This window comes from Phaethon aethereus (genome assembly GCF_964289735.1).
Source record: "Phaethon aethereus genome assembly, chromosome: 6".
Taxonomy (NCBI): Eukaryota; Metazoa; Chordata; class Aves; order Phaethontiformes; family Phaethontidae; genus Phaethon; species Phaethon aethereus.
In genome coordinates, this window is record NC_138580.1 from 30,694,142 (window position 1) to 30,747,294 (window position 53,153).

Sequence of the window (53,153 nt, forward strand, 5' to 3'; positions counted from 1 at the left end):
CGGCTTCCCCAACAGAAAGACTTTTTTTACACTAGTTCCACTTAAATCTGTCCAAACAAGGGTTGCACAACTCACGACTCATCTTTAATTCTGTAGGTGGAAAGCACGCACACGTGCATATGCTTCTGTTTGCCACCAGTAAGCCTCAACAGAAACCAACCGCATTTTTTTTGTTTGTTTTAGGCTGATTTCTTTCTGGCACAGCTCTGTATTACAAGAGTTACACTGAAGGTGTACAGTGTGGACAACAAGGAGCAATGAATATCCAAGTTGTATAAAAACCACCCACTCTCCCTCAAGGCTTTCAAACTGCTATCTTATAACACACTGCAGGAGATCATGCAGAAACATCCAACAACCTTGCCGAATGGCAGCTGCAGTTACAGTACTAAGCCTACCGTGCCTTTGGGCTTGTGCTGACAGAGTACCACTGCATGCACCCAGGTATTACAGTGTGCAGCCACATAAACACAACCCTCAACACAGACATGCAAAATAGTCATCCCAAGTAGTACAAAACATGGTAGTGTAAACTGTGTTTGAACAAACCTTACTATGAGCAAGGGACACTTTACCAATCTTTTATATTTCACAAGTGTGGATCCCTCTCCCCAGGGAACTCAAACAGAAGTCAGCTTAGACTCTTCTGATTGCCTTTACCTACCTATGATTTAACTGTAGATTGCCCAGGCAGAAGCTTCTACAGAGAAAGCAAAATAACTCATGATCATGTTCTCCATCTACCGAACTTGAAAATGAAAACAAGATCCCACAAATCAAGGTCAAAATTGTTGTCAGTGTTTATGTGTTATCCATACTGACAAAAATTCAACTGTTACCTAAACATACAAAACAAGAGTGCACCAAGCCTGAACAGTAATTGCAAGCCAGAAACTTCATGATTCTATTACAATATGTTATATATTCTACTAACAGACAAAACATTTCTATCTGCGGCACAAACGTGTCTTCAAGTGTGGCAGCCATACTAACTCAGAAGATTCAAAATGTCATGGGTCATACAACTATCAATTCATTGTGATAAAAAGTGACCATTTTGTTTTGGCAAACTGGGTGCATTTCAATGCTCTGTATGATACAAAACTCCCCTCCTAAAAATCCTGGATAGTGCAAGCTAAAAATTGCATCCAACAGCACTAGACAGTACTCTTTCAAATCTTCATCCTAACTTATGGCTAGTAATCATATATAACAATCAGTGTTTTGCTGGAATAAACCAAGTTCACTCCAGCTTAAACCTTGAGGCAGTTAAAACCCCACTGATTCATGCAGCCCAACAAAGTGCAGGGGCCAGTCAGAAACAAGGATAAGCCTTACCCCAGTACGTAATTTTTATCTCACCAAGCTCTTAAAAAGAAGTATGAATTTAATGCAGTAACAAACAGGAAGGACACAGACATACATAGTAAATGCTCATAACAAAACAACATGACATTATTTCCGTTAACTCACAAAATGCTCTGTTAGACGCTTAATCAACCAGAAGCCTTGTTTGTCATATGGCTGCATTTTAGATCTTAAAACAAGAAACAATAATCACAAAATTTAATGCTTTTCTGAACTGGCAAAGATCTTACACCCTGACACTTCTGCAGATTCATCCTCATACTAGTATCAACTGAAGGTTAATTGGAATAAAAAAAAGACGGCATCAGCTCAAACACAGAGTTCCTGGATTTTTCTAAAGTTAATCAATCTGATAGACCTATACAGATACACTGCGGAATGCCACGTTTCATAGTATGCAAATCTTCTATCCTAACTTTCCTTCCCAGAAGCGATGGGGAAATGACAGTTCATGAGGTTTCACAGAGGGAATACCACACAGCATTTTGGCTTTACTCAGTTTTGGAAAGATCTCATTGTACATGAGGTTCATGTTAGCCATTAGATGGTATCAGTGTGCCCTGTGGAACAAATTAATGATTTCAATAGTTAACTCATTCTCCATTAAGTTAAATGTAATTTAAATTAGAGATAGAAGAAATCCTTTTCCACTTACTACTTAAGCTTTCTCTTCTTCATTCTCACCTTTGTCTTTCTCTATGAACATAGCTAGCAGATTTTGAGGCAGGATTTAAAATTGTTAGCCTGAAAAATAAAACATGATGAGCCTAAACCAGACCACTAACAAGCCTGGTTTAGATATGGAAGGCTACATGCAACCCTCATGCCATCAGGAAACCACTTATATCTGCAGTCTGTGCAGGTTCAAAAATGTTTAACATGACAAAAGCATGCTTCTCCCAACCCTGGTAACTGAATACACAGATGATGCAAATAGCTAGCACATGATTGTTTTAATTGTGTCTCCTCCAGTTTCACAGTTTGACAAAAAATCTATGAGGCCTTGCCTTGAAGCTAACAGTTCCTCAGGATTATGGGTAACTGCCTTAGAACAGGTAGTGTGGTGGTTTGCATTTAAATGAGATGTGCTGATAAAAGGATGTATTTAAGAGCCTCAATGTTGATGTGAAGGAGGAGGGTCTCTAGGTATTGGGAATACAAATTTTCTTCTTAAGGTATATGCTGGTTGGGGCATCTGCTTCTTTGTCCCCAAGCGGTCAACACGTCTGCCCACGTCTTCATTAACTTCTGTAAGAATCGACAAAATATCTTCACCCCTACAGCCAGAGGGAAAGCAAAAAAAAAACCCCAAAAACCCAACTTATTAATGAGCAGATGGCACTCCATTTAACACCTCCCAGATCATCCAGAATATACAGTATAAACATTTAAAACACAAAAAAGGAAACACATCCTTTTCTCCAAATTTCTCCTCTTTTGTTCTCATTTGAGTCATATTAAAAACAAAATACCATTTCTTATTCTGTTTTGCTTGATTCAACCAGTAAAGAAAAATAATGGAATAAAATATTTTTACCTAAATCCACTCAAGAAACAGATGGCTCTGCCTTAAAGAATATAGGCGGGAAGTTTTGATTTTTTTTACAATAAACTTCACATTCTCCAGATTATCTCTATTGTACTAGAAGTGTTAATGTAAATTTATCAATGGCAAGCAAACAAATCATCAGTTTAATTAATTCTGTCCACCTCAGAACATGGGTTCATGTTCCTATGTGAATTTACCTTTGGAGGAAAAAAAAAAAAAGGGTAAGTTCCTCCCATTTTTCCATGGAAGAGCTAAACGAAGTATTTACCTTGGTACCAACAACTGTAGCTTGCTGCACAGGGCCTGAATATACCAGGCACCCTGTTGAATGTGCCGGAAAGACACATATCCATCAATTGTGGCCATGCCTAGAAGGAAATCAGCCTCTTCAGGAATACTTTCAGAAGGAGAAACGCTCTGTTGCATGGAAGACAAGTCAGGAATTCGTGCATCAGCTTCAACATAGACAGGACACTGTATCTCTTTACCCTGGCATGCTTGGATAAAGAAGAGTTTGGGTTTTTCAGCCAGCTGTGGACATTGTTTGGCAGTGAAATGGGACATGATCATGCGAATTGACACAAGTTCCTCATCTTTCCCATAGATTGCTCCAGACTCTCCATGAGATAGAATACAACATATAAAACAGTCCCTGTCTTTGTGTTCTGGCAAACGCTGCCAAGTTCGCATGAGATTTTTAATCTCCCCAGACGTCAGATCTGTGTAAGTCCTCACATCCAGACCAAGCCATGTGAATACTCGCTCCAGTTCCCCTGCAATTAAAAGAAAGATAAAAGGAAAAATGGAGGCAGTAGAAAAACATTTTATGAAGTCACCATGCAAGATAATCTGAACCGGCAAAGACCTTATATCCTGACACTTCTGCAGATTCATCCTCAAACTAGTATCAAAGGAAGGTTAATTGGAATAAAAAAAAAGATGGCATGAGCTCAAACACAGCGTTCCTAGATTTTTCTAAAAAAGTTTCAAAAAATACAATGACATTTTACAATGTATAATGTCACGCTAAGTGAGCTCACAAATGACACCTGAAAATATGAGGAACGCCCCCCTCCCTGAGTTTCAGATTAGATCTTTCAAAACCTTCCTCACCTTATTATTTTCCAGCTGCAGTTTTGACTATTAGAGTTCCATACACAAGAGATAAACAGAATGAACAGATTAAAATAAGAAGTACGCACAGAGTTGCTTGATTATGGAATTTTGCATTATATGATGTAGAGTGATGGTTTAGTTCAGTTTTAGTTCTTTATTATTGCTATGGATAAAGGCTAAGTAAAAAGGGATTCTTAAAATAATTCAAGAATGATCCAATTGCGTCAGAAACTCAGTGGTTACTTGTCCTTTAACGCTTCCTCCCTAGAATACACCAATGACATAATTTAAGACATATCAAACATTTCACTCTTTAAGAATATTAACTAAAATATAGACAATATAGACCAATACTAGACAATCAACTTATATGGAGAAACAGAGAGAGTAATCCTCCAAAAATCTCACTTCAGTAACTTACCAGCATCTTTGCAAGAACCCTTCCTCTCCTGAAGAGACCTATCAAAGTTAACATTATTAATAACAAGACAAAATCCTCTGTGTGGTCCATCCATTTTGTAGCTTGTCACCTTCTGTAGAAAGGAGAGGAAAAAAGCTTACAGCCTCAATGAATTTATTCAACTTACTTATATTTCCTTAACATGTCTCAAAATTGGCATCCAAAAATTAGAGGCACCTAAGCCTGTGGGTTACTTTTGAAAAGCTGGAACTCAATGGTGCGTCCTGTGAAAAGCCATGGGTGAAGCCTCAAGCACACTCTGTCACCATACTATCAAACCATAGAGGACAGGTTTAGCAGCTGGGTTGGTTATCTGTTTGCAAAAGGGAGGATTCAGCAGCCAAACTCTGCAACCTGAATTGGTGATGGGGATAGAAGTCCCCAACTGTTTCCAATGTCACGACAATACTTTAACTTCAGATGGCAGAGAGTTCACAGTGGAACTATAGGATGTTAGACATCTGAGTTGTTTTTTTCGAGTACCGATGAATACCTGGAATAGGCGGTTCATACTGACCCATTGGAATGGGATGCAAGCAGAACAGAGATCTCAGAAGTGCATAAATCTGCCACACTACTAGTTTCACTAAGACTTAAAAGGTATCTCCAACTCTTAAGAAAGAATGTTTTAAAAACGGAAAAGTCACTAAAAGTTCAAGTACCATCTCTTCTGGTTGAAATAAGAAACTCCTGCCACTCCAGTTCCTTTCTGCTCACTAGAGTGCGCAACAAACAGCTACTTTTGTGCATTTTAGTAGAACAAAATGAAGGCAGCACTCCAAGCTCCTTCAACGGCACCAAGAAGTAATTTTGCTACAGCAGTCTGAATATCAGGTGGTGAAAAGATACGTTATAGCACAGAACTTCAAGAAATTAAATAGCTATAAACAAATGCAGCAACTTGCTCCCTCAATATTCATGCACATCAGAAGGAGAAAGCCAGGGGAATTCAGTGGTTACACTGCTGTGCAAGGTTAAAGAGTGCACATAATGTTTCTAAGAAGCGATTTCACAAAAGGGATCTTTTCTCCTCTACCAACTTGTTAAGGAAGATTGTTGCATGCCTGCAATAGCTTACTAAAAACCTTCCCTTTTTTTATCTTTCTCACAAGGTCTTTGCATGCTACCCCTTATTGCTTTTAATTTCAAGATGCCCTGAAGCTTTTTCTAAGCCATATCCAAAAAGAGAACTGTGAAGCTATGTTTGTCTCTGTCTTGTACATTCTGCTGCCATCTCCAAAATGCGTAACTTAAGAAAATGGCAAACATTTTGCCTGCATCAGGAAGATAAGCAGATGCAGTGATGCGTGGATAGCATCAAAGCTATTATGCCTATTTTGCCTCCATCCACACCTTTCAACGTTGGTAAGTTTCTGGCCTCCAAGGTTAGGATATTCTCTGAAAGATTCCAGTTGATCAGAGAAATCAAAAAACTTCACAAGACATGCAGATATCTCACATGTCCTTGCATGATAAATGTCATTACAGGGATGCAGACCTCACACACCCAGGTATTCAAAAAGATAGATTTAAGAGATTGTCTCAAACCTTGGATTCATTTTCTACATTGCTGAATTGTCCAGGCAGCTCCAGGTTCATTTCAGAGAAGCCTTGTGTAAGATTAGGTGTTTTGTTATCTAGGAAAAGAAAAACAGCATAGATGTTTATGAAGGGAAATTCAATATTGGTGGATGTAACAAAAAGGAGTTTAGCTACAATACAGCACTTTTTGTATTTGAAATACTGTTTCATTGAAAGAAATTATTCCTCTATATGAGATAGCATTGTCACGTTCAAAGGATCTATTCTGAACATGCCTCCAGTTATTGTTATTATATGTACTTTTGTGACAAAGGCAAGGTTTCTATTTGTATTGGTATTGTGGAACAAAGATATCCATGATACAAGGACAGATTCCACCTGAGACATTCAAATGAATTTTTCATTTGCCAACCAGCTTAGAAATAAACTGTATTGTAAGAAGGACTTGCAATGTTACTACTGAAGTTCTCATTACAGATTTTTTTTTTTTGTTCCTGAATAATAACTCTTCAGAGCTAGACTGCATTGACAGAGCTTGAAAGTGGAAAAGAGCTGACAGCTGTTGCACTTCTATACTTTGCAACCGGTCAATTTGACATGGAGTCACAAAGATGGATGCAAACTTCCCACTGTTATTTGTACAGAATCTTTTCAGACATCTGATCCAAAATTAACTTTATTTATTGCTGCTTATTTACTTCTTTGTCTGAATAACCTAAAATGCTTGTCTCCTTTTGTACAAATCATACACTACTTAATGCATTCAAAACATCCATCTCTACCATGCAACACCCCTAGGCTCTTCAACATAATGATCTATACAGCAGAAGTCAGCGGTAAAAACCTGCACCCAAAGAACTAACAACTCACTTTTATAAACAGTCATAGTGTCCCATTCTCCTGTCCTCCCAGGGATATTTAAATAGAAAACTTGATTTTTGTTTTCAGGAAAATAAATTGTCTTTTTACTTCTAATCAGACCAGCCCTTATTTCACTTCCCAGAAAGCACATCAGTTAGCTTCTGGTTAATGACTGACAAAGTAGACAGGATTTGCCAATTTTCTTTTGCCTCTTTTATATAAGAGCAGAAATCCTTCAAATCTACTTGTGCAGAAAGCAAAAGACCCTTCCAAGAAGACAGCAAGGTTAAGTGTGTTGCATTAAACCAAATGCTAGAAATTTCACAGAGAAAGTAAAGGAATATAAAATTGAACATACAGGTAGTAAAAACCAAACATATTTTCAGAAATTCTTACCATTGATATTAGAACAGCCAAATTTGATCAAGGTTTCCTATTTTTTGAGTAGAGGGAATATCATGTTAAAAATCATTCTTATATATAACAGGTTTTCATAGTGATTTAGTAAAATAGGCTTAATACAAAGCTCTTTAAGTAGTGAGTAGGAAAAACACTGAATTCCTAAGAGCAACAAAGCATTTAATAATGAAATTACAAAAGAATTCCCCATACAGCAAATCCCACAGAGCTGGAAACAACTGTATTTTCTCTTAAGGATAAAGGGAAACAGCAAAGAATTTTCTTTCACTTCCAAATGATCATCTCACCATACGGGTAGGCAGTGACTATAAACAAAATAAAGGTCCCCACATAGTCCCATATCAATTCTCTTGGATAGTTAATTATTTGAGTATAAATCATTATAACTAGGGATTCTAGTCCTGCCTATGAGACATCTTCTAACAGTTAGGTGTCAATGGTTTATTATACAGCATGGAAAAAGTGTATAACCTCTCATAATTTTAAAGAAAAATCAAACATGTCAGGATTATGGAAACAGTCCTTTAGTCTTTTTTAAAAATTCTTTTAAATATGTTTTCTTAATAAAACTACACTAATTTTCTCAGTGTGTCAAGTGCCATGCATGAATGTTTCCCCAAACCCTCTACACATGTAGAACAAATATAGCTCAAATCAACAGTAATGCAAACCCTTCTGATACTAAATAGACCATTTTGCTCAGCTCTTATCTACTAGAACTTCACTTCTGAGAAGTATCCTTAGAAAGATCACTGATGTTCCTCATTCAGAACTGGGTTAAAACTCCCTCCCTTCCTCTCCTCTTCCTCAAAAAAGAGATCAGTTATAGCCCTGATAAGTTTCCCAATCTGATTGATCATGGAGCTGCAGGAGCGGTTTAACTGATCAAGGACTGGTACATTGAGAAAATGGGACCACTTCCTTTAGCAGCAGCACTTTGAACTGATCATCAAAGTAGAGTGTTAGCCTTTAGAGACAGTTTAATGATCAGCCAAAACTTTACAAATCAGCACCAACTGACTGACCCATCCCTTCTAGGGAGGCACCCATCTAGCTCCTTCTCTCACTCGTCTCTCTTCCTAACATTTTTTTCCCCAATTGCACATGACCAATAGTAGTATTTCTGACTTACGCTATTTGATACTATATGCAGCTCTGTTTTTTACATGCTGAACAAATATGCTTGTTCCCTTCCTAAACCAAGTAAGATGATTTAGCAAAAAATCCCACAGCTAGTACAGTTTCAAAATAAAGGCAACAAAAAACCCCCCAACCCCACAAACCACTAAAACCCAAGTTGGCAGTATGTACTTAAGTGTACCTGTGGGGAAGTGAATACTCTGATGTCTCCAGTGTGAGACAGTGAAGATTCCTTGACTGGCAGAGTGTTCTCCTGCTGAGGCAGAGACACTAAAAGCAGAAAGAGACAAAATGAGAGAAGCCCAGTGCCTTTTAGTTAAACCAGTATGAACCTGCACATTAGGCAAATGCAGATCTATACTTACTGAAATATTAAAATAGAAACCAACTATAAAACACACTCAGAAAGCACAGGGGAATGGAACTCCTGAAACGTAGAGTGCCTGCAGACACCAAGATCAGTGAAGAAGAAGGGGGAAGAGGTGCTCCAGGCACCAGGGCAGAGATTCCTCTGCAGCCCATAGTGAAGACCACGGTGAGGCAGGCTGTCCCCCTGCAGCCCACGGAGGTCCATGGTGGAGCAGATCACAGAATCACACAGAATCATTAAGGTTGGAAAAGACCTTTAAGATCAGCAAGTCCAACCATCAATCCAACACCACCATGCCCACTAAACCATATCCTGAAGTGCCATGTTTACATGTTTTTTGAATACTTCCAGTGATGGTGACCCCATCACCTCCCTGGGCAGCCTGTTCCAATGCTTGACCACTCTCTCAGTAAAGAAATTTCTCCTAGTATCTAGTCTAAACCTCCCCTGGCGCAACTCGAGGCCATTTCCTCTCATCCTATTGCTAGTTACTTGGGAGAAGAGACCAACATCCATCTCGCCACAAACCCCTTTCAAGTAGTTGTAGAGAGCAGGAAGGTCTTCCCTCAGCCTCCTCTTCTCCAGACTGAACAACCCCAGTTCCCCCAGCTGCTCCTCAGAAGACTTGTTCTCCAGACCCCTCACCAGCTTCGTTGCCCTTCTTTGGACATGCTTGAGCACCTCAACGTCCTTCTTGTAGTGAGGGGCCCAAAACTGAACAGGGCATTCGAGATCTGGCCTCACCAGTGCCAAGTACAGGGGCACGATCACTTCCCTGCTCCTGCTGGCCACACTATTTCTGATACAGACCAGGGTGCTGTTGGCCTTCTTGGCCATCTGGGCACACTGCCAGTTCATGTTCAGCCGGCTGCAACCAGCACCTTCAGGTCCTTTTCCACCGGAAAATATGGTATGTGCCTGCAGCCTGTGGAGGACCCCATGCCACAGCAGGCAGATGCCCAAAGAAGTCTGTGACCAGCCAGGGTCAACCCACCACACCCAGCCTGTTTGGTATGTGCTCAACTGCTCTGTGTGGCTTCAGATATTCCAGCATGTTTCTACTGGAATTCAGATAGGAAGTAATGCAAGATAAGGACTGTTACGCCAAATTTGTGTGTGAAGATGAGTGATCCCACTCTATATCCTGTTCCAGCAGGACCCTGAGGTTTAGTTACCCAGACCCCTGAATTTCTCACCTTTTGCCCTTTTGTAGCAGTTTACTGTTTCCAGAAGATCAGGCGAAACATTCATACAGACTTCCTCCAGCATCTGCACATTGTTTTCTGTTAAAAGGCCCTGTTTTTCCAATAAAATCAGCAATTCCAGAGCAGACTGACAGCCAAAAGGAGAGAGTAAAATACAATTATTGTTCCTTAGAACTCAAAACCTTCCTCAGCCCTGTCTGCCACAAACAATCACAATATGATCTGCTTTGCTTCCTACCAACAAGGTCCAAACAGTCAATTTTACATCACTCTGGGAGGTGGAAATGTTGCTATGGAAAGCTACCAGTTGCGTTATTATTTGATACGGTCTTGTTTAAACAGATTCACCCAAACCATATTGACTTTTGGCTTTGAGAAGTCTTTACTGCTGTGGAACAGTAACAATGACATGTGGACATAAATGTCCATGACATTTGCACATGGCTCAAGCAGGGCAAAGATTTGATTTGTCATCCTTTTATGATATAATGCAAGACTCTGGACTGCCAGCGATTGACCTTGGCACAAAGAACCAAATTCTACACTTAGCTGTCAACAGCTTTCTCCTTGTTAACCCTATAAATACTGTCTAGCCTAGTCTCAGGTTACGCCCTATTCTGCCAAATATTTTCTCCTCATGCTTTTCCTCCTATACCTCCCCTGCCCCGTCCCTTCCCACTATATACACATTTGACTCTTTCTTCACATACAAGAGTTACCCGTCGCTTTGGAAGACAGTTTTGCAGGAGGAATGTGATATCCTTCAACATCTCATTGGTAATGTTCTCTGACAATTCATACAGCATTTGCCTGTAACAGAGATCCAGCAAGATAAAAGCAGAACAGAAGACAGTGTAGAAACAAAAAGCAATCTGGGAAACAGTATGCCATAGATGGCAGTAATGGACAGAACAGAATCACACTGCAAGCTTACCTGTACGGAGACACTCTTCCCTTCTCATGAAGACATTCTTGCACTTTCTCCTTGGTATAACCAAGTTTCTTGAGCAAGGAGTGACATTTAATTCTGTACAAGAGTTCAGCTAGTAGGAAAGTATCTTCCTCATTCAGATACTCTTCAGCCATGAGAAGCTGAAAAATGTCCACTCCTGACTTCACACTTTCCAGTTTTCTGAAGGGGAGCAAGTCAGTACAGAGAAATTTTAAAGCTGCTACATCTTCAGCCACCAGATTTTCATCAATGAGCAGAAGCTGCTGACGGAATTTCAAGCCAACATCAACATCCATGTTGCTGGAACCAACAGTGTCTCTGCCTGAAAGTAGAAAGCAAATGCTGGTAACACTTGAATAGTCAATACAACAATCCCTGTAATAAGATTTCATCCAACAGCTGTTTGGAAGCCCTGAATTCTCTGCAAAATAGAAGCTTCCTTTTAAAATTTATTTTAAAATATATGAAACTTACTTCCTGCCCTAAACACAAGACTACAACAAAGACCAGATTTGGCAGAAGCTCTGAACAACCCAGTCTAAATTTGAAGTCAGCCCTGCTCTGAGCAGAAAACGGGGCTAGATGACCTCAAAAGGTCCCCAAATTCTCCCATTTGTTTCAAACATCTTCCATGTTCAGATCTTTGCTTCTCCCCTTTTTTTGTAGGTGGGAAGAGTCACTTATTACAACTCTCACTGGAGAGAGCACAGTGGTTCACACACATTCCTTGATCTGCAGTCCAAGGGCTCATTCTTCTCTGGCTGGAGCAGGGAGGTGTTCCTCTGTTACAAGCCTGCCACCCCAGCTGAAGCTGTGGAATATCCATCCACTCCCACTCATATCTTGCTACAAGACTGTGTTTCACATTTGGCGTAGGAAAACCCTAAAGCCTCCCTTGTAAGTGTCAACTAAAATGTAATAGCACTCAGTCTAAACAGGCTCCACACAAGCAACTCAATCTTACTGAAGTTTAACAGAGACTGATCACTCTTCCACTATGCCAACTTCTCCCATGTAGCCTGGGCAGTTCTTTTCTGCCTGTGGAAGGTTATAAATATAAGAAGGTGCTTCAGTGCCTTCTGCCCAAATGGGCAGGTAGGTTTTAAACTTTTGTTTAGAGCAGCTGGAAGCTACATGAGGGAGCACAAGAAAAAAATCAGGGAAGTGGAGTAGGGACAGAACCTCTGAATCTGAAGCCTTTGAAGCATGTGGGAGGACAGCTCAGCAGATAAACCACAGAGGGTATCAGCACGTGGGGGCACAGAGGAGAGACTGCTGCATTTTTATGTTCAGTGGCAGACAGAAAAAATAAATCCCCAAGCCCAGATGCCCAGTTAGGAAACGAAGTTTGATAGAACCCAGGAATCCCAAATTGTGTCCTGTCACAAGTTAGAGCCTGTGCAAAAAAAAGGTCAGATCAGTTTTTCCTGTATTCAAACTTACTCTCCCATAGCTCAATAACTGTTCTTCACATTCCTTCTCTCCTTGTATGAAATCCTGTGTTGTGACACCCTCTTCACTTAAGCTGCTACCAAAAAGGTTCAGCTCTCAGCCAGTTAACTATACACAAAAATTATATAACTTCATATTAAATCAGACTTTAAATTAATTTAGCTAAAAGCTACTTCAAAATCCTATCTAGATGTTTTAATCAACTAAATTTAGTGGAATAACTTCAGTTAAACTGATTCCTGCCTAAACTAACTAAGCCTATATAATCCAGGTTCAAACTGAATTATGACAGGTCAGAATTTAGTTCAGAATTTCAACTGAGTTAAAAAAATCACTGCTTTAAGAGAACAGGGCCAAGTTGTGTGTACACCAGATGTACATAGTAATTACATCAGCAAATCAAACTGAAGCGAGATCCAGCACAAATTCCTCCATCTACCTTTAAAATAGTTTTCAAGTCTGTGTTGCTGCCATTCTTGAAAAGCTTTTTTCACTCCAAAGATTTCCTGCTTGAGTTTGGAATACCCTCAAGACTCCTAATGTGTGCTCCATTTACTAGGTGCCCGTAACCTCTCTTCCCACGCTCTATACTGAGGGCGTGCTGCACTGGCCTTCTCTCTTAGCACTACAATGAAAGGAAATACTGCCTGCTCATCCACTGCTCAGCTTGCTGCTACAGAGTTTTTAGAACCCTCTACAACTTCATGCATTTTACACACGATTTATAAAACACCATGGTAAAAAAACAGAGTCCTAAAGCAAAGGAGGAAAACGAGCAAACAATCCTTATTCCAGTAAAACACGATGATGCTAAACACCCAGCACTAACACACACAGGGCCCAGGAGTTACCTGCCCCCCAGTTTTGCTGCAGCTTCACCCTAACATTTACAGCTAGACCTAGCAGGACATTAGCAGGCAGAAGAGACACACAGAAAAGTGATGGAACAGCGTCTCTAATATATATTTTGTGATATACCCTCAGAGAAGAAAAATTACATATAATAAGAAATAAAGATTATCAAATTACTATTTTTCCCTTTTAAGTTTTATTGATTAATCTTTTAGTCTGGCAGCGCCCTAAAGAATAAACGGAAAAACACGGAGCACAGGGGAACGCCGAGGCTCAGCCCACTGCCCCACAAGCAAGCGTAGTATTCAGCTCCGGCCCCGCGGGCAGCCCGGAGGCCGATGCACAGTACCGGAAGGAAGGAGTGGCATTTAGACTCCGGACTCGGCAGCTGAAGCCTTCCTTCGTTCCGTTTCCAGTTCAGTACCCCCCTTCTCACCTCTTACGTGAATGCCGACCCCGTCCCCTCTCCCGGCAGCTACTTTGGGGCAGCGCTCAGCGCTTCCCGGTTTGCTTCCCGGCCAGCCGCGAGCCCGCGGTGGGTGCCTAAGTGCTGAGTCACGACGCCGGGCCTCCCTGCAGAGTGGGCGGGTCGCGGAGCCTTGCGCGCCGCCGAAGCCGGGAACGGGCGCGCTGCCAGCCCGCGGCCGTGCAGGAAGGAGGCGGCATCCCCAGTAGCGGGGGCAGGAGCTAGGGGCACCTCCGCCGAGCGCGACAACCCTGCCACTGGGCGGGCGGCCTCCCACGAAGCGCGGCGACGCCTCGCGGGGATCGGCGGAGCGCCGGGAAGCGGCCGCGCGTGGCCGCCCTTCCCCTCCTGCCCAGCCCGGGCCGGGGTCCTCCCAGCACTCGGCCTCGGGGCTTGCGAACCTCCTACCCGTCCCCCCAGGCGAGGAACTTCGCTACACAGTGAGAAAAAAGCAACCGACGACGCTTCCAGGACGGAATACAAGAAGTGACCAGTAACTCATTCCGCTTTTGCTGGCAAGCCCTTTTAAAGCAGGCTATATCGCTAAAAAGCCCCAAACATTTCTGGCAGATTTTTTTTTTCCACTGACAAGAAGCTTGAGAGTCATGCCTGTGGGAGAGGGCTTCAGTGCCATTTTTATGCGGGTCCGTCCGCTCCACGCCCCTGCTGGAGCAAGGGGAGGAGGAAGGTGAGTAGGCCCTGCCCAGGGCAGGTTCCTCGAGGCTTCCAGCCGCTCCGGTAACAGCCGTATCCCCCTAAACCCTCGGGTCAGTGGAGCCAGAAGGGGAAGAGTCTCCTCGCTCATGCCGAAGAGCTGTTGTCCAACACACAAACCATGGCCGAGATTGCCCTCGAAACTAAAAGGCTCACTGTCAGCTCATTTCTATAGAGCTACAGAACTTCACAGCCAAATTTAACAAGTCATAGAGGTCTACAAGGTGAGTCAACCAAGAATTTCAAGAGTTAATCTATGGTCTAGATGGAGATGGGGACAATCAGTCTGACTTTCTTCAGAAAATCAGCTTGAAACCCAGCATTTATAATTTAGCAGTAATAGTAATTTAGTAGTAACAGCACCAATTTTGCTAAACCATGAGGCAATTTTAGTATTGGCACCGATTCAAATCACATTTCTTATGATGTTTCTACAAAACACTGAAAATATACTCTCAGAGTAACATAAATTTTAAATACGGCATATACAGAAAGGCACAGTCCACAAAATCAGAATTCCTAAAAGACTTGCCATGTCTTATTGATTCTAATACAGAAGCTGAAAAGGACATTCTCCAGAAGAGCCACAGAAAAGCTGTCAAATAATTCAGTACAGGAGATACAGGTTAAATGGAACTTAGTCAGATACACAGCAGATCATCCACACAGATGGCAGCTGCTTCTCAGCAACATCATCCTGCATGTCAGAAATGTAAAGCTCTGGATATCTGAAAAGAATTCTCAGAAACTGCCATAAGCTTCTCTGACTCAGGTATCTGTAACAGGAGTCACTGTTACTTCAGACATACAGCATGCTCCACCTACAACTGTTATCACCATCACTTCGTCTTGAACATAGCTTCTTTTCTGGATAATGAGTTGGCAACAATTCTAAGACCCAAGTATATAACAGTACAAAGTAAACTGGATTTATGGCTTAATCATGTCAATGTAGGTGGCTGAGAAAAATCACGCAACTTCAGTCTGGTGCAAAACACCACAGAATCTCCTGCCTCATGGGTACATCTTCTGAGCCACTGACAGGAATCATCTATATTCTGCCAATTCTCTTTTCCCTCTTCCATATATACAGCACACATAAGTACAAGAAATTTCTACTTCCGTTATCAGAAAGGAGTGGCTTGCTTTATCTTGTTCAACAGCAGGTTCTGAAAACGAGACATTTTGGCAGTCTGTGACCACAAAATTTCACCAGCACATCACTTTTTATGTTCCTGTGCTAACACCCTAAACTCATGATGTATCCAGAATTAATCATTTTCCCCCTTTTCTTTTGACTACTGAATGGAAGTTTGGTATCAGCCAACCACTCTAGCTGCAATACATGTACAACTTGATGCAACCCACACCCTGCAGCCAGTCACTTCCCAGACTCAAATTTTAGATGCACGCTACAGCAAGAACAGACAGTCCCTATCATGTGCACAGAGGGACACAAAAAGCTGTGGGAGAAGTGACAGACAACTGGCATCACAATATTCCTGCACATGAATAAATACTGACTTCAGTGCTACTTTTCACTCTGCAATGAATAGAGGGAATCAACCTACCCAAACACCAGTCTTGGAAGAGGTGTCAAGGCAATAAAACTGCTTAGATGAATGATTACAGAACGAGTACTGCTATAGTTTAAGAATCTACTGAGGGTCAAGACATCAGTGTAGAAAATCAGCATCTGACATCCATGAATGTTGCACAATACATGACATGTCCACAAAATTCTTTGGTCATTATAGCGCTGTGATCACTTCGGACCCAAGCAGCCAGACACAAAGAGACTCCCTTTTTTATGGCAAGGTTTATTTACAGGAGCCTCTACAGTTTTCAAAACAGTGTTTCTTCATCATTTCTTAAGAAAGGGGACATGGACTTTACTTACTGTGTCATGCACTAAGGTGAAAAACATGTACACTTCATAACCCCCAAACCTACATTGTCACAAAACTATCAAACAGGATACATTCTATTGCTAATATTTTAAGTAAATAGTTGTATTTAGCATCACTCAAAAAAACCCAAACCAATCAACCCACAAAAACCCACCACGTTAGATCCTGTAAGGATAGCCACTATTATTCTTACTTCCTTTCTCCCTTTTCTCCTGTTTCTTCTCCTTCCAATATTGATGTTGTATTTCTCCTCCAAATCTTCTTTTCCCTATTTGTTCTTCTCTCGGTTCTCCCTACCATTCCCCTTCTTGTTCCTGCTTGAAATTTCCGTATTTCTTTCCCTCATCTCTCTGCCTCCTCTTGGTTCCATTCTCCCTGCTTTTGGTTGTCTATAAGGCATCAGAAGTACTCATCACATGCAAAAGCTAGTAAGGGAAATGGGGAAAAAGTGAAGTTAGTTTGTGACAGAAATTGCACTTATTAACATCACATAGATACATATGGTAACTAGGAATCACATCTGATTTCTACAGCCACAGAAAATGTATCTGTTTCAATATTTATTTCATTTACCAGTCACTACAGGAAATAACTTCCAAGATCCCAAATCTGTCATTTTAGAATCTTTCTCTTACTCCATGAAGCATGAGCAAGGTAGGGTTTCAAAATTACATTCGTGCTTTATTTTAAGACAGTTATTAAATATTCAGGGTTAGAAATGAATGCTATTTTTATTACCTATCACATATAATCCAGACCCTTCCGTTGATGCAATGCACTAAGTTCTCTACTTGACTGTGTGCAATAGGTATGAATGTAACTTTAAGACACAACGTATTTTTATTTTATAGTTTAAGAACAGGACCAGTTCAATAGGCCCTTTCAAGAAAACAGTAAACTGAAAGGTAGACCTGACCCCTCTCCCTGCCCACTATGATGCATTTATTTCCACATATACAATATCATTAAATTGATTTTAGTATTTTTACTTTAATGCTCAGACAAGCTTCTAGAGAATGTCTGAATTTTGCAAAATATTATCTTCTATTCTTCTCCTATGCTTGTGCCTACATAAAATTACAGTAACACAAATAACACATGTATCCAAAGTTTAACATAAAATTTTGGGTTGCATTTCCCAATTCAAAGCTATTAAGAAGTTTCCATATACTTTTTTTAAAGATGACACTATAGCTTATGAAGTGGAAAGAGAAAAGTACGGAACGCATAGGTGTGCAATACAGGTGAATTATTTTTCTACATTATGCAAAAATTTCTTCTCATCACAACTGTGTATGTAACTCTAGAGATAACATGCAAATAAAACTGAATACAAAAGTAAAAAAAGATAACGAGTGAAGATTTAATCACGCTGATATAAAATGTACTTTATATATTAAAGATATATTAATATAAATAAATATATATTTTAATCTTAACATTTTATATGGATACAGACTATAAGGCAAAACTTGTTCAGTGGGTTTCTACTCTTGATATAGTCTTAACAATCCTCATCAATCAGCAGTTTAGGAACCTCTTAAGCCAGGAAGAGTCTGGGTCTACATCACGTAACAAGGAAGGACTCCTGAGCACTTTTTAGACTTCAAAATCTCATCTTTGCCAAATGAAAGCGATTTCTACTTTCAGTTATAGAATCTGCTTCAAAACTTGTATGAAGCCTGGTTTAAAAAAAGTTAATAAACATTATCTCAAGTCAACACTTTAGTACAACATAACACTGAGGAATAAAAAAGTCACTGCTACCAGAGCAAATTTACTGGCCAAGCCCTCCTATTTATTATCAATATACTAATGTATACTGATAGTATACAGTGTATAGTATCAATAGGCTAGCTCCCTGTTAGACTTGCCCTACAATGAAAAGCATTGTTGGTGAAGTTATATATGCAAGCACACTTGCTTTTTGCTCAAATCAAATGCAGCTACAGTAGCAAAAAAACCTTTTTGCAGTGTATTTGCTCAAGGAATTAGCACAACCACCTGTACTAGCATAAACCCCTTTCCTTTCTGCTTGCATGAAACACATGCCAGAAGGATGTATGGTGTAACTACACCAGAAACCAAGCAAGGCACACCAAGGCCTTGAATTTCTTTCCTGGACAGCGGAGTGTATTAGGAGTATGGAAAGTTTAAAAGTGGCCTACTTTAGGAGGGAAGAGAATGCTGTAAGTTCAGTGACAAATTTCAATACAACTCATCCAAGTTACACTGTCGCAGGTTAACTGAATTCCTCATGTTAGGCATCTGCTACTGGAGAAAAATTTCTGTATTTACGACAATTTTCACTCATGTCTTTTTTCAGAAGAACAAGGGCAACTTGAAAAAAAAATAATCCATTAATAGACATACCCTTTTTCATAAGCAAAAGCAGTGACGGTGGGGTGTTTAATTTAATTCACTCTTAAGAGCCAGTGGCTGCTGCATGATATTTAGGTTCAAATATGACTAAGTGTACTTCTAAAACTATGCCTGGTACAAGTGTGAATCATGTTTCAGCTTCTACAAAACATCTGCCAAGATCCCACATTTTTTTAACTGTGTGGTAGATTACTGTAAAGCCCTGCCACATGCAGACTCATTTTTGCTTCAGCTGAAAACAGCCCAAAATATGGCAGACTGACTCATTTATTAACATATAGACCTTGTGTGCTGTGGACAATACTGATGATACAGGGTTCTGGGTGAATCACAACCTCTAATGCAGCAGGCAGAGGGAATTCAAATTATTTAGAAGACCCTCTCTCTCCTCCTCCTGTTTTGCTAGTCTGTGGAGGAATGCAAGACAGAACTTGTTAATAAAGAACTGGCATTGCTGGGTAGGGCATTCTTTCCTGACACACTTTCCATTATTAGGTGCTGGGGAAAGTACCCCATTAATTTCAGTGGTTTGCAGTGGCTTGTATTTGTTTTAAGCATCAACAGAAGAACCTCGATCAGCGCGCTGCTAATAGGTATGCTAAAAACAACCAATGAAACAATAGAACCACAAAGCCCTGGAAAAGCCCAACAGCTATACAGTTTAGAGCTCCTTCCACCCTGTTTACCTGTTGTATGTGGTTGTAAGATCTGTTGCAGTGCTATATGATGCTGCCATTCTCATCCAAGCTTTTAGAGCCTTTTGTATTAAAATATAAAATCTGGTGCCTTAACACACGAAAATGCTTCTAAATCTCTGGGTTTGGAAGCAATAGGCACTTTAGATATACCTGCAATAACAATGCATAAAGTAAAAGTATGTGTGAAACTGGATCATAGTAAGTGTTTCTCATTAGCCACTTCAGACATGTCCTTTCCAACAGCTGCTAAGTTGGAGAAAGAAAAAGTTTCTTCCTCAGTGTGTGCTGGAGCAGAAGTGAGTATTGTTGGCTTGCGTCAGTGGTCTTATTCCATTCATAGACTCTTCTGTTCAGTTCCGTATGGATATCTAATATAGAGAGTTTCCTGCAGCAATAAAAGTAAAAGCTTTCTATTAGAGAATGAAGCAACACACCATTTAAGAATCCACAAGAGAGAAGACGACTTTAGACTCAAAAAGGAGAAAGTTGCAAATTTCAGTCATTATTGCAGAGGTTACACCAAGGCTGAATATGCATTTTTGAGACAATCTGTTATAACCCAAATCACTGCTGTGATACTGGTTATGCCAACATGATGATCTGTGATTTCATTACAAGGTTTTAGGGTTTGTAAAAAGGTACTAAATGTTAGCCACACAACTACCTTGAAAAACAGTTGCTAGCTCCGGGGTAAATCAGTTGTGCAAAGAAAACCTTTGTTGGCAAGTTATATATACAAAGATACCTGATTTTTGCTCAGATTCTTTTGATAATCTCTTTAGATAAACTAAAGTTTTCTGATAGTTTAAATTCAAGATTACAAATTGGCAATCTAGTGGCTCCCCAAGTGGAGGGTTAATTAGATGTAAAGAAATGACAAAATCCTTCCCTCTCAACTGCCTTTTCTCTGAACTTAGGCACTGACTTTATCTTTGCAAGCAGAGCCCTTCTTAACGATAAAAGGCAATCCTCAGTTTGACTGAAGCCTGGTGTATGCCTTGTAACTTGGAGAAGGAAGATCTCCAATCTTGTCTAAAGCACTGACATACACTACCCACTACATTACTTCCCCTCTCTGCAAGCCCCAGTGCCATGACACACTTTAGTTTTACTCTCCAGAGTTAGAAACTTCACTCCTACTTTAGGCTACCTTCCTGTGCCATTGTTCCAGGATCAGGTATACTTGTCTTTTAACCTATGGCACAGCATGAAGACACTTTTCAGGACCAGATGGGATGAAACTTAAGGTTTCTCTTTCTCTAGGACAGCAGGCTGTCATAGGAAAAGGGTAGTTTTTTCCTCCTTTTTAAATTTACCTTTTATAAGGATTGCGGAGTAGCTCAGTCAGACAACACAGATAATAGGAGGATGAACTTGGAGATTTTTCTAGTGTAGACACATCCACTTTGCACTGACTCCAAAAGATGTCTGCTACTTGGGGGATAGTGACTTTCCAAGGGTTATTTGCATTACCAGTGATTTTCTCATCATTCCCATCTACTTCCAACAGACTAGTACATTCTTGCTCATTTTCTGGCACAATGTAGCTCTGAATAAAAAAAAGCTTTGGTTTTCCTAGGAGTCCAGGACATGAGTCTGCTGTGAAGTATTTCTTTATTTGTTCCAAAGGGAATCCAGAAAAGGTATGGTCTGTACAGAAGATGCTCTGAGGGCTGCCACGGCTGATCAATATACAAATAAAGCTGTCACAATTTCTGTGCTTCTGCAACCTTGCAACTTCAAGCAATGTTTGATTCATGGTGTTCATATTTAAATATCTGTGACAATAAACTTCATAGCCTAAGCCTCTGAAGGTCTCTTCCAACATATCTGAAAAAAGCAAGATGTAATTAAATCACAGCACATCAAGGCTCAATCTCAACTATCTCGAATTACAGTATTTACAGTATTTCACTATTGGAAATAAGACAGTAATTAAAAAAAATCAGGCATACTTCAAGTTCATCACAGTACATTACATACTTATACTGCTATATGCATGTTGTCTCTGAGTTACGTACTTCATGATAGCAAAGACACTGTTTCTTGGAACATGATCTGTTCCAAATTCCACACACTTGCATGCTTTTGTTTAGAACCAGTATCCCAAGTTCCAAGGACTTAAAATATCAGGCAAGAGAAAACATTAGAAAATACTTCACACAGAACATTCTTGAAGTGGTAAGGAGTGATCTGGATAGCATGGGAAGTCTGTTTCACATTTTAACTTGTCAAAATTGCTCTGAATGGTTATAATAGGTATACAGAACTGCATAGGAAACACAGAGTTTCCCTTTCATCAGTCAAAAAGGAACCTGCTGCAGCCATTTATGCTTCCTATTACATAAAATGGACTTTAAAGTGATGAGTTCCAGGTGGAGAATGGACACTGGAGTCTTAACTGTGACAGAATGGCATTTTCAGGGGGAAAAAAAAAGCTGAACAATGAAGCCTTTTGAATGTGTTAGAAATTGAAACTGCAGATAGCCAAAAATCAAGATTTAACTCTACTGTATTTGAGTTAACCTATGCTGCAGGAAAATGTGCTATGCTCTGAATAACTACTTTGGTTGTTTATTAATATAGGACTGAAACCAGATATATGGTGGTTAAAACCACAGGGATTTTTTAAGTGTTCAGAGAACCACGAGTTACCACTAATGACTCATACCTGTAGCATTGTACCTTTAGTATAAACCACATATACATTGCCCATGCATAGCTTCTGATATGACAGGAAGTATCAAGTACCATGTTTATGTAAAATGCCTTACAGACACAGGAAGCTAGACTGTTCCTCGACTTCAAAAGTTTAACAATCCCTAATTAGCAGAGGCTATTTCAGAGGTAACTGGCAGGAAAGCAGGATATTACTACCACACTGCTCTCCTCAAAAAGCCCATAGTGAAAACAAGGAGCAGAACTTGTAACTTTTCTCAGCAAAATACAGGGCTGATACGAAGTCTATAGTATAGCAAGGTGGTAAACAGGAACTATAGAGTTTCATTCCAGTTGTGTTGGTTTGATTAAATTAAACTTTACAGACTTTTAATTGGAAATGGAAAGGAAAATCCTCTCTATTTCAGCCATTAAAACCTGCTCTCAAAATTCAGATGGAAGACTCAGTATCAATATCGTTTAGCAAGTTACATACTCGATGAAGCACTTCGTCCATTAGAGGGCAGCAGTACATAAGCAAAACGAGAGTTTGAACAACGAGTGCTCTTTTCCTATAATTTACTTACCTCAGCGGCACGTACACATACACGCAAAGATACAAAACTTGTCATCACCTTAGACCATACACACGCTCTAAGTGTCACCATTAAAAAAAATTAAACCCAAACTTAGAGCTGATACCTTAGTTAATAATTAATCATAAATTATACATGGTAAGCTTTGGATATAGCGATTTTACTTTAAGGCAAGACAAAACACAGCATTATATGCTGCAACCTGAGATCAGAAAACATCTGTTTCTTCAACAGTAATCATCTCCCAACAAAACCTCCACTGACTTTAGAGCATTTCCACTCTACATAAAAAATTACCCTTTTCTCCTCTTGATTGTTTACAATGGTAAGGATTGGCTTCCAAATGGAAAAGTCAAAAGCAGCTGTTGCCAAAACAGCAATACTATTTACAAAACAGCAAGGTGCATTTCAGTTTGAATTTTAGCAGCATCTGATGAATCCACATTGTTTACACTGGTCATTTTCAATTGTTGTAATCCTTGATCCTACAGTATCTATTATTTGTTCATCTTCCTCAGAGTACATCTTGAGATAGCTACAGACTCTAATGCACGCCACAGATACAAATCCTGATGTTCTCCCTGACATCTTCTCTTTGGTATTTTCAGACTTCAGAAGTAGCGTGGCACAACAACTCTATAGAGTAATGAATGCCTTTCTAACAAACTCCTTTAAACAATGCTGTATTTCCTGCCTTTCCTGAATCTCATTAGCACAGTAATGTATTTCAGTGAAAGTCTTGCTTTCTATCATGTTAAAATGCTGATAATGCACTGGTGACATTAAACATCTGAGAAATATACATGATGTAATTGCTTCCGCATCCAATGCAGACATGCATTAAGACTGAGGCACAGTAAGACTTGCTTTGGTTGGTTTTGGCACAACAGCGTCACAGCCATGATCTGCAGGTGGATCTGACATGCCAGATGCTAAACACGTAATCTATTTTAGGGGGCCTACAAGAAAGATGGGGACAGACTGTTTAGCAGGGCCTGTTGCAATAGAACAAGGGGTAATGGTTTTAAACTAAAAGAGGGTAGATTTAGACTAGATATATGGAAGAAATTTTTCATTATGAAGGTGGTGAAACACTAGAACAGGTTGCCCAGAGAGGTGGTAGATGTCCCATCCCTGGAAACATTCAAGGTCAGGTTGGATGAGGCTCTGAGCTAGCTGATCTAGTTGATGTTGTCCCTGCTTACTGCAAGGGGGTTGGACTAGATGGCCTTTAAAGGTCCCTTCCAACCCAAAGATTCTACGATTCTATGATTCTATTCTTGTCCTTTCTAGTCAGCAGACTTCCTCTATCACATTTGCACTTTCTGTTCTTGAACAAGTACTGAAATGACCATATGAGGTCATGAAGACCACATGCATTGATTTCTTTTTTTCTTTTGTGCATATCTTTGTATTTAGCAGCAATTACTATGACAAAGGGGCCTGCACAGCATATTGCCTGTGCAAATGATCTCTGCCTTCTAAGGAAGAGTAGGTTGAAATTTATGTATCTATGACTATGAACTGACATAGCAGTTCCTTCTTTACTTCCCATTTTCTCCACTGTATGTGCCTTACTGCTTTTCTATTTACTGTTTCATTTAAAAAGCTCAGATGTAGCACAGTAAAACACCCTTGTTCAAGAAATCAGATCAGCACATGCTCATATCCCATTAGAGACAATGAAATTTAAAGTGGGTGGGGTTTTTTTGTAAAGAATGCTATTTTCACACCTCATGTTTTCTTTAGATCTCCACACTGAAATTTCTCTAGCAATCGTTTTTGCATTTGCTTTTAAGAAATAGAACTCCAAGTAATTATATTGGTACTGGAGCAGATAATCATGCTACCTTCCAGATTAAGGCTGCATAATAAGTTTCTTGGATCAAAAGGGTCATTTGTTCTCTAAAGCTACCATGAAAAAAGGTAAGAACAGGAAAGCAAAGCAGACAACAGAACAGAGCAGAATGTTTGATCCCAAGAGTCAAGTCTTTCAGTCCTTGGCAGGCTGTCTTTGTTTTGTTTTCCTCTTGGGGCAAAGTCAGCATTCCCCCCACCCCCAAATAGAAGCGAAGAAGTGCTTTAGATTGAACAATTTAATCTCTACATCCAGCAACTGCATCCTTGTTGTTGGGGTGTGGGGTTTTTTGTGGTTTTTTTTTTTTGGTTTTTTTAAAGTTATTTTCCTTAGGCCAGACGTCATTGATGAACTTGGTAGGACAGACCAAAATGAGATCCCAAGGATGCTTCCCAGTTGCATGTAACTGTGTCAAGTGCCTTCCTTGTCACTCTTCTCCATGCATGGCAGAATTATTTTTCAGTTCCAGTTCCTGTTACCCTAATGGCAAACTAAATGTCTTATAATTTTATATCGTTTACCTAAAATACTATTGTGAAACGAACATCAAAATTTTTCTTTTTGTAAAAAAGTACTCTTTTTTTACAGAGGACTCTGCATCCACTGCTCTTCAACAACTACATCAACAACTCTAAGTTGGTCCATCTGCTGGACCATTAGTTATGCAAAAGATGAAAGATATGCCCACAAACCCCCTTCTTCCCCTACATGTCCTAGCCTATTACAGAACTGACTGCAACTACTCTTAATTTTTATTTTTAGCCTCATATATTCCAGTGATTAGAGAGTGGTGGGTTTTTTTGCTTCTGCAAGAACCTAATTTTCAGATTCTACAAAGGCTATCAGGAAAATCCCACATTTTAACCGTGGCACTGACTACCTTGAATTCTACGTGCAATCTGTGTTGGTTTTTGGGGTGGTTTTTTTTTTTTGGCTGGTTGGTTGTTTTTTAGTTTGGGTTGGTTTTTTTAACTAAACCAATATGGAAGGAAAAAGAATTCCTTTCCCTATAAAGCTATGGTGATGGTTTCAGTTAAACTGTGCAAGATGTAACAGAAGTCTACGTGCATTATTAATAAAGGACCACATGCCTTCAGCTATTCAAAATCTCTGGTATCCAATATGATTACATTTCAAATCTGCAACAGCTTTGGTTTCGGTTTTGTTAACTGTTGGGAAATACTATCTTTACCAATAATCTGTTGTATGACTGTAGCTTAACTATTCCGTTTGTCTCTGAAGATCCTTTTTTTCCCCTCCCAAAATTCAGTCGATCCCTTTGTAAGTTCTTTCATTCAGAGATTATGTGCAAACAAACCAACACTGTTTGCAATAGTTACGACAGTTGGCTTTAACCTCAGGTTGGGCCCTCCAACTCTGCTTTAGAAAACTTACTAGAATTGGTAGGACTGACTAGGGCAGTATTACCCTAGCCTGGCTGGTGAATGTACATCATATTCTTTACACTAAATTGTTTTAATTATCCAAGATTAACAAGATAAGGAACTTCGAATTCCAGAGACTTACCTGTGTCATTGCCAATGCAGTCTATTATCAGGCATATTCCTAAAGGTCGACTTTGCATTCTGTACTGATCATCAAACACCTGAGGAACATGAGGGACAAATACTAAGTTAACATGCCACTTTCTCAACTTACAGATGTGATTCCTTTCCCAAATTTAACCACCTCAGATCTATTTAATTACATTCTGTTGTTTTTCCATAGAGTGCCTAGCAGAAACCTATCTACTGGGATGTAGCATGTCTTATCTACAACAAAAACAAAAAATCATGAGACATGGACTAATCATTTTTTTTCCACCTATTTCTAGTACAGGCTTATAATTTTTTGCATCCTTGTGTTATGTAACCTTACTACCATAATGATCCTTAAACAAAGACTAAGACTGTACCAGCAATGAGAGAAACAAGTTTGAGACTGAACCTTAACTCTGGACAGATCCTCAAAAGTAAAAAAAAACCAAACCCAAACAAACAAAAATTAAACAAAAAAGTCCCAAACCTGTATAGGAGGAGGGGCTTTATAAAGACCTGGACTATGACAGCAATGATCCTTCTATAGTACTTCCAAATTAATTTCCTTAAGTGTAACTGCTATTGAGATGTTAGGAGCTATAAGCTTCATATTGTCAACACAATAAATGTAGATAATTTTTGTTTTCTTCACGTATGCAAACAGGCATTGCTCATCAGAACCGCATTTCTTTCTTTATTTAGTGGAACAACCTCCTTGTTCCTATATAACCTGTAACGACTATCACAATTCCTCTCCCCTTTAAAAAGACTATTATCAATTTGCTATAGGTAACTCCCTGGCTCCTGGCCTACAGGAGAGCTAGTGAAAACAGCAGTAGTCCATTCTTATCGTTAATACCCAAAGCATGTCTGTCTTCTACCCGGAGAGCAAGGGATGGGGAGCGAATAAAGAACAAAATTTACTGCATGCAAAGAAGCCCTTCCATTTCCAATGCAGATGGTAAGTGGTCTGACTTCCAACAGATTTTGACTTAGCCTCCACCAATAAATATGCAAGTTCTGTGCGTGCATCATATCTCCATGTATTTTGCACATTGCTGCTTCCATTTTGTATTAAAACTATGAACTGCTTTTGCAGAATATACAACCTGTTTATGGCTGAGGAGGTTATGGATGTACACATCCTTCTGTTTTCACGCAATTAAAGGAAATATCAAAATGAAACACAAAAACATTAAGGTATTTACCTTAGTTTTCTTTGTTATATTTATATGCATACGTATGCACAAGCACATACCTTATGTGACGCTGGTCCCGATTCCTGAATGGACATGTGGACTGGTTCTGTTGCAGTTAAAACACAAAGAAGTAATCTCAGCATGTACGTACCAGTGACATTTCTTTGGCACCAAATCAGTTAAAGAGGAACTTATCTAGTTCAGCCAAGTTCTCACTCATCTAGACCTCCTAAGTTTCTATGTATGCTACTGAAGTTAAAAAAAAAATTAACCTCTAAAATGTTATTTAGATTGCATTCTACATTGCTTGTGACTAGACTAAACAACCAACCGCTCCTACACTAAGAGAATTCAGCCAACCACTCTGTTCAAAATCACCGTACCTGAGAATTATTTTGGGTTTCCAGAAAGAACACAACACACTTGGTAAGAACCTGGTATTCACTGGACAACTTCCTGGCTGGCCTGGTGGAGAGCTGACAAAAAAACTTCCTACTCAACATTTAATGGACACAGCTGTACTACATGGCCTTCCAGAGCTGGCTAGTCAACCTATTCCATGATTTTATTAATAAGCTATTTATTGTGTTAAAACATTGTGACAGTGGAAGCCCAAAACAATTTTACTGAAGTTTTGAAGTCTGGTGGCACAAGCAAAGCAAATACAAGAGCAGACAATAAGGCAAAGCTCAGTTTTCAGAGGTACCAAATACTCTGTGCTCCTGGTGATATCAACTGGATTAGACATAAACGCAAGTATCAAACAACCGTTCTTTTGATACAATGAAATGCATCATTTGGCTCCAAGATTATCAAAACTCAGATAAAATGCTCTTACCCAGAATAAGACCTTGTCCATTTTGTGGTCTTCCTTTGTTCATATTCTGGATCTAAAATGAAGAAAAAGGTGTATTTTCCCTCTTTCCTTCAAGAGTTAATAATCATGTGATCCAAAATATAAGAAAATATTATTTTTCTTCCTCAAAAAAAGGATTACGTTTTTTAATTCACATCTATTGGTTAATCAGAATTACAAAATAGCAAGTAAAAAACCCCTACCAAAATCATAAACAAAAAACAACCCTAAAACACTTCCCCTCAGAAAAAAATTACCAATTTGCCATGAACGGCAAAGAAAAGCTTAATCCCTAAAATAGTAACACAAACAAAAAAACTCTGAAGATGTAAATTTTGTTTCTTATAGAGCAGGAGAGAGGAACTTTCACTGAATTAGAAAGGAAATTGTAACAATATTATCATAATATGGAAAGTCAATGCAAACTCCTTCCCATTAGTAGTCTGGAAAACAAAGCTGCTGTGGCTTTGTTAGTAAAGACAAATTGCATCTCTGGTGTCTTGTATGTAAGCTTTATACATACATATTTACTGAATACATGACAGCAATAGTGTGAAATTCATTTAGCAAGGCTAAAGACTTTAATTGAGGTCATACTATTACAATATCAGACCTAACCCAAATATAAAGAATACTGCATACAACAGCATTTGATGACTTGACATACTGAGGTATCTTGGTTAAAATGAGTTTAAAACAGAACACAAAAAAATCCTGAAAAGCCATAACCTTCAGCTTCCGAAGTTAAAAAGCTACTTTCTCTGCAAGTCGATAAGTACAAAGAAGAATAGTATGTTTTGCAAAGAACAGTCAAAGCAAAACTTTTCACACCCCAGAATAGTAGAAAAAAAACTTTCAAGATACAGATTTTTATATGCCCAACTAATAGGGGGACAAAAATAAAATCACAGAAGCTCTTTAAAGGGGATCTTTCTCAGTCAGAAGATTTAAATCAAACCCTAAACCCAGCAAATAACAGGAATAAGAGAAATAAACCAAGTAATATTTTAGTTATTAGCAATTTTTCAGTCTTTGGGCTCTGCAAAAATTAATCCCCTTTCAATGTCTGGCAATATTTAGAAATAAAGGATCTGTCTGATTTATTGTATACTTACCCCTGAATTATAAGGAGGATCAATCAGACTGAGATTAGGGAGAGATGCCTGAAGTGCATTTACATATACTGGCTGAGAATGAACGGAGGACATTAAAGCTGAAAATTTAACAGAAACACACCATGATATATCAACTGTTTTAAAAGTCTAAATCTGTGAAGCATGCAAATACTCTGACTTGTAACTCATAATTTTATCTTCAGTAAGAGCACATCTGATCCTTGCTATCAAGGCCGACCAGTGCAAAAATAGCATCTTACCTTCGTGTTTGTACTTCTGAATCTTCCTAATCAGGTCTATCCTGTGAATATTTCGAAAACAATTTTCTATCAAATCCAGTTGATTAGGAGCCACCAAATTTAGTTTCTCCAGGTCAATCACAAGAGCTAGAAAACTCTAGAACAGCAACAGAAAACCAAACTGTCATATCAGCAACTTATTCTTCATCAGTAAGTAACAAAGCAACCCATAAAATAGCCCATATATTCAAGATTAGGGACATTGCTTTCTGAAATACTAAAAAAAAAGACCCAAAAGATATAAGAATTCTTGGTATTATCATAGGAGTAATTAAAACTAGGAAATGATATTCTTAAAAACAAATAAAAGTTTTTGAGGAAGCAGTTTTGCACTTCCTTGTTGCTACTAGGCCAGCCACTTGGAATGTCACCTCACATGCAACAAAGCAAGAGGCAAGAAAAGCTCTGGGGAATTTGCAGGGCCCCTCTCCTTTGGCTAAAGGGAAAAAGAAAAAGAAATTAATGGAAGAAGACAGAAATCTTCAGTCTTCTATGCATAGTGATCAAGTTTTCTGAAGTCTCTAATGAATCTCTGCTTTCCCAGAGCATTTAAAACAAATATGCACAATTCAAATGTACAGAGAAAGACATAATTGAGATAAAGCTGTTCTTTTGTAAGTGAAGTACAGCAGAAACATAAAAAGTGACCCTGTAATTCAATATACATTTCATATGATTATTGATTCGAGATCCTTCATATATGAACTTTCAGATCAGTAATACTGCAGAAAGATTTTTTTCTTTTTAATGGCTTCTGCCTGTGAGGTTCACGCTAACACCATTCACTACAGCAAGACTTCACTGTTCCCTCCTACTGTTTCTCATGCTTCTTTCCTTGAATTAAAAAACAATTAAATAGAAGCCACTACTCCTTCTCCACTTCCTGACTTCTGTCTACTCCTGCCTCACTACCCCTTGCAGTACTGCCTCCCCTCCTTTGCTGTCTAGCTACTTCCTTTTTACTTTAATCTCTCATTGCTCCAGAGATGACCAGCAGAAAGACATTACCTTATCTTTTGCCATTTTCATACGAGGTGCATAATCTCTGAGTAGAAAACCAAGAGAACTCACTTCTTCTTTTTCCAGATTCTCATTAATCTCTACCATTAGTACCCTGAAATAAAGTTGAGACATTTCTAAAGGATTAGCTTTCAGCAAGATACCACCCCTGCCCAACTACCCAACTTCTCCCATGTTCCAGTTTTAATGTACCATTCCCAATTAAACAACACAAAAAAAGCCTACCCTGCTCCAAGATCCAATTACAAAATACCTACTCTTGCTCATCAGCACCTGTGTTACTCAGACTGACTGTGTAATACCCACTGCTAGGGAAACAGAAGTCTCCTTAATATTTCAATAGAGATAAGTAAGACAATGAGCCAACAGAAGACATCTTTAACATTTTTACCTAGTAGTTACAGGGTTTTTATTTCAGTGAGAAGTTAACACAGGAAAATCTTCTTATGAATACATACATTTTTTTATGAAGTCTCTCAAAGAAAATAACTGGAGCTTCTTAATCTAAGCATCTTAAAACTACAGAGTAAAAAGTAGTTAGAGACAGGTCTCCTGACAAAAGCTATACCACAAGGCTATGTGCCCAAAGCAAACTATAAAAGAAAGTATCTGTAATTAATGATGGTACTCTAAAGTGTCATTTCTATCTGTTCATCTAGAACTGTACAAACATCACTGGTTTTATTAACATACACAAACTCCTGGAAGATAAGACGCTTCTAATGCCATGACTTGTAAGAAGCTACTAAGGCTTGTTTTAGGGACTAAACTTGACATATTCTTTTCACTGTAACTCTAGATATGACGCCCTTTTCTGCTTTTCTTTTACCTTCAAGACATATTTAAAAAGAAACAAAAAACAACCATCCACCTCCACCCCCCAAAAAAAACCACCAAACAACCAAAACCAACCCTTACATGTTTTGAACAAAACAGAGTAGCCATGAAACCTGAAATGGATCTATTACCTGTAATCAGGGACAAGTCTGAGACTCCTGGCAAGGTCAGCTTCCACTGTTGCTTTCTCAGTCTTCAAGATCCTCCTCAGCAAGTCAAACCTCTTAACTCTGTACAACAGCTCAGACAAGCCAAGAAAAGACAATTTCTCCCTTTCATTCAAAGCCACCAAGAGCTCTCTAAGGTCGGCAGTGGCCAAGTCAGGAGCAAGGTCTCGGCATAGGAAAACCATCATCTCTTCTTCTTCTTTATCCAATTCTTGTTCAATCTGGTGAATAAGAACAGCTGGCACTTGGCACCTGGTCATCACTTTGTCACTGTCCCTTTAAAATTGCCAGCCTACTGTTTTTTAAACAGGAAGCCAAGGTGACATGAAGCCCATGTCTGCCACAGCACTTCTCTGGTGTTCATTCTTAACTAGATGCATTTTTACATAAGCAGTTCTGTGGGAGAGAATTAAAAGGTACTAAATCAGTGATCTGCTGCACAAGTTCACAGTTAACTCTCCTATCTATTTCACTTACAGCTGAAACACCAACATAGTCTACACAGACCTCCTGTTCTCAAGGGGTTGTCCCAGCTGTTCATTACAGAACAAAAAGTACTTGGTAGGTCATACTAATCAGAAAAATACTGAAGTTCTTATAAAGTAAAATTACCTTAACACAAGTCTGTAAATTCCATAGGAAGTGAAACAAAAGTCATCAGCTCGCTCATGAGTGATATTACAAGCCTTTCTGGAAGTAAGAGTTAAGTTCCACAGCAATTTAAGTCTAAAGCTCTGACCTCTTCCCAGCAACCCTGCATGCCCCTGCTCACCAGCACCTTTTCCCCCCTAAAAGTCTCAAGGCTTTTTTCAGGAAGAGTTTTGGAAGCTAGGAGGTAGTGTAACCACACACTGTAGACACAAGAATTAACACCCCCCCCCCTTTATAAAACCACTGCTATTAGGCATGCACTTTGCCTTAAATGAAGCCAAAATAAAGGAAGTAATAATAAAATAATATGTAATATTTTAAAACATTCATTATTTATAAATTCAGGAATGTGTTGATTTTCTTACTTATTAGCATCATTTAAAGTGATTCCAATCTGAATGAGTTACTGGGGTTTTAAGGATTCTCCACACATACAATTCATGCTCAAAAGATCAAAGAACCACACAAAAAGAATTCCAACCTTAAGTATGCAAATTGGTTAACTCTGAAGGTATCGATAAACCACAAACAGCCTTTTTTCTTCATGTGACATTCACATTTCAACATACTGAAAACTGAAATAAAAATTCAAGCCTAGGAAAAAACCTGCCCTTGTGATTAACAAAATAAGTAGGGTGCTATACTCGGTTTCTGCTGACACCAACTATGGAAATTCTATCTAACCTTAACCTTCTCTGATCCCCATTACCTACATGGAGGAAGGTGAAGACAAATCTTAGCCCCTATGACGAGTTGAATCGCTATACTGCATGGTTTTCTTTAAACCATTCTGAAAAGCAAAAGCAAATTCCACTTCAAAGCCTAATACACTGAAAGATTCTAGCACCTGGATAACATTTTTTAAAGCATTTTCAGCGTTTTGTTACACATTCTGGAAATCATAATCAACGTCACATACTGTGTCTATGCATTAAGGAAATGAGATAAACTCATCTACAAGTTCCCCGCCCCCTTCAAATGATGTTTAAATGAAAATTAACTCTATACATCCACCTGACTTTCCTCAGAAAGGACGTAAGAGTTGGATTTGATTAAACCCACGGATTGGGTTCCACTGCCCACTAAAAAAGCATATTAAATTCAATTTCCCTGGGCAAAAAGTCTCCTTTATCTACATCTATCCCAGTGTTCCGTATTTTCTATGGAGTCAAAGACTGCAGTGGCTTTCTCCTCCGCTGTTGCTGACAGTCACAATAGCAGGTCATCAGTATTAAAAAAAAAAAAAGCACTGTTAATGTTGCTGACAGCCTGTCTGAATCACTAGGGGATTATAACACAAGCAGCTGCTATGACCTCAAGGTCCCACCTTAAGCAGCAAAAGAGAACAGGTAGGTAAGGAAGAGCAGCACAGGCAAGCTGTAAAATATCATAAACCCACCACATTAGAAGACCCAAGCATTACTCAGCTTAAGTACTCCTGCACTTCCATACCACAATGTAAATGAGATCTAATGTACGTGCAACAGAGTCCTCAGAATGGCACAGGCCACTTTGGCTCATTTTCAGAAGCAGAGAGCATTTGACTGCAGCTGACATTAACAAGGCTGCCCATACCCTGCTTAGCCCATCACAGCCTCCTATGTACATTCTACACAGACTGGGCTAAATAACTAGAGAAAATGCACAATTATAGTACTCCTGCTACAGCACACAGCCAGGGAAAAGCAACACCTACCCTCTCCAATTCAGTTCTATTCGCAAGAATGCAAAAGGGACAGGCACAAACAGAGTGTCTCCCCTCACCACATCACACCATTTAGGAACTCTGGAGAATTAAATGCACTGTTTGCTCTAAGAAGTACAACATTTAAACCTAATGTAAACAGCACAAACAGCAAAACCCCTCACAATCAGAAATGAAACATCAGTAGAAGCTGCCCCTTTCAAATACTCAGAACCACAGTATTTTTAATATAGCAAGCTGAAAAGTTTTATTTCCAACAAAACCAAACTGAATAGACAAAATACTTGTACTTTTGAACCTGTTCTATTTCACACATGGATCCGCAATGCTGTCACTTGTACAGCTGGGGTGGAAGGGCAAGGTGGGAAAATTTTGGGGCCCCTGGTAAGAACAACCCCTGATGCACTGCAGTGTGTTTTGTACAGTTTTTTTATCAGAGGAAAAACATTATTTATCGCTAACTTCTCATTTTCAATCTAGTATCAAACATTTGTGAGAATTCTACAGAAAGACAAAAACTCTTTTCATGACATAATGCAGTCAGGAAGGGGGAAGCACAAAACACTCTTCAGATGAAAGCATCTCCCAGGTACATACAGCTGGGACTTTCAAAAGAGCTTGAGGAAGACTTATTTATGACTCACTCTAAAGGGAGATGGGCATTTAACAACTTTTGGCCATTTTCAGAAATCTCAGATAACGTTCCCCCCCCCTCCCCCAACTACTCTAGTTGATTTTTATCTAATCTTTTCAAACTAGTTAAAAAAAAAAGAGGTGTGCATGTGTGGTAGGGAATTTCCTACAGAGTTAAAATTTCAGACATGCAAAATTACTATTTATAGGTTATCTTAAAAAACGCATATGAATTATTTATTTTTGTGAACTTCCTTTATATAACATAAATCGCATCCTCATTATAAAGAACGCTGATGAATATTTCCAGTGCTGAAACTCTCTTACCTGTATGCAAGTCTGTCCACATGAACATTGGAAGACTGGCATTTGATCATTGTCAAATCACTGATCCAGACCCAGCACACATTGGTTTCCATCCAATACTTTCCAGTTATGGTCCACAGACAAAGTTGATTACATCAGCTCATTTTATGTTGGACAAGTATCAACGTCACAAATTACTGCTGGGGGCTACTCCCTAATTTTAGTGGGGGGAAAAACAAGGAAAAATTACCTAGGATCATGCATTCTTCTGTGTGATTCTACTGGTCCAGTGAACGAGGAACGACGCTCCAAATAAGAGGAAAAACAACTGGCACATACAGTGATTTGACAATAATATTCATTCCCCCAGGGTTCTGAGTGGACAGTAAGTAAGAGCAACATGAAGCAAGTGTTTAGTATAAACTAAAACAGTTTATAACTTTGTATGCAAAAACCATGTCACCATATTTTCATAGTGGGAATGTCACATACTGGGGCAAGCCTGATATATTCCATCTGCATACATCTGAGCCAAATCCACTTCATCATGAGAGGTGAAGGGCATCATGCTTCACCCTTCCATCTCATATGACCATTTTTGCAGACGTCACAGATACAGTTATCACTGCTGCAACAATGAAAGAAAAAGAGAAAAGCAATGACCATGTAAAACCCACCAGCCTGGCTTTCAATTTAGATTAGCTGGGCCCTGCAACAAGAACACTTACTGAATGGAAATTCTTTCCAAAGAGGATAGGGAAAAAAGCTTATCTTCTCAAGAGGAAAGAAAAAATTTCATAGTCAGCAGAGATAAAGCTGCCTCAATAGTTTGTGTGCTCATGTGTGATTTGCCAATGTTGCTGCAAGAAAACACTCAAGACTTTCCTCTTGAGTTCAATATTTCATGTATTGAGTAAAGATTTCAATGCAAAGCTTATGGAGCAGGAAGATGGTTGAAAAAAGAAACCTGAAGTACTACAGGTTCCCATTTACACTCCCTATTTATAAGAAATCCAGAATAATTCCAAATACCTGAAGTCTAACTGACCACCACCGACAGATAAAGGGATACTGCAAGGTCATGTCAGTAACATTAGGGGCAGAGTGAGTGAAAGGGGCAGGCTTACACACGGAACAACAACAAAATCTCTTTTCCTCCTCTATTCAAAGAGCCAGGAAAACCCCGGGCACAGTGAGGGTAAATGACTGGTGAGCGGAGAGTTTTCTGTAAGTCTGTCTATTTTTGTTCACTATCACCCCAGATTTTCAGAGGAAGGGCTCTTCTGGGAAATAGCCTCAGGGTCTCTGGAAAGAAAATAATTGATTCTAGGGTGACTCATCTGTCCTCTTGTCCCCCAAAGAGGTCTGAGAGAAAATCTTACGGAGATAGTACCGAAGTGCACTTAAATACAAGTTTCTGGGTTTACATAATTTTCAGACCTGCCTGAACAAAGTGTTAAGATTTTAAAGTTGATGAATTTCTCACATACTGCACAGGAAAACACTTTTATCACAGGCATATTTGTCTAAGTCTGAACTGACTTTTGACGATGGGTATTACAGTGTAATCAAGGTTCACAAGAAGAAATTTTTTTTAAGGTAAACACCTGAGAATATCAGCAAGCATATTTGCCCCTCAGAGCACAAATCATTTCCATTCCACACTAAAACAGGCAGAAAAACATCTGTATGTTCATTACCTTCTATGAAGCTAATAAAGTTAATTATACTCCTATTTTTGAATTATTTCACACTGCCTCAGTCCATACAAAATACAACCAAAATCAGGATTTTTTTGGTTGTTTTTGGGTTTTTTTGTTTTCCCTGCTCAAGGAGCAGGAAATACCAACATACTAGAACTACACACACACAGACACACAAGGCTCCAGTAACAACCCTGCTGGCATTAACAAGCAGAGGCTGGTATGCAGGTATAAGGCTCAAGCAATTTTACTCTTTGCTGTTTAATACCATTCCCGTACCTTGTTCCCATGACTGCAACACAAATGCTGCACAATATACAAATATCAATGCAATTATCAAGGCAAAGAGAATTGTCCTGTACTAACACTAAGTCAACATATTAGGCCTCCTATTAATAAGAAAGGTCTTTCAAGAGAAGCAGGGAAACATTTCACACTCTAAACAAGGTCTACAATTGGAGTCTGTCATTTCTCACAGCATTTTTTTCTTGAACGTTCACCTCTGCAGCAGCAAAAACAGGATGTAACATCAGTGGGTGTAGTTCTGACTTGGAAAATTATCTTTGTTTCACAAGATGAGCTCATGTGGAAGCCCCTACGTGAGAGGGAGAGAGTAGGAGGTTACTTTGCTACAGGAGGCACTAGCTGCATTTTGTGCTTCCTCCATTCTGAAGTGGTAGAGATGGTGAAACCACACAAAAATAATTACATTTTGAGTCTGTATCACCTGCCATTTTTCAAAGTGTTTAATTGTTTGGAGGATGCTCCACAACCTTCACAACTTTCACATTTCCCTATAGAAGAGGATTTGGTACTGAGGGAAAACAGGGAAATCCCGCAGTAACTTTCACATTTCTCATTACTGTATTTCTCATTACTGTATTAGACTTAAATAGTTTGTTCTCAGTGTAAACTAGTAATGACCACGCTAATTTCCATTTACAGATGCACTAGTTTAACATCCCAGTCCTTCCAATTAAAAAAAAAAAAAACCACAGGCAAACTAAAACTGGTTTTACCGAAGGAATTTTATGCAGATTTCCACTCAACTTTCTAACTATGTAATTTTAAATCACACTTGGAAAATGAAGCGAGAGGAAACTCCGCTATGCAAGATAAGAAAGTTTCAGGCGGATGGGCAGCGTCGGGTTTTGTTTTTCCTCACGAGCAAGGTCGGGCTCAGGCCGCACTGGCGCTGGGCGCTCCGGCTCTCCGCACCCGGCTCAGCCCGCCGCCGACAGGGAGGAAGACCCGATCCGGGAGCACAGCTGTGTTGGTGCGCCTGACGGGCGGGAAGAGAGGTGTGAAGGAAAGGTAGAAGTAATATTACAACGCACCCAAACGCGCCGGGGAAGTCTCATCTATAGCAGTTGGAGCAAGGTCCAGCATTAGGAGCAGGGAGGAGGAGGAGGAAGAGGTGGTACCGGCCTAGCAACCGGCTTCCCAGCACTGGGCGTGGTTTCGAGTATAGCTTCTCTTTCACCTCAGTAAGACTGGCAGAGCCCTTTTCGCCCGTGCCTCTTCTGGCTGTTGAAGACGCCTGAGCCGCCTCTGTGCGCAGATAGCAACGTTGTTCAAGGCAGAGATGTCCCCTCGTTGAGGAAGAAGGGAACTGGCTTTAGCTGCCTTACCATCATTATACATCTGCCGAGCCACGTTCGCTAATCCTTTCAATTTTATCGTGAGTCCAGCCGTTAGGTATTTTGGGGCGAGGTGAAAGAAGGACTGTGCTTTTCGGTTTGCTTTATAGTCGACTTCAGGAGATAAAACTCCGAGCTGCGCAAACAAACCTGCCCAGGTCCCACAAGATGGCGGTGGGGCTGTGGCGGAAGGGGTGTCGCCTCTCGTCTTGCACGCAACTTCCCATCAGCGCCTTTGGGCGTCGGTTACGCACAAGATGGCTTCCGACTAGCTGGAGCGTGGGGTGGGGGAGAGGGGTGTTGCTGGTAGCAGGGTGGTGTCGAGTTCGGTATGTTTATAGACGTTTATGGGCTTATGCCTTTTATACTGCTGCTGGTGTGAGGATAGACAAAACAGCTTTGTATTGGCCCTAGTAGCCACGCAGTGGTAACAGACTTTTTTTCAGTGAGCAATTACAGACGGGGTAAGTGTGGGCATGTGTTTTGGCGGGAGTTTATACAGAAGCAAGCCCCTGCTTGTTCAGGTCTTGCTTTATCACTCTTGAGTTCGTTTCTAGCAAAGATAATGTGGTTACAGGGGTGTGAAAATTGTATGCTTTCCATTGTTGTATAATCTTCAGTAAATTTTAAATGATGCCTTGTCCCTGTAAACTGGCCGTTGTGATTCACTTGATATAAGCCAACTTCCATGAAGCAACTTACTCTGAAGTGCTAGTATTGTAGCTGGAGCTGCTCTATTAAAGGCCTGAAATAGAAAATTCTGGAATATTTTATCAGCTGAACTAGACCAAAGGCAACTCCATATGTGATGAAATTAGACCCATCATGTTACCTCCCAGCCCAATGGTTTTCAAAGCATTTACAGAACACTGAGTCATTTTTTTGTGTTGCTAAAAATTGAGCAGTGTAATCACGGGACTCTGGGATAGTATGCTGTTGTGAAGAGTCACGCTGTCTTTGGAACTGTATGGAAAATGGAGGCAGAAAGTAATGACCTGCACTAGAACTTGGTCAGGTAAAAAGTGACTGCTCTGTGTTCTGAAAAAATGGAGTCCTACTGAAATAGTATGGTCGGGCTCTCACTTTAATATCAATCATTCAAGGGTATCACACTGTCCCTGCTACTCAGATGTAGCATTGGATTGGTGCTGATTCAGAAGGCACAGTATCTGCTGTGAATCAATATGCACACTTTCTCCTTGGATCTGTTCCATACAAACATGTAGAGACTGGTACAGGCTAATAGAAGAGGTTTAAGGAGATGGTATGGCTGCAGGCTTATGAAAGAAGAATTTTTTTTTTTAAAAAAAGAAGGTTGAATGAGTGATTTACCAATTTAATACAGCCATTATTTAAGAAACCAATATATTCTTTTGCTTACTTACTCCACTTTTTCCTAAATTTACATAGTTTTTATATATTTATTAAGTTTTCACTTTTATAGGCAGCATTTATGAGCTGGTACGCAACTTTTTTAACATCCATTTTTAAGTTGAAATGCTGTATTGTCTTCATTGATAGGTTCTCATGTAAGCTGGAACTGTAAATTGTAAATCAGTATAAATGTAGAACATAGAGCATACCACTAAGTTTAGATGTAATTGAGAAGAGATGGTCCTATATGTTTCAATTTAGAGGGCTTTGGATATAACTCTCTGGCTTGGACATACTTCTCTTGATATGCTTTCATAACAGGTTTGATCTATTTAATTTTGTAGATTCTCCTAGTTCTCTAAAAAAAATCTTTTAAGAATTTATGCCTCCTAAAATACTATGAACTTATGTTTTCTGCTATGTATTGCAAAATCAGACTTGGTATGATCAGGGTGAGTGCATTCCATTTGGTGTTACCGGTTACACTTGTTATGTGTTGGTGCTGCTTTTATTATTACTGTTATTGTTAAAAAAAAGTCTGTCACTAAGGGAAGAGATTGTTTTCAAGGGTTTTTCTTCTCTGTTGGAGCAATGGCTAAAGGATTATCTGACTTTCAGATTTTCAGATTTCTATTTGGCCTACAACTGAGGATAGAGAATGTATAGATCATCTGTAAACGCAGTTCCCCATCATACATGTAAAACAGTTTGGATGAATCCCTGATGATACCCATGATGAAATTGGTAAACTTAATTGGAAGACAAGCCATGAATCCTGAGAACATTCCTTGTAAAACCCCTTGAAACAAACACTCCTAACTTCAGTTAGCTGCATGTAGAAAATATACTTGCATTGATGTAAAAAGTTTACTTAAAGTGCTGATTTGGCACAGATCTAATTGCAGGATAGAAGCTTGTAGTTTGAGAGCTCAACAAAGATGATTTTTGTAGGAAGGTTTGTGGGAGAGATTAAGGCAGGTTAACACCACAAACACAGTCAGCTTTTTAAACTGCAACTGCCTCGCATCATGAGAACAGTTATTCTGTTATGCTCTGAAATAGGAATTTCAGAGACATTGAATATATACTGCAATGTAGTCACTATTGTAATGGAATCACTTGCCTGCTTTAACTTCTCTGTAACATATACATTTGGAAGATTATGCTAATGATGTAAATATTACAGGTGGAATTAGCAAAAACAATAGATAAATCACAAGTATCTTTCCAAGAGAGCAGAAATAGCTCTTTGACTACTGATGGGCTCACTAGAGTTGAACCTAGGGATAGGTTCAATGTGCCAGAGTTGAAATCGATAGCCCAGCTCAGGTGCATCTACACCAATGCACGCAGCATGGGCACCAAACAGGAGGAGCTGGAAGCCATTGTGCAGCGCGACAGCTATGACGTAGTTGCCATCACAGAAACATGGTGGGATGCTTCTCATGACTGGAGTGCTGCAATGGATGGCTATAAGCTCTTCCGAAGGGATAGGCAGGGAAGGAGAGGCGGTGGGGTGGCTCTGTATGTTAGGGAGTGTTTTGATTGCATAGAAATCGAAGATTGTGAAGACCAAGTAGAGTGCTTGTGGGTAAGGATGAGGGGGAAGGCCAATGAGGCAGATATCCTGCTGGGAGTCTGTTACAGGCCACCCAACCAGGATGAAGAGACGGATGAGACATTCTATAAGTGACTGGCGGAGGTCTCGCATTCGCTGGCCCTTGTTCTTGTGGGGGACTTCAACCTACCGGACATCTGCTGGAAGTATAACACGGCAGAGAGGAAACAGTCTAGGAGGTTCCTGGAGTGTGTGGAGGATAACTTCCTGACACAGCTGGTGAGTGAGCCCACCAGGGGAGATGCCTTACTGGACCTGCTGTTTACAAACAGAGAAGGACTGGTGAGAGATGTGGTGGTCGGAGGCTGTCTTGGGCTTAGCGACCACGACATGATAGAATTCTCGGTTGTGAGGGAAGTAAGGAGAGGGGTCAGCAAAACTGCTATCATGGACTTCCAGAGGGCAGACTTTGGCCTTTTCAGGTCACTGGTTGAGAGAGTCCCTTGGGAGACAGTCCTGAAGGACAAAGGGGTCCAGGAAGGCTGGACAGTCTTCAAGAAGGAAATCTTAAAGGCGCAGGAGCAGGCGGTCCCCATGTGCTGTAAGAAGAGCTGGCGGGGAAGGCGACCGGCCTGGCTGAACAGGGAGATTTTGCTGGGACTCAGGGAAAAGAGGAGAGTTTATCACCTCTGGAAGAAGGGGCAGGCAACTCACGAAGAGTACAAGGATCTCGTTAGGTCAAACAGGGAAAAAATTAGAAAGGCAAAACTCCAGCTAGAGCTCAGTCTGGCCACAGTTGTAAAGGATAATAAAAAATGTTTTTACAAATATATTAACAACAAAAAGAGAGGCAAGGAGAATCTCCATCCCCTACTGGATATGGCGGGGAACATTGTCTCCAAGGACGAGGACAAGGCTGAGGTACTTAATGCCTTCTTCGCCTCAGTCTTTAATAGCCACTCCAGGTATCCACAGGATGTTCAGCCCCCTGAGCTGGAAGATGGGGATGGAGAGCACAATGTACTCCTCATAATCCAGGAGGAAGCAGTCAAGGACATGCTAAGCCACCTGGATACCCACAAGTCTATGGGGCCTGATGAGATCCACCCACGAGTACTGAGAGAGCTGGCGGAGGAGCTTGCCAAGCCACTCTCCATCATCTATCAGCAGTCCTGGTTAACAGGAGAGGTCCCAGAAGACTGGAGGCTTGCCAATGTGACGCCCGTCTACAAGAAAGGCCGGAAGGAGGATCCTGGGAACTACAGGCCTGTCAGCCTGACCTCTGTACCAGGGAAGATTATGGAGCGGTTGGTCTTGAGAGTGCTCACAGGGCATCTGCAGGACAACCAAAGGATCAGGCCCAGCCAGCATGGGTTCATGAAAGGCAGGTCCTGCTTGACCAACCTGATCTCCTTCTATGACCAGGTGACCCGCCTAGTGGATGGGGGAAAGGCTGTGGACGTTGTCTACCTGGACTTTAGTAAAGCCTTTGACAGCGTCTCCCACAGCATTCTCCTGGAGAAACTGCCGGCTCGTGGCTTAGACGGGTTTACTCTTCGCTGGGTGAGGAACTGGCTGGATGGCCAAGCCCAGAGAGTTGTGGTGAACGGCGTTAAATCCGGCTGGCGGCCAGTCACAAGCGGTGTTCCCCAGGGCTCGGTTCTGGGGCCGGTCTTGTTCAATATCTTTATAGATGATCTGGATGAGGGAATTGAGTGCTCCCTCAGTAAGTTTGCAGATGACACCAAGCTGAGTGGGAGTGTTGATCTGCTGGAGGGTAGGAGGGCTCTGCAGAGGGATCTGGACAGGCTGGATCGATGGGCAGAGGCCAACTGTATGAGGTTTAATAAGGCCAAGTGCAGGGTCCTGCACTTTGGCCACAACAACCCCATGCAACGCTACAGGCTTGGGGAGGAGTGGCTGGAGAGCAGCCCGGCAGAAAGGGACCTGGGGGTGCTGGTTGACAGCCGGCTGAACATGAGCCGGCAGTGTGCCCAGGTGGCCAAGAAGGCCAACAGCGTCCTGGCCTGTATCAGGAATAGTGTGGCCAGCAGGAGTAGGGAAGTGATTGTGCCCCTGTACTCGGCACTGGTGAGGCCGCACCTTGAATACTGTGTTCAGTTTTGGGCCCCTCACTACAAGAAGGATGTTGAGGTGCTGGAGCGTGTCCAGAGAAGGGCAACGAAGCTGGTGAGGGGTCTGGAGCACAAGTCTTATGAGGAGCGGCTGAGGGAACTGGGGTTGTTCAGTCTGGAGAAGAGGAGGCTGAGAGGAGACCTTATCGCTCTCTACAACTACCTGAAAGGGGGTTGTGGCGATGAGGGTGTTGGTCTCTTCTCCCAAGTAACTAGTGATAGGACAAGAGGAAATGGCCTCAAGTTGCGCCAGGGGAGGTTTAGATTGGATATTAGGAAAAATTTCTTCACTGAGAGGGTGGTCAGGCATTGGAACAGGCTGCCCAGGGAGGTGGTGGAGTCGCCATCCCTGGAAGTGTTCAAAAAACGTGTGGATGTGGCGCTTCAGGACGTGGTTTAGGGGACATGGTGGTGCTGGATTAATAGTTGGACTTGATGATCTTGAAGGTCCTTTCCAACCTAGTGATTCTGTGATTCTGTGGAGATAGGAGTTCCATTTGAGTTTCAGAAAATGGAGCATCATCAGTTCTATTTTTCAGAACTTAAGATACAGAAAGAGCTTCATGACTGTGGTATTACAATCATGTATATTCCTTTCCTGCAGGTGCCACTGCTGCTTTTGACCCTGTTCTTCACACTGTAAAGTATCTGTGCTGGTAGAAAGGCTTGTTTTAATGTAAGTACAGCCATTGCAATGGTTACAATGAAGACAGATTAGGTACTATTATTTTAATACACAGGAAATACTCCATCCCCAGGCAGGATTAGTATTATACACATGAAATAAAAATCCTTGAGTATATATTCCACAATATGGGCAAAATATGTTCATAATAAATTAAGACAGTGGTTGAGGGCAGTGGCTGCCAACTGGCTATTAAACCATTGAATGATACCTCCTTAATTCATTAATTAATGAATTTTACCTAAACTAGTCTTAACAGTGAATATGCCCAATATATTTGCTTATGTAGAATGTTGGTAAGGCTGATTCTTATGATCTTCCCTATACAAGATAGTACTTATGCATTAATTTAATTTTTAAATCTTTAAGTAAAGTATCTGTGGAAATTAAATTGATATTACGTGCTTGCATGTAAGTTTTCTGGAAACTGTGGTTGAAATTAGAAGAGGTAAGATTTTGATTGTCTTAGCTTTCTTCACATACAATAAAGTCTTGATAAAAAAAATTACCTGTTCTTAAAAAAAAAAAAATTATCAAGGAACACATTAGTTTCTATAGCAGCCAGATTACATTTATATATATTTTACATCTTTGGTCTAAATAACCTAAGCAAGGTTATGTGTGCTGAAAATGTGATTACAGTAACTTTTAAATCTGTGTCCATCTGCTGGTGTTTGAAAATAAGATAATGTACGAATGTCTCTTCAGCTAGTGTAAATAAAGCTCTTGATTTTTTAACAAAACTGCCTGCTATATCAGTGAAGTGGCAGGCTTGTAACATTTTAAAAGACTAGTTCTACAGGAACTTGCAGCAACTTTACCTCAGGCTCTGAAGCATTTGATGTAGACAAACAAAAAACCACAATGAAAAGCATACATACAGAAGAATATGAAAAAAACATTCCCAACAGGAAACTAAATGGGACAGCAACTATTGCTTAAAGTTTTGGGGTTTTTTTTTAAGGCTTAGGCTTCTGGATGGCTGCAACAGAGTTGAGGCTGGGGAGCAGCCAGTCAGCACACAAGTACAGCACACCAAATTAAAATTACAAAGGGCAGCTGAAGTGGGAAGCATCTATCTTAAGTGCAAGATTAACCAATACTGCATGTAATGCTAGCTCTGTTTGTTTTTCTGAAGAACCATCTAAAATTCAGTTATCTTAAGTTTATTCTTGGACCCAGATAGAAAACAAGCAGTGAGTATCAACCTTTGAAAATGTGTATTCTGGGTGGGACAGCCTAAGGGACAACATGGAAATATTTTGTGCAACATACCTTAGACAGTACGTTCTTGATTTGTTTTTCAGGGAATGATGCAACTGCATAGGAATGCTTGAGAAAGAATTAGGCAAGAAAAGTTTAGTAAAAGTTTGCCCTATGAACAGTGCCTTGAGCAATGTCATACAGAGATGACAAACTCCACTGCACAGTACAGCTGCACTCCCACGATAGCAGATGTTTATTGTCTCTAAAAATAAAGCTGTGTTATAATCTCATTCAGAAAGGTTGTGTGTGAATATATATATTAAAAAAAAGAGATATTTTAGCCATGTTTTAGTAGGACCTTCAAGCTTTTTGTAAAGCTGCAATTTGTGACATGATTACTTAAGCTTTCCAGTTTCTTCACCATGGAAGTACACAATGTAATTGTCTAGTGGCATTTTAAGTTTCTCACTTGTTTGTCTAATTTTGGATATCCTGTTGTTTTGATTGAAAAATGAGATTGTATGCCCTCCTTATTGTTACTAATGGCATAACTATATTTACAATAGGCTATTTAGCCAATTCTAATTCCTACTACTGCAGAGGCCATATACTGCCAACAGGCCTTTTTCTCCTGTAGTCCTCACTCCAGGCATCCTTAATGCACTCCAGAAGCTGTTAGATCATTTAAAGAAGAAAAATAGGAAATTTAAAACAAATTATTAAGAGACTAGGTATTAAAAAAAATTTTTTTTGTACTATACAAGTTTAGAACTTAATACCCCAGAACAAAGAGGGGAAAAAAGCAATTGTTCTCTTTTTTTCATGTTACACTCAAGTATCTTGGAAGTAGTGTTAGGAAAAATGTTGTGGTTTACCCCAGCCAGCAACTAAGCATCACACAGCTGCTCGCTCACTCCCTGCCAGTGGGATGGGGGGAGAGAATCGTAAAAGTGAGAAAACTCATGGGCTGAGATAAAGACAGTTTAACAGCAAAAGCTGCATATGCAAGCAAAGCAAAACAAGGAATTCATTAACAACTTCCCAGCAGCAGGCAGGTGTTCAGCCATCTCCAAGAAAGCAGGGCTCCATCACGCATAATGGTTGCTTGGGAAGACAGACCCTAACTCTGAACATCCTCTCCACCCCTTCCTTCTTTGTCCCAGCTTTATATACCAAGCATGACATTAGATGGTACAGAGTATTTCTTTGGACAGCCTGGGTCAGCTGTGTACCTCCAGCCTTCTTGCTGGCAGGCCAGCACAAGAAGGTAGACAGTCCTTGACTGCTTAGCAACAACTGAAAACATCAGTACATTTATCACCATTTTTTCATCCCAAATACAAAACACAGCTTTATACTAGCTTCTGTGGAGAAAACTAACTATCCCAGCTGAAACCAGGACAATAAGGTACAGTTATTGTTGACTGCAACATTCTATTTTGCTTAGTAAATGTAGCAGCAATATAATTTTTAATTTCTGGATATCACACAGCCAATTATTTTGGTGCATAGTGTCTGCCAAATTAACTCTTTAATAGGGTTAAGTATAAGCTTTGGTATTTTCATACACTTTGAGGCAGTTTTGGGTACTACTTAAACCTTTCAGGCAATCTTTTTATTTAGAGACATAAGAGTGAATAGTAACAAATTATTCATTACCACTTACCAGCAAATAATTGTTACTAAACTTGTAATTAATATAGTACATTTTTTCTCTTAAAAGCAACACACTTGCTCTGGCTGTTTTTTGATCACTCCACAAAAGTATAATAAAACCAAAGAAACATGTTTTTGTCTGTGATAGCCTTTAATATGCATATTGGAAGTACAGAGTGAGCAGCAGGTTTTCGTACATTTGAGCTTAGTAATGAGTAAGTATTAAGTTGTCATATTTGATCTTCAGTGATGGCCTCCATTCTTCTTTGGAGGAAACAGTGTGTATTCAATGCCAAGAGCTATGACAAAAGCTGCAAATCCCCACTTGAGTCCCCTAGTGAAGACTTCTGTTAAGGTGACAGGTTTTGCAAAGCCACCCATGTATCTCCAGGCTTCATTACTAGAAGAAAAGTGAAACCAGAAGTACTAACAGGAATATCTTTGTTCAGAAAAAGAGATGAAGGTATTTCAACTAGATATAATTGAGACTGTCACATTTCTGTCATTTGAGTAACAGGAATTGCCACAAGTAAAGTTCATGGTATTAACTCTTAGCCCTTTACGCCTGTAATTTGAGATAGAAGTAACACCAGGAAACAACATAATTCTAGTAACAGAATCACCTCCCCAAACTTACGTAATTGTTGTCTTCTGGTTTTACTCTGTTTGAAACAAAATCAGAACCTACTAGCACAGGCAGAGGTGGAGTAACTACAAAGGCTTCTCAGTGTGCTAGACAATATCTAGCATAGTTAAATCTTAAAAGGGAAAGTGTTTCCAGCCATAGAAAACTCATCCTAGTGTGGAGGCACCTTCTGTTTTACAATATGACACTTAACTATTACTAGAGTTAGAAATGCCTACTAAAAACGATTAAAAAAAAAAAAGCTGAAAAGATAGTGTTTAATGAAAAGCTGCAGAATATTTACAAACCTCACGCTGTTTTGCCTTACTGCTTTTAACCTACATGCTTACTGAAACATTAGTCACTGCTATAACTGACGACAGGCATTTATGTGCAGCATAACTAGTGTAATCTATAGAAGAGACAAACTGTCCATCTCTAAAGACTCCTGGTCCTTGAGAAAAGAAATAAAAGCCATTTGCACAGAAACAAGGAATAAAATCAGCACCATCATTTCAGAAGATGATACTTTTTTTTTAAACAACGGGTTCAAGTATTTATGTTCATAGATAATCCTCTTGTGCAGATGGTTCTGTGACTCAGGATGAAGACATACTGGCATGAAAGAGTATCTTCTAGATGCTAGTATGGGATACTCATGGATAAAGACTTAGGTTTCCAAATATGACATCTTTCACACAGCTGATTCTTTACTGAATATGTACATTAATATGCATTTGCTGCAAAGGTGGAAAGCTGATCCCCTGTTAAAAGGAACTTAATATATCAAAGGGGAGCCCTAGAGAGGGTTACTTTTTCAAGACTTCTAGTGCAAGATATTAATAATGCAATCGCGTTCCAGATTACTGAAGCAAGTAAGTTGATACTTTAAATTCTCCTTTGATAAGGAAGATTGGCGTGATACTTTTACTTGTCCTATGGACCTGAAATATTACCTTACATAAAATTTACAAAGTTCAGGAAGAATCATCTCATGCTTTAAGTTTGACTTTGTTCCTTATTTCAACTCCTCACATAACTGGCTCAATCCCCTACTTTTACCAGAGGAACATTATTTTTTTTATCTAGGAGGGGCAACAAATATTACCCAACTCTTTCCCAGTTTGCTGTTTTGCAGCACTTCTGAACAGTGTACTGAAAGTCAGGTTAATTTACACTAAATTTATGATATTAAACTGTGTCCATTTTTTAATGGGAATAAGCCTATTGCTTGCTGAAAACAATTTTGTCTGAAGCAAAGCGGGGGCGGGGGGGGGAAGCTAACACTGCTTGCAATCCACAGAAATAGAGACAACATAAATGTGACACAAGCCTGGAAAGTTCATTGGTAACTGATAATCCTAAGGACTCATCTCAAAACGATTCTTATCATTATCAAAACTATGTTTTACTCAATGCTTACAGCCTTAAACTGTTTAAAAGGAAGGAAAAAAAGTCCTGTCAATCCCAAACTAGAGGTTTATAGCATGTAACAACTTTTTAACCTGTTTGCTCTTACATTTTTCTTGTAGTGATTTGAAGTAAAGCCTGGCCTACGAAGGCTCCTGTAATAGTTTGCTCATGCAGCTTTTCCCTTACAGAAGAGCCAGACTACACAGCACAAGACATTTAGCATTTTATTCCCCAAGATTAAAGAGTACTTGAGCAAAGCATTACATAATTCATGATGTGAGAGAAATATATTAAGCCCTGTTGTAACAGCTGCCTAAGTGATCCAGAATTGCTCTAGCTAAAAAAGAAGAGGTATTCATTGTAAAGTGGGACAACTTAAGAGGTAAAAATCTGATCTTCCATTATGTCATTCACTGCTTAGCAAAATGAAATGCACAGTTCAATCAAATTCCACATTGCATACTAGTATATTTCTTCTTTTCAAATAAAGGCCTCCTGCTGTATATGACGAATGCTATTTCTACTCAGTATCAGTGTAAGTTCCATCAACTTCAGTGAGATCTGAGCACACGATCCCTTTGCTGAAAAGGGACAGGCTTACTCACATGTGCAAGACATAATATTACTTAAGTGTTTTGGTGGATGAGGTATTGGTCATTGTGCCTGATCTTTATGATCATGAAACATCACAAAGTGCAAGGGTGCCTTGCAAAATGTGGAGACTGGTCAAAGTGATGCAAGGAGCAACCTCCATGCAAAAAAATAAAGATTTAGCTGCAGTTCTGACTAATATATTCTAGGTGCATTTTCACTATTTTTACTAAAGAAAGAATAATCTGCAATGACAAGGTCCAGTTGATGCTACAAGATGACATATCAAGACTATTTTTGAGGCTCTAGCACTTACCGAGCCCAGGGATCCCTAAGACCCCGTTTAGCTAGCCTTTCCTGGACCTTCTCTAGTGGAGTGCCCTCTATCTTCCATTGTCTGTAGTCCGGGAGTTCCATTTTGCCATGGCCATGTTCATTTCCATGCCCCATACCTAAAAGAAAAGATAAGAGAGTTTTATTTCTCAGAGAGTATCAGCTTATTTTCACACACTTGCAAAGAACATACAGGAAATACAGGAACGTTACAAGAAGTATTCCAAAGCACATAACACTGAACATGAAGTATCTTCTGCATCGTACACAGTAGAACAAAGAGCTAAGAGACTTTATGCTGCATTTCAGAAGTTGCTGATTAAGCACAATAAGGCAAACCGTGCAGACTTAAGTGTTACTGCATTGTTAAGTCGCCACCGTAAAGATTTAGCTGCAGTTGTGACCAATATATTCTAGATGCATTTTTACTAAAGAAAGAATAATCTGCAATGACGAGGTCCGGTCGATGCTATAAGATGACATATCAAGACTGCAAGTCACCACCATTCATGAAGCAGCTATGTAAATTTTCTGTGCCGGAAAACAGTGTCAAAAACAATTATTTCCAATGTCTATAAATGCACCTCAGCAACGCCAGGGCCCACCAACTTGCAGGCTTTCCAGAGTACATCAAAAAGCTCACAGTGCAGTTTGGAAATTTCTAATTTAAGTACAGCAGAGCTATGATCATCAAGCTCTGAAGAAAAAACAACAGAAAAACAAAGGCTTGGCTCCTCAGCTGCTTTTAAATTGCCTCCAATTCAGTCAGACGTAACTCTGGAGATAAACAGGTACAGGATAGATGAATGGACAAGAAGATGGACCTTGCTAGTCATTGCACGAGGCTGGGAAATATATACTTTAACCTTTGAGAGAACTATGAGAATATTAAGGTTGTTAAAAACAGTGATCAAGGCAGATGGGAAGGTGCATTTTCAATGAGATCATGAAGGACTGGAAGAAAATAATGATGGCTTTGAAGTCTCTATTTTCACAAAGCATCCAAAGACTTCTTTGAGCCAGGATTTCCAATTTTAACACATCTGGTAGCAAAGAACAAATCTAATGGCCTTAATTTCTAGAAGAATTGACTGGAACACAGTAGTGCCGAGAACACAGCTTCAAAGCCTGTAACTCTTGGAAGACCCCAAGCTGTGGAGACAGCAAAGAGGATTCTCTTGCAGAAGGAAACCTGAAGAACAATTCTTATGCTGTCGTCACACGAAAAGCCTCCTCAAAATTAAACCCCAGTCTACACCCTGGCCATAAAAGCCCAAGACCTCTCTCCTAATAGTGTTTCCGTTCTGCAGGAAAAGGGTTTATGCGCACCTGCACACTAGCACCCACACGCCGCGGCCGGCGGGCTGCACTGCAGCACCAGCCGGGCACACAACAAAACCGGCAAAACCAGGGCCGAAAGGGCGCCCCGAGATAGGGGACGGAGGGCCCGCACGGCGCCAGCGCCGAGGCCCGCTAGCCCGGGCGGGGCGGGTGTCCGCGTAACGGCGCGCGGAGAACGGCCACGGCGGCTGCGCGAGGCCGCTCCTGCTTGGGGGTACAACCCGGAGCCGCAGACAGCTCCGCTACCCCCTTCGTTTCGTTTCGTTTCGCTTCGCTTCGCTCCCATCCCCTCCCAAGCCCACACATAGACACTCCCAGGATGGGTAACGACAGGTCCCAGACGATGCCCGGGCCCACTTCCCGCCGACGGGCCCTCGGTACCTGCCCGCTCAGTGACCCTCCTTCAGGACGCAGTCGCCACCCGGAAGCGGAAGTTGGAGTAAGGACCGGCCGCTACCGGAAACGCAGCCAGCCACGAGGGTTCCGAGCAGCTTCTGTTCCGGTTCCTTCCAATGTCTTGACGAAGGCGCGAAGGCAGCAAGACCGCTGCCCGGCCTGTTGCTGCCCGCAGGACTCCCGTCGCGGTTAAACGAGGCACGCCCTACACAGGGAGCGGCGCTGCTGACTGCGGCGGAGGACCTTGGGATGGGTGGGAGGAGGGAGACGGGGAGGAGAAAGCGGCCAATCAGTGCGGGGCTTGTTGGAGGCGGGAGCGGCCCAATGGGTGGGTGCGTTGTTGAGCTGCGGGGTTGGCAGTGGCTTGGAGGTAGCAGCGAAGAAGAGGGTGAGGGGGTGGCGGCAATAGTAGTCGGTACCGGAGCCGTTGGGTGGCGGCGGCGGGTGGGGCCTGGGCCGGTACCAAGACCGGGACGGCAGCAAGGTTTCCCCCTTCTGCCCTTCGCTGGTTGGTTGTTGACGGCAGGTCGTTGCCGGGTGCGCGAGCAAGGACGGAAGCCCGCAGGGTCTGCGCGTGCGGGGGCGCGAGCCGTTGCTTCCCGCCACCCTCCCGCCGTCGCCACTGCTGCGCGCTGGGCTGCGAGGCGCCGCGCTGGGCCTTCCCTTCTCCCTCCCTCTCCCTGCAGACGGCGACTCCCCGGGCACGGCAGAGGGGCGGGCGGGGGGAGCACCCCCACACATCCAGCGCTTATGTAAGCCCCGGGCCCGCGCGCCCCCGGCCCTGACCGCGGAGAGCGGCGGAGCGGCCGCGGGGCCCGTGGTAGTGCCCTCTCGCTGCTTGCCCCCGGGGTTCAGCTCGTCGAGGGAAGAAGTTGGGGAAACCGGAGGTGCTGACAAGCCCAGCTGGCACCAGGAGCAGACCTTTGGTTTTCAGGGGATGTATCTTAAACGAGCATTGCTGTTTGTTTCCGTAGGAGAAGCAGGGAGACATCCTGAAATCCTGGAACTGCACTGAAAGGTAAGTGAGAGTTAAGAATTCTCTTGACAGTTGCTTCTTGAATGAGATGGTTGCTGAGTACCTGTCTCTGGGGAACTTGGTGTTTTGCATGCCGTGGCTATGTAATTGTGAAGTGTCGATTGCATTAGTATCTGGATAATTAAACTATTTTTTATGTTCCTCAAGGTTGAGTGCGTAGTCCCCTTCATCTGAAAAGGAACTGGTAAAAGTTAACTACTCAGTCAGTAACTAAGAAAGGCCTAAATTATTCCTCAGTTGTAGGTGATACAATAATGCTGTTTCTTTATAGCAGAATACAAACTGTTGTTTTAATTTCTGATGCTTGAATGAGAATAAACACTGGTTTATAGCATGATGCTAGCAGAATTTTAGGACAGACTGTAGTGCCTTTTTCTTTTTTTAGTATCCTGATGTAAAGCTGCTTCTGGGTTTCAGGTTTATTTTTTTTAATGGGGATATTGGGCGCACATGCGAAGAGTTCCAGGAGGAATGCAATTATCATATTATTAACAGTGAAACTGTTCTAAATAGAGTGCCATCTGTTTAATCCAGACTGCTTCTGTCTGGTTTCAGCATTGAATGTT

At 40.6% G+C, this 53,153-nt stretch overlaps 3 protein-coding genes across 3 annotated transcripts; all 3 read right to left on the reverse strand.

Annotated features, from left to right (window-relative positions):
* Positions 1–2,471: 2,471 nt before the first annotated feature.
* CASP10 (caspase 10) lies at positions 2,472–11,279 on the reverse strand (the record flags this gene model as incomplete). Its single annotated transcript, XM_082001638.1, has 9 exons — positions 2,472–2,645; positions 3,186–3,690; positions 4,455–4,566; positions 6,042–6,130; positions 7,293–7,329; positions 8,638–8,726; positions 10,023–10,158; positions 10,742–10,841; positions 10,966–11,279. 9 exons carry the CDS (start codon positions 11,277–11,279, stop codon positions 2,483–2,485), a joined length of 1,545 nt encoding a protein of 514 aa, XP_081857764.1. The 3' UTR covers positions 2,472–2,482.
* Positions 11,280–19,703: 8,424 nt separating this feature from the next.
* On the reverse strand, positions 19,704–31,875 carry CFLAR (CASP8 and FADD like apoptosis regulator; the record flags this gene model as incomplete). The annotated part of the gene is made up of 9 exons (XM_082001571.1): positions 31,565–31,875; positions 30,585–30,690; positions 29,538–29,673; positions 29,278–29,375; positions 28,145–28,196; positions 27,366–27,412; positions 26,097–26,172; positions 20,774–21,287; positions 19,704–19,842 (listed from the first exon to the last, which is right to left on the reverse strand). The coding sequence occupies exons 1-9, from the start codon at positions 31,858–31,860 to the stop codon at positions 19,704–19,706; spliced, it is 1,464 nt and encodes a 487-aa protein (XP_081857697.1). The 5' UTR covers positions 31,861–31,875.
* Positions 31,876–47,095: 15,220 nt separating this feature from the next.
* NDUFB3 (NADH:ubiquinone oxidoreductase subunit B3) lies at positions 47,096–49,931 on the reverse strand (the record flags this gene model as incomplete). Its single annotated transcript, XM_082001324.1, has 2 exons — positions 47,096–47,252; positions 49,798–49,931. 2 exons carry the CDS (start codon positions 49,929–49,931, stop codon positions 47,096–47,098), a joined length of 291 nt encoding a protein of 96 aa, XP_081857450.1.
* Positions 49,932–53,153: the final 3,222 nt, after the last annotated feature.